Source organism: Chelonoidis abingdonii, chromosome 1, assembly GCF_003597395.2.
Source record: "Chelonoidis abingdonii isolate Lonesome George chromosome 1, CheloAbing_2.0, whole genome shotgun sequence".
Taxonomy (NCBI): Eukaryota; Metazoa; Chordata; order Testudines; family Testudinidae; genus Chelonoidis; species Chelonoidis abingdonii.
The window spans coordinates 319,349,234-319,421,322 of NC_133769.1; the positions used below are offsets into that span (position 1 = coordinate 319,349,234).

The window sequence follows — 72,089 nt, forward strand, 5'->3', positions numbered from 1 at the left end:
CACAACTTGCAGAGGTGGGCAGATAATAACATCTCCATTTTACACATGAAGAAACTAAGGCATCATAGCACTTGAAGTCTGATCCTACACAGTGATAAAAGCCCTCAATTCCCACCATATATTACAAAGTTACTCATGAATTTGACTGGTAGTAAAGGCACAGAAGGTCCCTTAATATGGATCTTCCCCACCTATGTGGAGATAAGGGGTCAGCCAACTATGTGGCTCTGACCCTAACTTCCCTGGGCCCCACTGCAAGATTCCCTCTGTCATCCTTCTGCACAAAGTCCTGGGGCAGGAGCAGTTTGGGGAAGCCCTAACAGGAGAGTTCTAATGGAGTCATGGTGTCAGAGCGCAGGCAGGACAGGGAGAATGGCTGCAGAGACACAATACACACAGAAAGCATCAGCTTCTATACTGAATTCCATATAGAGCAACAGAAAATAAAATAAGCCTAATATGATCAAATGAACTAAGTGGGCAAGTGTCATTATTAGAGTAACATTTCATGGTAACCCTGATACTTTATAGACTGTTGATAGCAGACCCAGGATGGTTCAACCACAGCTGTGTATTATGGGATATATTACAGTAGTTGAAGGCTGCTATCAAATCTCCCTTCACTCTTCTCTTGTGCAAACTGAATAACCCCAGTTCCCTCAGCTTCTCGTCCACTGTAATCCTCAAGTCCTTTTCTGAAGAACTGCTGCTTAGCCAGTCTGTCCCCAGACTGTAGCAGTGCATCGGATTTTTCCATCCTAAGTGCAGGACTCTGCACTTGTCCTTGTTGAACCTCATCAGATTTCATTTGGCTCAATCCTCCAATTTGTCTAAGTCACTTTGGACCTGTCATAAACAGATAGCTAAGGGTTAATGTCTCTTTCACCTGGAAAGGGTTAACAAACAACACTTGACCAGAGGACAAATCAGGAAACAAGATACTTTCAAATCTCAAGGGAGGGAAGCCTTTGTTTGTGGTTTTGGGATTTGGCTTTGTTCTCTCTGGGTCCTGGACGGGACTAGAGGTGCAACCAGGTTTCTGCCAATCTCCCTGCTACGGTCTCTTATCTATTCAGAATAGTGAGTAAGTAAAAAGGCGGTTATAGTCTTTTAAATAGTTTTCTTATTTGCAGATGTGTATTTGCTGGAAGTATCTTAAATTGTATTTCTGCTGGAGAAAGATTTCTTTCTGTTGTCTATAAGCTAAAAAACCCTGTAATATTTACCATCTAGATTACAGAAATAACTTTTACTTTTTTTCTTTCTTTTTATTAAAATTTTTGCTTTTTAAGACCTGTATTATACCATAACAGGACCCTATTCCTACCCCCAGCGTATCTACCTCTCCCCCCAGCTTAGTGTCATCTGTCAACTTGCTGAAGGCGCAATCCATCCCATCATACAGATCATTAATGAAGATGTTGAACAAAACTGGCTCCAGGACCAACCCCTGGGGCACTCCGCTTGATACCAACTGCCAACTAGACATCAAGCCATTGATCACTATCCCTTGAGCCCAACAATCTAGCCAGCTTTTTATCCACCTTATAGTCCATTCATCCAGCCCATACTTCTTTAACTTGCTGGCAAGAATACTGTGGGAGACCTTATCAAAAGCTTTGCTAAAGTCAAGGTATATCACGTCCACCACTTTCCCCATATTTACAGAGCCAATTATCACATCATAGAAGGCAATCAGGTTAGTCAGGCATGACTTGTCCTTGGGGAATCCATATTGATTGTTCTTGATCACTTCCTCTCCACGAAGTACTTCAAAATGGATTCCTTGAGGATCTGCTCCATGATTTTTCTGGGGACTGAGGTGAGGCTGACTGGTCTGTAGTTCCCCAGATACTCCTTCTTCTCTTTTTAAAAGATGGGCACCACATTTCCCTTTTTCCAATCATTTGGGACCTCTCCCGATCACTACAAGTTTTAAAAGATAATGGCCAATGGCTTTGTAATCACGTCAGTCAACTCCCTCAATACCCTCAGATGCATTGCATCCGGCCCCATAGACTTGTGCATGTCCAGCTTTTCTAAATTGTCCTTAACCTGTTCTTTCACCACCAAGGGCTGCTCAACTCCTCCACATACTGTGTTGCCCAGGACAGCAGCATGGGAGCTGACCTTGTCTGTGAAGACTGAAGCAAAAAAAGCATTGAGTATTTCTCCTTTTTCCACGTCATCTGTCACTAGATTGCCTCCCCCATTCATAAAGGGTCCAACACTTTCCCTGATCTTTTTCTTGTTGCTAACATACCTGTAAAAAGCCTTCTTGTTATCCTTCGCATCCCTTGCTAGTTGCAACTCCAGTTGTGTTCTGGCCTTCCTGATTACACCCCTGCATGCCCGAGCAATATTTTTATATTCCTCCCATGTCATCTGTCCAAGTTTTCACTTCTTGTGGGAGGCCTACTCTGTTGCACCCTCCTCCTTGTGTTTCTTCCTGGTATCCCACTTCCTCACTTACCTCAGGACTTAGGTCTCCATCCTCTGGTGAACCCAGTATAAAGCCCTCCTCACTAGGTTAGTGAGGATCCCTGCACCTGTGCGGATCTGAAGGCAGGATTGTGGCCTATGTTAGTAACATCAAAGTTCTGCTAAATATCATTCTTTACATGATCAGTTCCACAAGGATATTTATATAGCTATATACATGCATGCTATGATAAATCTTTACCTTGGTCTGCAACTTCTAAGCCTTTGCATGATCTCCTGCTTCTAGGAATTTCCAAAATTTGTCACTGATAATTCATCAACATTATAATGATGATAATGGTTTATTTGTATTGAGGTAGCACCTAGGAACTCCAGTCATGAATTGGTGCCCCATTGTGCTAGGTGCCGTACAAATACATAAAAAATTGCCCTGTTCCAATCTAAGTAAATAATGAAGATTAAATTTAAAATGTGGACCTGAACAATTATTTTAAAGTGTGTCATCATTTAGGACCATAGTCTACTATCCTATGTTACCTTGAGTAGCAACATGCTCCACACGTAGCCACCTTCATTTCAGTGCAGTTGGTTACTCATAGTTTTACTCAATGGAGTAAAGGTGGCAGAATTTGGTTCTTTGACAGTTTAATTTTGGAACTCTCAAAGAAATTATAGTTTGAAGAGTCACTAATTTATTACTGGGATACACTTAAAAGTGCCCCTCAGATTATATATTTATTTAGAACTTCTATAATATAGACCAGCCAACTCATTTGGGACTGATAAATGATCAAACAGAAAATTCAAGTGAGTGCACAAATTTTATAATAGAGCTTTTGGGTTATATGTTGTCTTACCTAGCTTTACTCACCTATAAAGCACAGAGTTTATTTCAAGCAAGAGACTTACTAGTCATCTACTGTGCCAGTTCAATTTTCTAACCGGTTATAAAAGCTCTTCTTTTAACCAAGGCCCCAATTCTAATCTCCCAGGAGTATTCATTTAGAATACTGTAGTGATGCAGTACAGTAGCATAAGTAGGCTTGCACAGAGCTCTCAGCATCAATTTTGTGAGATGGGCAAAGAAAAAAATAACACAGCTGCATTTTCCATCTGACTCTTAACAACCAGCTAACAATCGTTGTGTTTTGTAATAGCCTTTGAAATATTACTTTGTACAAAGAGATAAAACCAAATGTCCAGTATCAAAAGATTCAGATGACGTGTCATTGTCTTGATGGCTCCAGAGCATAAAAAAAACTGTGGCATACATCAGTTCAACTTTGGTCTCCTTTCAGTACAGTAATTATGAGATGATTAGCAATATAGCCTATTTATTGCATTGCAAGTATGAGGTGTACAGACACACAGCAACAAATTATCAGAACAAAAAGTTGTGAGGGTATTTTTCTTGAAAATGTAAATTTTTAAAGTAAGGAAACTGCTGTTGACAATGGTAATTAGACTCAGAGTCCCAGCTAAATGTTCAGGAAAACAATTGTTTTCTTTCTTTCTTTTTCTAGAGCTACATTCACTGACAAACTTATTTTGGCTGATAGCTGCTACTTGTTCTAATGGCTATTCCAGAACTAAGGGTTGGTCAGTTGTTCCAATCAAGCCAGACTGTGCTCCCCATGCTCATGTGAGAATCTCTGCGCTGGGAAGTAAACTCCAATGAGGCAACTCACATGAGGAAGCATTGCATGATCAAGTGCTTATATTTTCTGCTAGATTTTTTATTTGGGCCCAGGCCTGAGCAAGAGGTGCTGCACAAGCTGCCCTGCCCCAAGAGAAGACCTAAGACTACAGATACACATCTCCGACTCACAATTTCACATCTGCTTCCTCCTAGCTCCAAGGAGGCAGTCATCTTCTGCTGGCCTTTATCAACAGCAAATCATTACCTACTCACCTGCATTGGCTCACCGTCTCTGGCTGCTGAGTGGAGGCAAAAGAAGGCTCCCTCCATTCCCCAGCCCCCTTCTTCAGGGGGGAATAAACAGGTGTATGCTCTCACTTACTCACGTGCATGTGTACCTAATGTCCAGGTATGCTCAATTAGGGCTGTAGGGAATGTTCTTACTCTTTTTTTTATTCCCCTGCACCGGGGTAGTCTAAGTCACATCACATCTTCCAACTCTTTATTTGTACTAGGATGTTTTCAAATATGTTGTTTGACAAGTGCTACAAAGCAACAACATTGGATAACTCAAACCCCTGTACCACTGAACATTCAAAAGGAATTCTAGTATAAAAAGTCAAATGTTTTTTAATGCAAACATTACCCTATCATTTGACTATCAGAGGGGTAGCCATGTTAGTCTGGATCTGTAAAAGCAGCAAAGAGTCCTGTGGCACCTTATAGACTAACAGGCGTATTGGAGCATGAGCTTTTGTGGGTGAATACCCACTTTGTCGGATGAGTTATTCTGAGTGGCTACAGAAATCCTAACAAAATTATGAAAAACAATTTAAAGTAATTATCACTCATGAACTTTAACTCATTGCCTCAAAATGCCTGATCCTTGCCAAAAAAAAACCTGACATTAAATGATAAAGAGAGTAAAGTAATATAGTACAAGGACACGACAGATCAGACATCACAATAAATAATTCAATGTACAATAAGAAGTGATAGGCCACCTGAGGTACTCCTCTCTCTCATATACACTGTCTCACAAGCAATGTTATAATTTATAAATCAGGTAAGTCACAGAGGTCTGGGTAGTACATCTCTAGTAAAGGCTGATGTAGAAAAACCTAGGATTGTAAAATGACTGAAATGCACAGAGGTATAAGATGAAGCACGTTCTTCACAATCGTTTTTCTTTAGTTCTGACAGCCCCCATGCCTGTCTGAGTCTTCTTTAGAAAATACATGCCCTGTATCCTTCAGTTGGTATTCAGCCTTTGATGCAAAATCCCATCAGGATAAATCCTGCTCTTTTTTCTGTGCACGCAGTCAACACGGCAGGTCAGTTGTCTAGATTTGGTAGAAGATTTCAGAGTCTGCACTTCCTCCATGCCACCAAGCTTATCTCTACAGTCTCCCTGCTTGTCCATAAAAGTTTATTTTAGAGGAAGATCTGTGGATTTGCTGTTGTGCAAATCTATAAGCTACTTATCCACATGAAATGGACCTCAAGAGTCCTACTTTAAGGCTGGAGCAGTGGTTATAGAGCAACTCTGCTGTCTTTCTAAACCCTGAGCAAGAGGATTCCTCCCTTGGTCCTGCCGGGAAATCTGCAACACCCAGACTAGTTATTCTCACTTGGCATTGGGAACAGAATTTGCTCTCTAGTAATGAACAGGATTATGCATGAGATCTACTATTTGTGCTTGTATCTTGAATATTCATGTGTATTTGTTTTTCTTCCCACATTACTTTACAGCAGGGGTTGGCAACCTACGGCAGGTGTGCCACCTTTGGGGAGTGAGGGGGGAGATGGGGATGGACGGGGGCTACCACCTGCATGGATCTGCTGTAGGAGCTCCCCCAGAGGAGCAGGCTGCAGCCCAGGCAGGTGTGCCCCCTGACTCCCCCCTCATCACGCTCAGATTCTGCAGCTCCCGGGAGTGTGAGCCACTGCCCCTCCTGCAGCTCCCTCCCTCCTGCTGCCTCAGCACTCCATGTGGAGTTTTGCCTCCACATGGTGCCAGCGTCTGACTGGCATGGGCATCGTAAGAGGAGTCCCTGGGGGGTGCCGGGCCACAGCCTGGGCAGGAGGGGCAGGGGTACAGCTGCTCCCCACTAGCGGCACTGCTGCCTTTGCAGGGCTGCTGCCCCCCTGCACCGCACCAGCTCCTCCATGGCTGGGGCTTACTGCTGCCGCAAGCGGGATGCTCTGGCTCTCCGATGCCTCCGGAAGGTGGCTCCTCCCTGCCGAGCTGCTGCAGCGGCCAAAGCACGGCAAAGCCAGTGGGTGGACTTGGGGCAGGGGCCACCTGGGTAGGGTGGGGAGGACTCAAAGGGCAGGGGCTGTGCACCCTCCAGGGGAGTTCAAGGGGTGGGGAGGGGGGAACCTGGTCTGGGGAGCAGCCCCTGGGTATGGCTGGCCCCTGGGGTCTATAAAGGCTTGTTGGGATTTGCCTCTCAATTAACTGATGTGCGGGGGGGGGGGGGGCGGGGCGGGGGCGTGGAGAGGAAGAGAGGCAAGGTGGAAGTTTTGCCTAGGGCACAAATATCCTTTCACCAGCCCTGCCCCAGGAGTGCATGAACCTCAGGTTAAGAACCACTGCACTAAACTGATAAGATCTGCATTTTAATGTTAATTTTAAATGAGAGCTTCTCAAACATTTAAAACATTAGCGTTTACTTATACATACAACAAGTCGTTTATGAGACTTAGATGAGAGAGTACCTAAAAAGTGAAATGTATTACAGGCACAGCAAAAACTTAAAATAGAGTGAATAATGAAGACTTGGCACACGTCACTTCATAACTTAACGGTTAAAAGGTTACCGACCCCTGCTTACAGGGACCTTTTAGTCACTGAAGTAGAAAAAGTAAATAATATGCACAGAAGTAAATTGCAGTACAAGGATATGTAGCTCGCTTTCTCTGATACTTGGAGTGTATTATTGCTGCTTGCAGATGGAAAAAACTAATAACTTTAAATGACAAATTCAATTGTAAAATTGTTGCACAACTAGTATGTCTGTTTGTTAAAACCTACAGCAAACAAATTGAAAGAGGAACTCAAATATGACCTCTTATAACAAGAATACGGCAATCTATAAGTCCTCTTATTATTTTGCTGTCTCAAGACCGTGGAGCCTTTTTGAATGCCCGCTACAACTAACATAACTCGATCAACACTAGATGTTAGGATAGGACTAGTACTTTGAATATCTAGGAAACATGAAGTAACGCATACTGGGTCAGAGCCAAGTCCAATCTAGCCCTATTCTCTGTCTTCTGAAGTGATCAAGCACAGGTGCTGAGTAGGACCAGAAACAGAACAATAATCCATCAAGTGGTATCATCCTCATTGCCTATTCCCAGTTCTGCAAATAGAATGACCGTATCTGTTTCTTGCTGTTCCAGCCTCCTGGTAGTTGGTGGAAGCAGTAAATAAAATTTATTGTTTTATAGAGCACTAGTATAAAGACTATGGACAACCTAAATCCTACTTAAATCCATGAAATATAGGGCACGGGGCTTGTGCTTCCCCCACCCCCCACACATGGGGGGCTATTTGACAGAGGATCTTTGTGAAGGCCAAGACTTAACAACAGGCCATAAGAAAGAACTAGATAAGTTCATGGAGGACGGGTCCATCAGTGGCTATTAGCCAGGATGGATAGGGATAGTGTCCCTAACCTCTGCTTGCCAGAAGCTGGGAATAGGAAATGGGGAGGGATTACTTGATGATTACACGTTCTGTTCATTCCCTCTGAAGCACCTGGTGTTGGCCACTGTCAAAAGACACACTACTGGGCTAGAAAGACCTATGGTCTGACACAGTATGGCTCTTCTTACGGGTGAATTTCACCCAGATGGAGCATGTAACTAATGACAAGATTGTTGAAATGTGATCGCAACGGAAACATTAGCCTGATTCAAGGATTTTATTTCATCTTGCTCATTAAGTTGTTCAGTTCACCTATCATCTACAAACTGCCACATGAAGGGCTGCAGCATCCATAATCTTTGACGGCCACTGCCAGTGTTTAGTCACACCAACAGCATTCCTCCTTTCACCCTGACTGCATCTTGTATCCTTTGTACTGGCAGAGCCTAAACACTGAAGCAGGTGTTAAAAATCTGTCTTCCCTCTGAGAAAACACCCAACAGTGGGAGCTGTCATCACCAATTTTTACAGTGATTTTTCAGCCACAAGAGGATAACTCCCTGCGCACCTCCCCACCACCCCAAATATTTTGCTTTCCAAAGCCTGAATAAGCCTGTTGTTATGGTTTAAGTCTGTGGCTTGGGAATATTAGTAACAAAGGTAGAAACAGTGAGGACAGCACTACTGGGAATAGCAAGTGAGATACTACTGATAGTAATTTTAACAGCAGATTAGAATTGCTCAGTTTTCCCATACTCTACCAGTCTCTGTGCAGTTCACTCTGTGTAGCAAATTTCTTTGATAAGAGCTTTAGTAATGTATGTGCCCGAAGAATAAATTTTCTGCATTAATTTACAAATCTAAGGACTGACCAAAGCTCTTTGACATCTTTGGTGGAGAGGTGTTCATGGATTATAACATTGGCTCTTGCATGCAAATACTGACTTGTCACACACACAAAAAACCTCACCCCCCCAAAAAACAGTTTTTTATACTGAAAAATTAGTTGCTAGAATATCTGAGACCTATGCAATGCACAAACCAGCCCAAGAATTGGCTTCATGTGTCTGTTCACCAAAGGAGCGATCTAACACATACTAAAGTCAAGGAGAGTACTTCAGTAAGCTTTGGATCACACCCCCAAGTCAGATTTTCAGAAAGAGCTCAGCACTCACAATCAGAGTCAGATTTTATGAAAAGTTCAACTTCCATAAGTAGCCAGATTCCAAAAGTGCGCACCACTCTGGATGTAGAGCTCTATACAGAGTTCCTCTGAAAATCTCACCTCAACTATGAATCCTGGTCATAATGAAATGGAAAATCATATCAAAACAGATTGCACACCCACAAAAAATTCAACAAGTCTTTTACTACTGAAGAAACACATCATTTGCTTTAATAGTAAGGAGAGTTATGCCCAGTTTTAAAAAAATGTACTGCAAGAATACACACATGCAATACACCTCTACCTTGATATAACCCTGTCCTTGGGAGCCAAAAAATCTTACCGCATTATAGGTGAAACTGTGTTATATCAAATTTGCTTTGATCCGCCAGAGTGCACAGCTCCGCCCCGCCGGAGCACTGCTTTACCGCATTATATCCGAATTTGTGTTATATCGGGTCGCATTATATTGAGGTAGAGGTGTACTAAGTGATCATTCATTGTTTCAAGTTGCTGAGATCCTTTTCACAGTATTTACTCAATTTTCTTACTTACAATTTGCAATATGTCAAATATGTTTATTAAAATAGTCAAGGTATTACTTGAGTGTATTTATAATAAAATATATAGTATATATCATTAGAAATTATTTTTTTTTTACCTAGTTCCCTTTATATTATGCATAAAAAGATCCTGAAGATTTTCAAATGACCTTAGAATCTGATAGGCTTTAAGATGTCTGTACAAAGTGCAATACAAGAAAACTTCTTGATTAGAGAAACTCCATATGTTTGTTTTTATGTTCTGACGGCAAGTGGCTTTCAGCTATCCAGCCAAACAGTCTTGAGGACAAAAATTAGAAACAATTAATTCTGTTCATTTTAATTATATTGTGGCAACAGATTAACAGAAATTATGCACTTTGCCCTTTAAATCAACATACCATAACATTTATAGTGATAGGGATCGCTTCGATTATAATGAATTTCAGAGTATATTGATTAAAAGGTGTAAAGGCACAATTTCTAATTTACTACCACAATCTACTTAGGAAAATGACGAATGAACACAAGTTCCTTCAACTCTTTCTTTTCTCCCTCTCCTCCTTCCAGGACACTGTTTACTCTGCTAAAGGGGAACCAAAATACAAGCAGTTGACAGAACTGAAAAATGCAGGAGCCTGTATGCCTCCTTCACTTGTGAACACATAGGGGGCCTCCACATGCACATTTCTTCATCTTCACTAAGAAGGTGACTCATGTGCCTCTGCACAGCATTAGTCACCATCACACCTTTCTGAGTCCCCTCTGGGTCTGTTTTCTGAATGAGATAAAGACATACACGAAAAATACTTGTTTTTCTAAAGTATTATCGTTTATTGTTCAATTTTTTGTAACCTCAATAAATTAAATGTATGAGGATAGATAAAATGCAATGATGATTTGTTTGGCAAAACGCATATTAGTTTGAAACTACAATATATCATTGTGTGTCAAAACAAGACATACTGGTTTCTCCAATGTAGGTCCATGGTTGATGTAACAATTTAACTTCAGACAATTTATAAACAAAATGCTTAATTTCTGAACATACAAACATTCAAGTGATTCCACCCCTTTTCCCAAGTAACACAGAGTAGCCACAAACTAAGACGTTTTCCTCAAATAAATGTTTGCTGATAAAGGAATGTGGTATTCAACTGATAAATCCCTATCATACAGCATATGGGATTCCCATGATTTGTGATTTTACAACACCTTTCAGCTGAGGGCACTTTAGTTAATGTTAAATCCAGTGTCAGTGAAAATTTGTAAAAGCTAGTTTGACCAATGAAGCTCAAATGAAGATTTAACAAAAGTACATTTATCTTTAATTATTTTTTTTCCAGTAACTTATGATTATAGCCAAGTATTTACATTTCTTAGAAGTTCTCTGCATATTTCAGTAACAAAAGAATCTGAAGTTTTCAAGATACCCCTTCTATTTGGACTGAAAATTTTAACTGTGAGGAAAATTGTTTCTTTGAGTTTGACATTGTATATTATACATAATTCAGGGTTTAGACTAATGTTTTTTACCTTTCAGTAGGAAAGAATTTTTTCCTAATGGTCTCCTTTTCTAAAAATCAAATACAGCTTCTCCTTTCATAAAATAAGTGTCTAAATACAGGATTCTATTATTAATCTATCAGTCACAGTTGTATCTCTCTACTGTCAAGGTTTTCCCTTTTGTTTTCAATAACATTTCCTAAGAGGTTCTGTTACTAAAAAGAAAGAGGTCCATCCTGCTTTCAATAATATAGCATTACGTCAGACCATTTGTCCATTAGTAGAAGAAGGGCCAGGCCAGCTTATGATTTGCTAAATGCTAATAGGGAAAGAAAACGAAAACTCTGTTTTTAATTAATTTTTAAATCCCAGGTAGTCATTGTAGGTAATTTTAAAACAGGCTGATTCATTAGCTGTACTGTAGAATTCCAAAATAAATATGACCATTTACTCTTTAGCATGATGATTTCACTTATTCCAAAACCACTCAGTAGATACTAACAGCTCCCAACACGATCTCTGGGAATAATCCGTAGTTCTGAACCATGCTTTAGGAAAACATTTCCTAAACAAAAAAGAGAAAGTTGGTCACCTATAAGTTAAATACAGGTACATGTTATCAATAAGAGCTCTTCAAGGAAATCAGTTCCCAAAAAGTGTAAGTATGATCTTAGGAACAATATCATCATCATGTTTCAGTTTTCAATTACATAGTCAGAATTTCTCTCATGCATGAGAAACCGACTGCATGCTTTGTAACATATGCACAGTCTAATGAACACTTTGCAATTTACAACAAAAAAGCCAGGCACAAGGTTACGTATAAAGCTCATTAGTTAACAATATAAATTAATAGTTTCACCATGATTTTAAACATGACCGACAAAAATTCAAGGAAAGAACAAAAAGCAAAGAATTGCAAATATAATATGCTTTCAAGGCCTCCCGGCATCGTGTACAGCCTGCTATATCTGTTTTGTTCATCCCATATATTGTGCACTGTAGTGAGTTTTTAACAGTCTGGATCAAGTTGCATAGTCTAGCTGTCTATCACAAAAATTAAACGAAGTGCTAAAAACCAAACACCCTTGCTCTGCCCGTCCCAGCTCACTCCATCCTCTCCCTCCCCCCGCCTCCGTTGCTCGCTCTTCCCCGCCCTCCCTCCCTCCCTCATTTTCACTGGGCTGGGGCAGAGGATTGGGGTGCGGGAATGGAGAGGACTCTGTCTGGGGATGTGAGCTCCGGGGTAGGGGCAGGAATGAGGGGTTCAGGCTGCGGGAGGGGGCACCTGGGTGGGGTAGGGAGTTGGAGTATGGGGTGTGTGTGAGGGCTCCAGGTAGGGGTGTGGGCTCTGGCATGGGGGTTGATGTGTGGAAGAGGGCTATAGGCTGGGGGTTGGAGTGCAAGAGGGGGTAGGGACTTCGAGAGCGAATTTGGGTGCAGGAAGGAATTCTGAGCTGTGGCAGGGGGTTGGGGCATGGGAGGGGGTGTGGGCTCTGGGAGGGAGTTTGGGTGCAGGAGGGGACTCAGGACTGGCACAGGGTTGCAGAATGAGGTTTCGGGTGAAAGATCAAGGAGGGAGCTCAGGGCTAGTTCCCGGCCAATGGGAACTGGGAGTCGGTGCTTGAGGTGGGGGCAGCATGCGGAGCCCCCATGGCCACCCTTATGCCTAGGAGCTGGAAGGGCATGCCGACTGCTTCCTGGGAGCTATGCGGAGCCAAGTAGGGAGCCTGCCTGCCTTGTGCCAATCGGATTTTTAAAGGCCTGGTCAGCAGTGCTGATTGGTGCTGCCAGGGTCCCTTTTCGACCGAGTGTTCCAGTCAAAAACCGGACACTGGCAACTCTAACCATCACTGATATATATTCCCAACCTTAACTATCTCAACATATTTTTTGTCTTTGAATATAAATATATTATCTTGCTTGAATAACAATGAAGCAGGAAAAGTCAGCTCCTCACTAATTAGCTTGTTTTCTCAAGAACTTTTTTCAGAGGTGTCTAATGTATTGAGTCTTCTTATGGATTTTTAAAGTTCTCCAAGCCTAAGGTGATCTTACTATGAATTTATATACAGACACACATCTCTTGGTGGAAGTATAGGTGCACAAGGTGCCTTTAAACTCTGTACCAGCTACGCACATCATGGGAAGCAACACGGAGGGAGAAGCAGGTCCAGCAGAGTTGCTACTTCCACTCTTTTCTAGAGGAACACAGAAGGGGTGGGGGTGGAATGGGTGGAATCTTGGCTCTGGTCTTTCCCACACCCAAATGAACCTTGGTGGTGCTGTACATCAGGGAGATTCCACAGCACTAGGTATAGACTTGATACAGTTTAGGCTAATCTGGAGCAGCCAGGAGGCTGGAAAGTAGATTTTCAACTCCTTCAGACACCTGTTTCTTACACTGGGGAGTTTGTAATGTCAAAACGTAGTCCCAAATTAACTTATATGTTACCCATTCTGTGTTCTACGAACCTCAAATCAATCAAACATCATTAAACTCAGATTTCCTTCAAAATTTGCTATCCTATTGTCAATATATGTTATACGTTAGTACTGTTCACAGGTATTTGCATAACGGGGAATAAAGCTTCAAATGAATAAAGCTTTCTTGATTGGATGTTTAACCTCTCAAATGTCAACCAAACTGTCTGTTAGAGACGGCAATTAAAATAGACATCTAAAAACAAAAATTAAAAAGCGGTAAGTCATCTTGATTTCCTGATTTCGTAAATAGAGCTATGAAAAATGTTGGGGTGGGGGTGAGGGGTGGAAAGAGGGTGGGGCAAAGAGGGCAATATTGAAATGTTGTCCTTTTTCAGAATATTTTGACCAGTTCTATATTTGGTTGGAAGGGGGGCGGGGGGGGGGAAGGATTGTGAAAATTTAGTCAAAATTTAAAAAAAAATTATGACCAGCTCAAACTGTAAATGAAAGGAAGAAAGAAATCTAGTGGATCCTTAAGAAATACGTATTACAATGGTTATAAGGTTTATAAGAATCATCTCCTTACATCGCTGCAAAAATACTTCTTAATCTCTTTCCCGAACAGGACATTGAAGACAAAAAAATAGACTCACTCATCTATTTTTATGTATTATACTAAAAATGTATCTTCTAGCCCTGTCAGTGGTTCCTCATCTCTGCCTCTGAAAACAGAAAATTATATACTATTTTTGCTTGTCTCTTTTCCTTCTCCTTAATTCCGTCCTTTGCCTTCTCTCTTTCAGTTGTATTGTGCAGGCAGCAAAATGAAGACCGCTTTCCAATATCTTGAGAACCTACAGACAGTATACTTCAGAGATCAGGAATTGAGTACATTTCACTTTAACGCTCACACATACACCAGGACAGGGTGGAACAAAGAATCAGGAAAACCAAAGCAGGGAGGGAGAATAAAAGAGAGAACAATGGTTGCACAGGGAATGACACAAAACACCATCACAAGGTTAGAGGTGGAACGGAGATGAGAGAAAGTAAAATGAGAGTGGAGGGGGAGTAACTGATAAAGGGACATAAAGGGTGGTGGTAGTGAACAGATGAGAACACACAGGAAATGAAAGGAAGACTGAGTACACTGAAGAACAAGAGGTGAGAGTAAGTGCACCTTTTCAGAAGCACTGTCCAATCCTTGGCTAGCTGTTCCAATCCAATGAACATACAAAAAACACAAGTATGCTGAGGGCTTGTCTACACTACCTGCCGGATTGCCGGGCAGCGACTGATCCAGCGGGGGTCGATTTATCGCAGCTAGTATAGACACGATAAATCGATCACTGAGCACTCTCCCATCGACTCCTGTGCTCCACCAGAAAGAGAGCGCAAGTAGGGTCGATGGGAGAGTGCCAGCTGTCAACTTACCGCAGTGAAGACACTGCAGTAAGTAGATCTAAGTATGTCAACTTCAGCAATGCTATTCTTAGATTGATCCCGTGGGGCAGTGTAGACAAGCCCTGAGACTGAGAAGTACTAGTATGACTGAGCAAACAAAACCTAGCTTCTGTATTACCTTAACCATCATTCAAATGGATCGCAAGCCTATACTGCTGGTAGTGACAGGCTTTTAAGGAAGAGAAAGCAGATTTAAGTAAAAATATCTAATATTTAGGGAATATTTCCTGTAGAAATTTCAATTCTATTTCCCCCCCACCCCCCAAAATCTACCTACATGTGACAAATATCTAAATATTCCTTAATACTTATGTGTGAAAATATGCTTTGTACAAGTTCTTTCCCAGAAGCCTCAACATCACTCTGGTAAATGCTTGCTTTTATGACAGATCAAAATCTCTAACACTTGTCCAAGTTATCACTAGAGCGAAGCAAAATTTACCATTTTCCCTTGAAGTTAAAACTAAGTGACACTTTAGGCACAGTGGCTGAGATTTAAAATACTCTATTTGTCTAGCCTAACGAGGGCTGGTAGATCCACGCATTTGGAGTGTCCTGCCACAAGCATATACTTTTAAGAGGTTTGCCAGGAGTATATATTGCTGAAGCACAAAAAAGCCAAAAGATTTTGTATGGCTATTGTATTATTTTATGCTACTCACAAAGCCAAGGCACAACAAAGGAAACATGAAGATAAAGCTGATTATATACAAAACACATTAGGTCTTGAACAATGAATCTGATACCCTGAGGACTAAACCTGCTAATCTGGATGAAATGTACTTGTGCCACTATGCACACGACAAAAGCTGTACAAATGTTATTTAAACAGGCCCACATTTGCCCCCAGGCACACCACTCACTCCTGCCCCTCCCTCCCTGCCTCTACCATTAATGCAACAGTGTTTTCTTCAAAAAGGTACAGCATGCTTGCCCCCAAACCAGAGTCTTCCAAATCAAAATCCGTATGGGAGTTAATGCTGGTTGATTCGCTTTAACTCCTGCTCTGCACCTTTTACCTCCCCCTCCCAAAATGGAGGTAGCACAGAGTTAATGTAAGGGAGGAGGAGAGATTATATTTTGGCAGTATAACATTACTATTGTTGGGGTTGGGAGACAAGGGAATGGCATGGAAGGACTGTGTCTTCTCATGGAATGCCTGAGATCCACAGGGAAAACATTACATTTTTCCAATAAATCCTCACGTTCTGAGGTTTTTGTAGACTGAAACAATTGCTCTATCAAATGATATTTTAAAGCACTAAAAGCATTTTAAATGAAAATATCAAACACACTAGTTCTTGCATGGTTACTCCTGAGGGCATTCTGTGCCAAATCATTTAAAATCTTGCACTAAAAATTTAAAAAATTCTGTGCACAATATTTTAAAATTCTGCAAGTTTTTTTGTGACAAATAAATGTGGAGGCCTGAGCATGGCACTGGGGGGTACAGGCCACAGGGTTTACAGTGGTGGGAGATCACCCTGAAGCCCCCCTCCCCCCCCTACACACACTCTGGACTCCACGGTGAGGCTGCACCCAATCTTGACACAGCACAAGGATTGGGCCTACCCCAGAAATGTACCCCCTGTGTGCAGGTGCACCAGGCAGGCTCAGCAACGCAGGATCCAAGCGTGGAGGGGCTTAGTGTGAGGACTTCCAGGTATGGGTTGAGGGTTCTGTGTGGGGCAATCTGGGTGTGGGCGGCTTAGTGAGGGATCCAAGTGTGGGAAGAATCTGGATGTACAGGGGCTTGTTGGGGGGGTTCTGAGTGCAATGGTAACGGAATTCTGCAGGGTGAGTCCAGGTAAAGGTGACTGGGGCTCAGCGAAGGGGGGGGGGAGGGGGCTGGATGCAGGGGTACAGAACTCTGTGAGAGGAGGCTCAGAGGGGGGCCCAGATGCTGGAGGAGTGTGGCGGGAATTCAGGTGCAGCTGACTGGGGCTTGGTGGGATGGAGATCAGGGTGCAGATGTCTCACTGGGGTGGTCCAGATGCAGGGGGAGTGGCTCATCGGGGGGGGTTCTGAGTGCAGGGGAGTGAGGATCGGCGGGAGGGTCTGGGTATGAGAAGGTCTGGATGCATGCTGATTGGATGGATGAGGGAGCTGCTCCCTGTACAGGGATCCCTCCCTCTGCAGCTGAGGAGAGATGGGTACAGGAAGTGGGAGGATGGGGGAGTTTGCAGAGCTTCCTGTAGTTGAGGGAGACTCAGCCCCAGATGCTGTGCAAGGCAAGAGGAAGTCCCGTCCTCCCGAGCCCAGCCAGGACTAGTAGCTGAGTCCGGCACAGGATAGAGGAAGCCGGGTCTTGCCCAGTTCTGCCTCCTGCACCACAGTGATTTACCTCTCTGCCGGCTGCCCTTGGCACCTGAAATATGCTGCTGGAGAGGGTCGCATGACCGCTCTTATGGCTTCCCTTTGCCTCCCCATCAGAAAGTCATTTTTCTGTGGGAAAGCAAAGAAATCTACATGGGAAATACATTCTGTGCATGTGCAGTGGCATAGAATTCCCCCAGGCGTAGTACATGATGCCATGTCTATTGATAACCAGCTTTGTCATAGGTCATCTAGGTTAACGTATGACCCATCACAACTGAAGCTTGGGGGACTAAATAAGAGTGAATGTGCCGAGCCTAGTGCTGGTGAAGACTTTCAACACTCTCAAAAGGCAATGCACCAGCATTGCTTAGCAGCATCGGTGCATATTTAAGAAACCATCACCTGATGCTGACAATCTGGCTTCCAATCACCCTGTGTCTAATCTTCCTTTTGCAGCGAAGAATCATGAGAAGATTGTGGTGAGAACTCTTGGTAGCTAGATGCCTCTGATTTATTTGACTCTTATCAATTACATTATTGCTCTTGTAACATTGTGAGATGACTTTCTAGTGATGATGGATGAAGTTCAAGTATCCATACTGCATTATTAGATTTATCATCTGCCTTAGATTCTGTAAGATGCTATTTTCTTCTCATAAGAATGGCCATACTGGGTCAGACCAAAGGTCCATCTAGCTCAGTATTCTGTCTTTCGACAGTGGCCAATGCCAGAGGGAATGAACAGAACAGGTAATCAAGTGATCTATCATGTTGCCCATTCCCAGCTTCTGGCAAACAGAGGCTAGAGGCACTCAGAGCATGGGGTTGCATCCCTGCTCATCTCGGCTAATAGCCATTGATGGACCTATCCTCCATGAATTGATCTAGTTGTTTTTTTTAAATCTCTGTTATAGTCTGGACCTTCACAACATCCTCTGGCAAAGAGTTCCACTAGATGACAGTGTGTTGTGTGAAGAAATGTTACCTTTTGTTTTAAACCTGCTGCCTATTAATTTCGTTTGGAGTGGTAAGGAGTAAATAACATTTCCTTATTTACTTTCTCCACACAGTCATGACTTTATAGACCTTTATCATATTCTGCCTTAGCTGTCACCTTTCCAAACTGAGAAGTCCCAGTCTTATTAATCTCTCCTCCCTCTCATTCAGTGTGTATTTGAGGATGTTAGTGGATTAGACCCTGATTCAGCAAGGTGCTTAAATCTTTTGTGGGACTGGGCCTTAGTAGGAAAGAAAGAGTTGCTATATCTCCAATGTGTTGAAAACACTCAACTTCATTTTTCTCTCTCTTAAGATTCCAACAGAGTGGTTGTGTCTCTTCCACAATGTTTGGTGGAGAATGGGGCACAGATGAGTTAGATCTGGCTGAGGCTCAAGCCAGATAAAGAAGATGATATTGGTAGGCTGGGGAAAGCAATCAGAAGATATGACAAAAGTCACATACATTCCACCTACTGAAGGTGTGTGTCCACCAACTGATGCTCATGTTTGCAACATAGAAGTCTTGTTAGATTCCTAATTATCATTGGAGGATCACTGTTCAGCACTAACTAAGACCACTTTTATCATTTGTGTCTGGCGACAAGGTCTGACCATTTCTTTCCCAAATGGACCTTGATACCATATTTCGTTCCTTTGTCACTTGGAGACTAGACTACTGCAATGTTCTCTTAAAGTTACACTTTAAATTTATTTGGAAGGCAAGCTAGGGCAGACTGCAGCAGCCTACTTTGTAAACAGTCTTTCCATGAGCACACTCAATCAGGGCTCCAAAATCTGCACTGGCTGCCTGTGTAGTTCTGGGTGCAGTTTAAGATGTTGATTTTAAGATGACTTCAAACTTTCCTATTTGAGAGACCACCTCTCTCTCTCTCTGGCACATTGCCACATTTGAGCTTAGAAAAGGTTCTTGAACTGGGTCCCCCTCGATCTGAGCGAGAGGGGACTGCTGACAGGGCAATCAGGGAGATCCCTTTCCTTTGGAATGTTTCTTTCACCCAGTCCAAAGTAGTTTTAATCAGTTGGCCTTCAGGGCACACTGCTAAATCTTTTTAGAAAGGCTGCAGAAGTAGTAAATATTGCTGGGTGATCTACAGGGGAAGTTAAGGATTTTTTTTTCCTTGCATGGTTATTTAGTATTATATATTATGGGGTTGTTATTTCTTTTTCTTTATCATATTATGTATTTACGAGGGGGTCCTGGACTATTAGCTAGGCGCCTACTGTTGTTTCACAGATCTAAATAAACAAAATATTGAGCAATAACTATATGATCTTAATGATGTTTGACATGAGGCTTTGGATGCAGCTTTCAGCCATTGTTTAGTACTTCTGGGTCCCTTGAAAAGCTGCTAAAACTTGGATAAACTAGATGAGGACATAAGTCATTCACTGTGGTGCATCATAACTGAATAAAAAATAATTCAGTTTTTTCTTAATTGGACGTCACAAATATAACTACTTACCCGCTGTCTGTGCAGGGTTTATTCCTATTCCATCTAAGTTTAAAAAAATAAATACATTAATTTTGGGGGCTAAAACAAAAACAGATCGAAGTATCTAGTAGCGTAAACTTACAACATTAAAATGAATGCAAAATATTCAAGGATCTAAACAATATACTGCAATAATTATTAAATATCAGTCTTTATTAATTTCCTATTGCTAAAAAATATCGCTAGTCATCTTTATTACTTACAGCTGATAAAAATTTCAGCATAGCGAACCAGAAGATATGCTGTAGGATAAAACCTCTCAAATAGCAATAAAATATTCATGGCAAAACTCCATGCATCAGCATTATGAATAACAGTGAGGTATTACTTTTGAAGGTCATCCGTTTGTATGCTGGTTAGATTATAGAGAAAACCTGCTTATACTTTTCTGGAATACAGCTTAACTGAATCAACACTATAAGAACTATTTTCTTACCATTTGTTATAATAGCACTTGTTGCTGCAGGAACTTTGAACTAAATGAAACAAAAGTATGACAAATTAATTTTAAAAGACAGACAATAAAGTGGAAAATATGACAGTGAAAATTTAAACTCTGTTGTAATTTTAGCTGCTTAGACCTGTATGAAGAATAACTATGGGGAAAAAAATCCTCTTCAGATTTTACAGGACTATCAAAATAACTGTTTACAATCAACGCTTACTATTCACTAAGAGGTTATATGGAACAAAGTACACAGTGTTAAAACAGTTGATTTGATCTAATCATCTGAAAAAAATTCTCTGGAAATAATGTCAAAATTATGCTAATTGAAGAGTTCAAAAAAAAAATTCTGATAATACTGTAAGGAGCAGCACCAAAAATGTTGATGAAAATGAGTAACTACTCAATTGCATACATTTCTGGAACAAATATGCAATTTTGTTTTATAATTTGCTTTAATTTAAACTGACCAAATATAGATGCCAGAACCTTCTGGAATAAAAATGGACATATAAAACTTCCAAACACTTATGTGCATAAACAATTTCATGGAATTTATTGGAGTATCATTCATGGGTACAAAGTTAAGTGCGTGCATAAGCATTTGCAGGACTGAAGCCTTGGTCTGTGCATAAAGGTGATTTTATTTTTTTTTTAAGATATGGCTATAGCAAAAATGGCTCAAGTCTAAAATCTGACACATACACAGTCCTGGTGTTGAGAGCTATGGTGTTTTTCAGTGCATGAGCAACTGTAAAATCACTTGTGTGCATATTTAGTTACATTTATTAAGATCACAATGAGCAGAGTCACAGTGCAGAGTTCTTGCTTGGCTTGACTTGGGGGGCTAGGCAGGGATGGTCTGCTACTGGGACAATTTATGTGGGGGAATTTACAACCGTTTCATAAACTACTAACTCCTTAAAACAACAACAACAAAAAAAGTCACAGCTGGCCAGACAGAAAATAGTCTCTACTCTGCACTTCGGAATGTATTTTCAGTAAGTCTTTAAAAAGTCTCTTGGATTGAAACACTCACTTCAGGCTACTTGATTTTGCTATAGTAAGGTAATACAGTGAAAATAGTTATGAATTTTGACGGACTACAATATTATTTTTGTGTGACAGTACTGTCCATGGGTCCCAGCCAGAGTTGGACCCTACTGTGCTAGGTGCTGTACAAAGATATAGTAAATCATAGTTCTTGCCTCAAAGAGCTTCCAATTTAACATCCTGATCCTGTAAACACACAGGTCCATAAATTTACTCACAAGGTTAAATCTTTGAAAAATCTGACCTAGTATGCTCCGTTTCTGGACTCAGATAGTATCATGCTTAAAATCAGGTCTAGGAGAAAATAGTAGGTGTGGACAAAGGGTTACTGTTACAGGATGATTCAAGCCCCCTTTCCTTTTTTTTAATCTGAGTTCTGGTCAACATTTAAAATTTAGGTAAACAGACAATAATATTTGCAAATGCATCAATGACAGGAGAGGTTCCAGAAAACTGGAGAAAGGATAACATAGTGCCCATCTTTAAAAAGGGGAAAAAAGAGGAGACAGGGATCTGTAGATCAGTCAGCCTGACCTCGATACCTGTGAAGCTACTAGAGCAATGTATAAAGCATTCAATTTGTGAATACCAGGAGGATGAAGGGGGAATCACTAGCAGCAAGCATGGATATATTAAGAACAAATCATGCCAAACCAGCTTGATTTCCTTCTTTTACAGGGTAATTGGTTTGGTGGATAGGGGAAACGCAGTGGATATTAATATACCTGGACTTTAGCAAAGCTTTTGACGTGATCCCACATGACAGTCTAATAAGTAAGCTGGAGAAATGTGGGCTCAGAGGAACTGCCATTAAGTGGATATATTACTAGTTAAACAACCACAAAGAGTAGCTATAAATGGAATGATGTCAGATTGGAAAGAGGCCTCAGGAGGGATTCCACAGGGATCTGTTCTGGGTCCAGAGTTATTTAACATCTTTATTAATGACCTAGATGTAGGAATAGAGAGCATCCTGTTCAAATTGGCAGATGACACAAAGCTGTGGGGGGCTGCAAACACTTTGGAGGATAGAGCTTAAATTCAAAGGGATTTTGATAAATGGGAGATCTGGGCTATAGACAACAAAATGAAATTCAACAAAGACAAATGCAAGGTGCTACAATTAGAGAAGAAAAATCAAATGCACAAATACAGAGTAGGGGATAATCGGTTTGGTAGCAGCACTGCTGTGAAGGATCTGGAAGTTGTGGTGGATCACAACCACAACATGAGCCAATAATGTGATGCTGTTGCAAAAAAAGTAAATGCAATTTTAGGTTGCATTAACACAGGCATTGCATGCAAGTCATGGGAAGTGACTGTACTGCTCTACTCGGCATTGGTTAGGCCTCAGCTGGAGCACTGTGTCCAATTTTGTTCACCTATGTACAGAAAAGATATGGAGAAACTGGAAAGGATCCAGAGGCAAGCGATAAAGATGATCAAAAGGATGGAATGCAAGCCATATGAGCAAAGGCTGAAGGAACTGGGTATGTTTATTTTGGAAAAGAGGAGATTAAGAGGGGGACATGACAGCAGTCTTCAAATAGTTGAAAGGCTGCCATAATAAAAGTTGTTCTCTCTTGCCACAGAGGGCAGGACAAGAGGCAATGAGTTCAAGCTACAGCAGAGCAGATTTAGATTAAGTCTCAAGAAAAACATCCAAACTGTAAGAACAATAGGACAATGGAACAGATTGCTTAGGGAGGTCATGGAAGCTCCTTCACTGGATGTTTTCAAAAGTAGGCTGGATAATCATCATTCTTGGATGGTTTAGACACAACAAATCTAACCGTTTGCCAAGATGCAGGACTACATGACCCTTGTGGCCCCATCTAACCCTATGGTTCTATGATTCTGTGGTTCTCCTGTCAACATAATAAAACCATCTCAATGAGCAACAGTAGCTATGTTGGTGGGAGAAGCTCTCTCCACCAACATAGTGCTGTGCACACTACCACTTATGCTGCAAAACTTATGTTGCCCAGGGAGGTGTTTTTTTCACACCCCTGAGTGACGTAAGTTTTGCCGACATAAGAGGTAGTGTAGAGATGGCCTAAGTCTATGACATCTGGGATGAAAGGGGAAAGCAGCAGTAGTCAGTGCTTATAGGGCTCCCAATGTTACTCATTATTTGCTACTGTTCCAAGGAGCCCCTGAATTCATGCACCAACTGTATGTAACGGAAAGGATACTGTTGGCTGTCCCCAAAGAGCAACTGAGCATCCATCTTCTCACATCTTCTCTATGACTGGTCTGTATATGCACCATCTCTAGTGAATGACTGAACATGCTTCCTTCCAGCCCAAGGCTACAGAGGAGAAGCTGAACATGCTTCCTTCCAGCCCAAGGCTACAGAGGAGAAACTGGACTTTCCCGGTAATGGCTAGAGTTGCAGTGTAGTTTGGCACTGGAACTGAGAGCAAGAAGCCAGCCTGTCCTGTGTTCTCAGCGACACCTCTGTTGGAACTCAGCCATTAAGAAGGTGGAAACTGCTAAATTCGAAAGCAGAGCAGACACAAGGCGGACTTGGGGAGAGAAAAGAGGAGATTCGGACAAGTAGTCTGGCAAGACTGTGGCTGAAGGGGGCAGAGAAAACCAGAATTGTCTGAGCAAGTGCAGGGTGGGCGGGAGGTGACTGGGGATGAAAGGGAGAGGAAGCTTGAAATGGAAGCTATGGGGGGCAGGGAAAGGGAAGGCTTTAATTGGTTGGGTAGGAAGGAAGGGCAGTTTGGAACTGGTTGAACAAAGAGACTATGACTGGGAACTGTGGTGGGAAGACACTGAGATAACATGAGATGAGGAAGTGGGGGGAGGAGGGAGGCTGAACAAGGAGGCTGGATCTAGGAACCAGAGTGTGTGTGCTGGGGGAAGGGGAGACAGATCTGAGAAAGATATGGGTTGTGAGGAAAGAACTTGCATTTTCTGGGCAAAGAGCTTGGCATAAGACAGTGGGGGATACTGGGAAAAGTGAGAAAGTGGGAGACTGGGATTGGATGATGAATGCAGGGAGGGAGACTAGAACTGAGAGCCAGTGGAAGGAGAGAGGAGACAGACAGATTAGATGGGGAGGTTGGGGCTGGAATGGGACTGACTGGACAAGGAGAATGAGACTGGATGTTGGGAGGGGAAATTTGGAACTGTGACAGCAAGACCAGAGGGGTAGATTAGAACCAGCTGGAAAAGGAAGCTGGGACTTGAATGAGAAGCCTGAGGAGTACAGATGGACTGGACAAGCAAGAGAAGAGACACTGGGACAGGTTGGAGGGGGAGGGGCATAAGGGGTCACGCTGGGGAAACAAGAAGAGTCTGTTCCCACTAGAGCTCACTCCTCTCCAGAGCTTGAAATGGAACCCAAGGTTCCTATCCCAACAGTCTTCTGCTGTCTGAAAGTGTGTGTGAAACCTACTGGCAAATTGTCTCATCCCCATTTACTGCTGGCCCACACAGAGGATGACAACTTACTACTACTATCAGTTACTTTGTTAGCTCAGGTGGCAGAGATTTGCATGGTGGATCTATAGGATTCAATCTGGTTGATAAATCATTGAGTATCCATATGATGGAATTTATGTTTGCTCAGTTTGCTTGTTTAAAAAGATAGGAAATTACACACACCCACAAAAACAATACTAAAAAACCATTCAGATTGCAAAGTCATGAACTTAACAGTTAGGAAATGCCTCATTTAAAGTTTCCAGTGTAACCTTAATTGAGCCCCCTTATGCATATGCATTACTACACAGCCTTTAATTACATGATCACATGCTCTTTTTACCATCCATCCCTGTCTCATTCAGTGCACTGGATGGACAGCTATACAATACTTTGTATTAATCTTTTTTAATGGAAGGTATGGCCACAGACCTCATTAAACCCACAATATTCAAACCCTGCTCTGAAGATATCTGCACGAATTTTTCTATGGCCCTCACCGCTCGCATATACGAGTGCTTCACAAAATTAATTTATCTTCACAAACACCCCTGTGAGGTGACAGAGTGGAATTATCTCCATTTTATGATGGGGAGCTGAGGCACAGAGACAGGAAGGTAAGAAGTACCCACCAATTTTGGGTGCCCAAACTGAGATGCCTAGGATTTGATTTTTGAAAGTACCGAACTTTTCATATCACTTTATATATTCAAGTACAGCTCTCCCGGACTTCAAGTGTAGTTGTGAGCAATCAGCATTTTTGTAAAACAGGCCCAAGATCTCAAATGCAGAAAACGAGGAACACATAATTAGTGACCACCTCTGAAAGGTCTGGTGTCAGTGACTTGCATGGTAGCATCACACAAGAACTCTGTCGCAGAAGCAGGGATAGAATCCAGCTGCCTTAACCGTGAAACCATCCTTTCTCTTCTTCCAGTTCCCTGCGTTATTCATTACTTTTCAACTTCTGCAACAAATGAGGAAAGAATCCTACAGACAACAGCCTCCTTTACTACACTGCCCTAATTTATCTCCAGAACAAAAGATGTGCATTGAATGAGGGAGTGATCCAGTGGAAAAAATAGTATGTGATCATGTAATGAAAAACTATCATAACTGGGGGAGGGGGAGGCAGCTAAATTTAGGTTGCACAAGCAGTTTCTAACTTTTGAGTGCTTGACTTTGTAACTTGTTTTTAACAGAGTTTGTGTGTCCGTAATACGGATTTGGGGATTGATCCTGCTCCGTTAAAAGAAGAAGGAGCCAGATCAAGACCTTTTTGCGGGAATGCCTATATTTCAAACCGATGTAATATCTGATATTACAGAAACATGCTTTTTGCAAGCAAACACTAAGTTTATTGTAGAAATGTCCAAATTTGTATTCTTTGCAATATTTGTGGCAAAATAATGCTTAGGTATAAAAAGAATGGTTAAATCATGGCTTCAATATTTGCTTCACAGAGTCATACCAAAAAAAAATCATATTGCTATGGGCTGAGTAAAATGTTGTTGTTATGGGTCAGGCATAATCATCTGCTGTATATTCAGGATAAATACAAAGACAATATTGTAATCAGGTGGCTGAAACAATGAAGCTGACTCCACCCTAAACACAGGCCTATGTCTCCAGTTAAAACAAAGGCACATCCAAGCTACTCAGGAACATGAACTATGTGGACCGGGGCTCAGCTGGGCATTGTTTGAGAGAGAGAGAGAGAGAGAGAGAGTGTGTGTGAGAGAGAGACCGAGAGAGAGAGTGAAAGCAAGAGACGTAGGACAGAGAGACCGAAGCAGCAAGCAAGCCAAAAGTAACAGAAGTGCTGGTAATGTGCCCCTGATAGAAAGCTAAGAAAGAAAACTATCTAGGCTCAGAGTGCTGGTGGCAAGGCAGGTATGGAAGTGCAAGCAAAGATACTGTCTCCTGCTGTTTGATTCCTATTGTATTCAGGAAAACAGGATTTTATGTATACTTTTTGTAAACAAACAAGATTGGATCAAAGAAAATACCTGTCTTTGTCATCAATTTCTCCTCCTACCTGCAACATCCCAAATTCGGCTAACAGCTCAGTCAAAAGGGGTAATAATCTTAAAAGGTATAGTATTAAAAACATTACTCATATGCAACCTATTCATGCTATATTTAATAATTGATAACATCTTAATAAACTGAACAAAATATCTAGATATTTCAGATAGCATGCCCAAGTAAAAGTTATTTACTTCTCTACCGCTAGAAACACGTAAACAATGCTTTTTTTAAATTCTAAAAGAGCACTAGAATGTTTATTCTGAGGGGCTACAAGATATTCTGTATGTTATCTTTAAAAATTCCCTCCACAGTAAATGAATGATTCATCTATTCAAATGACTGAGTTAGCATTCCAATAGGGGTTCATGGAGTATATATAGCCATTTATAAAGCCAGAAACCAGGTCTTGTTCTTTTCAATGCCAAATACATGCAGTACCTGTGCTCTGAATTAAAAATTAAATTACACCTCTCCCCTTCCCCAAAGAATGTAGCTAATAAGCAAGGAAGCAAAGTCTTTTTATTCTATGTCTGTATAGCACTTAGCACACTGGGGTCTTGGGTTCATGACTAGAGCTAGTTGGCCCTACTGTAGTACCAATAAATAATAACAACCAAAGACAATGCAGTATTCTGAAAAGCAACCATTTTACTATTTCCTCCTCCCCATAATAGATCCTTGTACCAGGGTGTGAAAGAGCAAAATCTTGTCACATTGTATTATAGGTGGCTTCCAAAAAAACCTAAAGAAGTATCAAAACCTATCTTTTAAAAATAAAATGGTTTTTTTGTGTGCGCGCGCGCTGAGTGGATTTATATAACTGAACACTAATTGTATGTAGGATACAAGAGCCCACTACAACAATTGTTCTTCATTTTCCCACTAAGCCTCCTGCAAACAGCTGTAATTATCCCTCCAGGTTGTAAACCTACACAAAGGGGATGATTCAAAGCCCACTGATGTCAACAGAAAGACTCCCATTGATTTCAAAAGGCATGATCCAAAGTACATAAATACACACTAGTTGAAACTGCATCTTGTTTAATGGGACCATTTTAATAACTAACCCTTCCTAACATGGCTGTTTTTCAAGCACAGGCTGCTAGTGTACACGAAAGCCTTAGAAATGGAAAAGGCCTATAAAAGTCTGGTCTACACTTTTTGGATGCAGTTATACCATCAAAACAGTCATTTTGCCAGCATAACTTATTTTGTTTGGGGAATTGGTATAAGCTATACTGGCAAAAGCACTCTTTGCTGGTCAAACTGCATCTCCGGTAAGAGGATCTGCCTGAACAGCTATACTGGCGAACCCTTTCTAATATGGAACATCCTATGTCATCAAGTCCATTCCCTCTGCCAACACACTATTACTTCTTCTAGTACATTTTCCAAGGAGTAATGTGTGATTGTACTTAAGCAGCTAGCCTGAGCCACTGCAGCCATACTGTTATTTTTAGCCATTTCACAGAGAGAGAATAAGGGTTTGACTACACAGGACTGTTTTACCAGTTATACTGATACAATTATAACAGTATAGTTAAACTGACCCAATTATACCAGTATAACTTCTTGTAGTTATATAGTTATACCAGTTTTTCTATATATAGAGGTGGCTGACATTGGGAAATCCTACCAGTGGCTGGAAAGGGCTGGACTAAAAGACAGCACCGAGGCACTGATCATAGCAGCACAGGAACAGGCACTGAGCACCAGATCCATTGAAGCAGGGGTCTACCACACTAGAGAGGACCCAAGGTGCAGACTGTGCAGAGAGGCCTCAGAGACAGTCCAACACATAGTGGCAGGATGTAAGATGCAGGCAGGAACAGCATACACTGAACGGCACAACCAAGTGGCTGGCATTGTGTACAGGAACATCTGCACAGCGTATGGGCTAGACCCTCCCAAGACCAGATGGGAGATTCCACAGAAGGTTGTGGAGAATAGCAGGGCTAAGATTCTGTGGGACTTCCAGATCCAGACGGACAGGCAGGTACTGGCCAATCAACCAGACATCGTGGTAATAGACAAGGAGCAGAAGACAGCGGTGGTGATAGATATAGCAGTGCCAAGTGACAGCAACATCAGGAAGAAGGAATATGAGAAGCTGGAGAAGTACCAGGGCCTGAAAGAGGAACTAGAGAGGATGTGGAAAGTGAAGGCCAAAGTGGTCCCAGTGGTGGTAGGAGCCCTCGGGGCTGTGACTCCTAAGCTGGGTGAGTGGCTCCAACAGATCCCAGGAACAACATCAGAGCTCTCTGTCCAGAAGAGTGCAGTGCTAGGAACAGCTAAGATACTGCACAGAACCCTCAAACTCCCAGTCCTCTGGTAGAGGACCCGAGGTTGAGGAAGACACATACCACCCGTAGGGGCGAGAGGGGAATTTTTTTTATATATACACACACACACACACACACACACACACCAGTTATACCAGTGTAACTCCCTGTGTGGACACTCTTATTTCTTAATAAGAGTGTCCACACAGGGAGTTATACTGGTATAACTATATTAGTTTAAGGGTATATTAGTCGAAGGGGGAGAACTCTCCCTGCAATAAAAAAATAATCACCCCTAATAAGGGGTGGTAGCTTTATTGCTGAAAGTGCAGCTCCCAGCGATAAAGCGTTGTCCATACTGGCACTTTTCAGCCCTAAAACTTTTGTCGCTAAGGGGAGTGTTTTTTTCACGCCCCTGAATGACTAAAGTTTTAGCACTGAAAGTGGCAGTGTAGACACAGCCTAAATTCACATCTTACTTTATACTGGTATAAATTTTCCTATCATGGCAAGCCATCAGTAACTTGCTCAAAAATCACACAGGAAGTCTCCCAAATCTCAACCTGACACCTTAAACTCTGAACCATCCTTCTTCACTACTCCTTGTAATTTATACCCTTCAAATATTTATAAGCTATGCCTTCACCTTAATCATCACTTAGCAATTTATATACATTTCTCTTGCTCTTTCTTCACATTTATCCCTCCAGCCCCTTTGTCATTTTTATTTTATTTGAAATCCCTCCAAACGATCACTTTCCCTTGAGCAAGGGAATGTTCAAAATATCATAACTTTCCGGTGTAGATCCACCAAAGCCAAGTAGAGATACACCATTTCCCCACTGAACTGTGATGCAGCACTTCCTCATATGCAGCCCAAAACAAGTTAAATGTGTTCTAGCAAAAAAGCCAACAACATTTCGTTGTCCACAATCACTACCAGAATTTCAGCATTACTGCTTTCCAGGTTACTCTCTTTCATTAACTTAATGTTTACTTCCTATTTTCTATCTCTATATATTTGTGAATCATACACACACATTTTATACCCATGTTATAAGTATGGATCAGATTTTTTTTATTACTTTAAGAAAGAATAAATATGTAACTGCCTTGATGAAATTCCAATTAGCTTTTTCAATAAAAGCAAACTTCCAACATGACTCATTCTTGCCCCAGCCATCTATAAGTTCACACAAAAATGCACATAAGTCTTGTAATTTAACTCTTTGGTTAATGATGTAAACATTGTCACAATTCAAAACTTACTTCTTCTGCAGCAAACTTCAAGACAGCTGTGAAAGGTGTATTTTCAGGCACGCTCAACCTGAAACAAAGAAAAGTTAATAGAAAACATGATTTCTAGACCAAATTAGAGACCAATTCCATGGTCCTAAAGTTATTGATTATAATTTCACTGAAATCAATGGGAGTGCTCCTGCAGTTTAAGTTAAGCATGTACTTACATGCTCTGCTAGATCAGGACCCAAAACACTGAAAGAAGACTGGGACATTGCAAAAAAATATAACTGAACTTTTTATTTTTAAATACATTATTATAGGCATTCCAGAAGAAGTGATGTCAATATGTCTACCACATAGGAATTGTGGAAGACTTCCCAGTATCTAGTCTCCATATTTGGAGTGTGTGAGATTACATATTCAACTTTCCCCTACGAGCAGCCTGGTCTTGCAAACACTTCCTATGGGGGATGGTGTTTAATACCATGAGTAGTACCACTGATTTAATGATAAGACCTCAAAAACCACATTGTGGTACCAACACAATGAGCAATATGGCCATAGTTACTAACTCAGGGCTTTAGTGAAGACGCTACTACACTGACGTAAGAGCTTCTCCTGTTGCCTTGATTAATCCACCTCCTCAAGAAGCAGCAGCTATGTTGACAGAAGGACGCTGTCTATACTGGGGTTTAGGTTGGTATAATTATTGCTGAGAGGTGTACATTTTTCACATCCCTGAATGATGTAGTTATACCCATGTAAGTTTATAGTATAGACCTGGCCTCAGCGCTACATCATACAGATTAATGATGAGCCCTGTATGTCATTCCAGACCACAGTGATGATACCTAGATAAATAGATCAGAAGTATAAAGCAGTATACAATCTATAAAGAACATATCAGCATGATGTGGAAGAAGGTAAGAGCTCCCCTTTTGTGCATCTGTAAAGTACTGTCCAGGTGACAGTAATAAAAATTTAAATTCAGCCAGATCAGAAACAAGTATCATTGAACCACACCCTAATTCGGCACATTTTTAAACTTTACCTAGTTATAAGGAATACCACTCATTTTAGACCATATATAAATTATTATTACTTAGACTATGTCTACACTACAAGGTTAAGTCAATGTACAACCACTGAGGTAATTAAATTGCTGTTGCATGACTACACTATGCTCCATGTGGCAGTGGAGCACATTCATAGTAGCATTACATCAACGCAGAAAGCAGTACATCGAGGGTAGCTATCTCACTGTGCTGTTAGCCCCAGGCAGTTTTGGGAAGAGTTTGCAATGCCTCCTGGTGGCAAGTTCAGCATCACATGATACAGGCTTCACAAACCCATCATTCCATGGGCATCCTACCAGATTTCCAGTGCTGTTCATCTGCCCTGGTAACCTGTGAGCCAGTCATCTGTGTCAGAAAGCATGGAACCTGCACTGCTCTTCACTATTGCGCCGCACGTTATGAACACCAGGCTATAAGAGGAGCTCAATGGGGGAGGAGGAGCACTATTCACCACCACCCTGATTCCAGCCACCTCCTTATAGAAGCAACAGGTCTGCAGCTCTGCACCAGAGGCAACTATTTGCCTCCCATGTCTTTTGCTATGCCTGCCTCAGCTCTAGCACTGCTGTGTCCTCTATCATAGCCCTTCGCCATTCCCCAAGCAAGTTCCTGCAGCTGGATTGGAGCTGTGCCTGCACAGCCTCCTCTCCCCACAGAGCCAGGAGATCCACCGCCTCCAGGCAGGAGTGTGTTTGCTGCATGGAGCTGGCATGCTAATCTGGGCAATTACTATGCAAGTTCTCCACATGGAGCAAACAGGAAGAGCAAGTTCAAAACTTCCCAGGGCTTTAACAGGAAAGGAGTGTTCACCTGTGCACCTGGCTGCAGGGAAGTGGAGTTCAAAACAATGACTAGAATGGTCATGGTGGACACTGTGGGATGCCTCCTGGAGGCCATATATGGTGACGTAAGCAACACAGTGTTTACACTGACACCGTGTTAATCTAAGTGTTACGTCTCTCCTCAAGGTGGTTTTATTATGTAGGCATAGCAGGCAAGTTAAAGTGGCAGGAGCACTGCAGTGTGTACACCTCCGTAGTTAGTTTGGCATAAGCTGCCTTATGTCGACAAAACTGTGTGGTGTGAACATGGCCTTAGTAAACTACACAAAAACATCAATTAAAATAACTATGTAATAAACAAGCTCCACAAGAATACCATTTCTATCCGTGCTACACTTGAAACCAAAATTACAGAAAAATGTATGTTAAAAAAATGAATTGTACACAATGCCAAGAGGCTCTTTGGGAATCGTTTATGTGGAAGAGGCTTAACAATCTCCCCCTGTGTAACCAAATTTTGCCCAAATACAAGCTGTAAATTTCCAGATTATAATCGGACTTCCTATAAATTGCTGTAAATCACTGCATTTGCCCCATCTTTAGTACAGAGTACTGGACTAGGAGTAATGGACTGCATCATTTATTTTAGACTTTTCTATAGAACAGTACATTAACTAATCTTAATCTCATACTGCCACCTTCATCCTGCCATGCTAGGTAAGCAGTGTTCACAAGAAGAGTCAGTGTGGGGCAGTAACCACAGATGAAGCAGCAGATGTGGAGCAGTGTCCACGTGGAATGAAAAGAAAGCTATAAGCATGAGACAATACCCACATGGAAAGAGAAGGAAGCTGAAGTGGCATGAGCACTCACTCTCATGTGCTATGCTGGTTTAGACTCATAGACTTTAAGGTCAGAAGGGACCACCATGATCATCTAGTCCGACCTCCTGCACAATGCAGGCCACAGATTTTCACCCCACTCCTGCTGTTCTTGTTCACATGCTCAGGGTCAAACTGACTACCATATTCCGGGGGGGGGGGGGGGGGGGGGGGGGGGGGGGGGGGGGGGGGGGGGGGGCGGGGGGGGGGTGGGGGCGGGGGGGTGCGGGGAATTCTTCCCAACCCAGGTAAGTCACCCTAGGGGGTTTCACTTCCTGTGCAGCCTGGGGTATGGGCACTTCCGAGATTACCTGAGTATCTCTCATCAATTTCTGCCTTTGCAGGCCTTGGCATCAGCGCAGTCAGTCCTCCTGTTCTCTGCTGTGGATATAAAGTCAAGTCTCCTATGGGGCCGCAATACTTGATCTATAAGTTATTGGGTTTAGTGCAGGGTCAGCAGCCTTTCAGAAGTGGTGTGCCGAGTCTTTATTTATTCCTCTAATTTAATGTTTCACAGCCGGTAATACATTTAATATGTTTTAGAAGGCTCCTTCTACAAGTCTATATATTATACTCAAACTAGTATTGTATTGTAAAATACAAGGTTTTCAAAAGTTTAAGAAGCTTCATTTAAAATTAAATTAAAATGCTGATCTTACACCGCGGCCGCTCAGCCCGCTGCTGGTCTGGGTTCTGTTCATACTAGGCCGGCAGTGGGCTGAGTGGGGCTGTGGCCGGACCTAGCTGGGAAGGTCTGGCAGACAGAACCCACAGACGGCAGCAGGCTGTGCGGGGCTAGCAGCCGGGACCTCCAGACTGAGAGCGGCTCAGCCCGCTGCAGTGTGGATCCCAGCCTGCTCCACACAATGGGGACCTATCTTCTCCTGGTTCTGGCCATTCTCTTCCTCTCTCTGCACTGGACTGAGGTGGGAGTAGACCGAGACACAGAGTGGGGGTGAAGGGTCGGCCAGGAGCTAGAATGGAGGGGGGGGCTCAGGGTTGGGATGTGGGGGCACTGACCTGGGCAGCTCCCATTTGATATGAGGGGTGCAGGTGGAAATGTGAGTACAGGAGCTTCCCGTTTGCTGCTCAGGGTGGGGATGGGGATGTCGGGGCGCATGGGATGGGGGGGGGGGGCTGGAGATGTGAGAGGTGCAAAGAGTCAGGGCAGAGGGCTGAGGCAGATGTGAGGGGGGTGCAGTGTCAGAGTAAGGGCTGGGTATGTATGGGGTGCCAGAGTCAGAGCTGGGCATCCGGGGGGGGGGGGTGAAGGAGCAGCAGAGGGCTGGGTGGACAGGCTCAGGGTAGGGGCCTGGGGTGTGTGGGGTGCAGGCTCAGGGCAGAGGGCTGGGTGTGTGCGTGGGGGGGGTCAGGACCTCAGGGCAGAGGGCTGGTGACTGCCCCCCAGAATCCCCAACCCCCCTGCTCTTGCCGACTACCCTCCTGGACCCCCCTATCTAAGCTCCCTGCCCCTTGCCCTGATTGCCCCCTAGTACCCTACCCCCTACCTGTCCCGGACTGCCCCAACCTTATCCACGACCCCCGACCCCAGACAGAATCCCTGGACTCCCATGCCTATCTAACCGCGTCCCCGCCCCGACAGGGCCCCCAGAACTCTGGACCCATACAACACCCCCCCCCCGCTCCTGCTTGCCGCAACCCTCTCCACTCCCCTACCTCCTGACAGCCCCCCGAACTCCAACCTCCCACTCCTTGTGCCCTTGACCATCCACTCCAGAGACACCCCCCCCCCAACTGCCTCCCCAGGATCCTCCTTGTTCCCTGTCCCAACTGCCATGACCCCTATCCACCTACCACCCCCTAACAGAGCCCAGGGACTCCCATGCCCTATCCAACCCCCCCGCTCCCTGACTGCCCCACTCCAGAGACCCCCGCCCCTAACCACTCCCCCAGGATCCACCCCCCATCCAACCCACTCTGCTCTCTTTCCCCTGACTGCCCCCACCCCTTATCCAACTTCCCCCCCCCCACCGGACCCGGACCCCTTACCATGAGGTTCCCCACTCATCTGGAGCCCTGCTGCCAAGCGCGCAGCGCTGTGAGGGGCGGGTTGAGGGTGCGCGAGGCAGCAGGGCTCCGGATGAGCAGGCAGCGTCTTTCCCTCTCCATGGAGCCAAATGCTGCCCTGCGGGAGCACACAGCCCCAGTCCCCAGAGCGCAGTACGTGGTGGCATGGCTCATGGGGAAGACGGGGGAGGGGCCGGCGGCTTGCTGCACTTGGCCCAGCGCTCCAGCCCTGGGGCGCGGATCCTGCAGCTTGCCGCGTCGGCAGGATTTTTAATGACACACTGGGGTCCCGGCAGGCCCCAGCGTGCCGTTAAAAACTGGCACGCGTGCCATAGGTTGCTGACCCCTGGTTTAGTGTGTGGTGTTGGTGACCTATGCTATACAAGAGATCAGACTACATGATCGGATGGTCTCTTCTAGCCTTAAACTCTGTGATTATGGGCATGAGGCAGTGTCTACACGGCCAGAGAAGTCTGTGGGAGGGAACAGTGCTCATGGGTTCAGAGGCAGTGCCTGTAGGCAAGATGGGTGGGTTTGGGCACAGCTCAAGGTGGGTTACAGACAGTATCAGTGGGTGGGGGTAGATCATTGTCTCTGGGCAGGGTGGTGAAAGGGGGCATTTCACTCAAGGGCAGGGCAGGGCAGGGCAGCAGGAGTTGGGGGGCATGAGGGGCAAAACCCACGAGTGGGGACGGTCAATAGCAAGGGGTCTGGTGTGAGGGAGCAGTAGCCATTGGCATGGGAGGGACTGGTGGGGGGAGGCAGTACCCGTCATCGGGGTGATTGTAGGGCTGATGTGGGGTGGTTCCCATGCACAAGGCATAGGGGTTGGTAGCACGGAGGTTGGTGGCAGGGGACAATGACCATGGGCAGGGTAGAGGGGCTGGCATGCAGAGATCAGTGTCTTGGAGTGGGGGGGATTACTGGTGAGATGGTGCCCATGGACAGGCCTGGGAGTTGGTAGCAGGAGAAGACTGGTGTAGAAGACAGTACCCAAGGGCGGAGTGGCTGGGAGCACAGAGAGTGTGGGGTGATAATGGGCAGGGCAGGGGGACATACAGGGATCAGTGCCTGAGGGTGAGGCAGTTGGGGGATTAATGAGGGATTGGTAGCAGGAGAAGGCTGGTGGAGAGGACAGTACCCAGAGTGGGGTGGCTGGGGGCATGGGGTGGGGGCGGTGCCTATGGGCAGGGGGGGCATGCAGAGATCAGAGTCTGGTGGTGAGGCAGTTGGGGGATTAATGGGAAGCTGGTAGCAGGAGGAGACTGGTGTACAGGACAGTGCCCAGGGGTGGGGTGGCTGGGAGCATAGAGGGTGTGGGGTGCCAATGGGCAGGGGGGCATACAGGGGGTCAGTGCCTGAGGGTGCAGTTGGGGGATTAATGGGGGGTTGGTAGCAGGAGAAGCCTGGTGGAGAGGACAGTGCTCAGGGGCAGGGTGGCTAGGAGCACAGAGGGTGTGGGGTGCCAATGGGCAGAGTGGGGGGGCATGCAGAGATCAGCGCCTGGGGGTGGGGCAGTTGGAGGATTAATGGGGGGTTGGTAGCAGGAGGAGGCTGGTTTACAGGACAGTGCCCAGGGGCGGGGTGGCTGGGGGTGTGGGGTGCCCGTGAGCAGGGCGGGGAGCAGTGCCCGTGCAGGCAGTGGTGCCCCTGTGAGGACGAGCAGTGGGTGCAGGAGAGGATGGACGTGGCAGCGCATGCGCACGAGGCGGCGGGGGGGTCACTTACACTTTGTACGGCAGGCGCGGGTCCGAGGTCAGCGTGATTTTAAAGGTGACTTTCGACCTGGGGAAGCAGAGGACAGAGCGTTAGAGCCGGCGGGGGGGGTCGCGGGAGGGTGGGGGAGGGGGTTCGTGTCACTCACATGATCCGGTCCGAGCCCAGGAACCGCCACCGCCCCCAGGCACACGTCAACCGCCGCTGCGCCGGCCGGCCGAGGGGTCCTTCGCCGCCGCTTCCGCCCCGCCCGAGGTGTTCGGCCGCCGCCTGAACCAAACGGCCAACGGAGGGCGGGGCCCTGTCAGGCAGTGGCGGGGCAGCTACCCTGGGTCCTGCCGCTGTGAGGCGAGGCCTGGCCTGGCTGCTCCCCGCCTCCCGGGGCGGCCTGTACTGCTGGGCCCGCGCAAATACCGAGCCTGGGGACAAGGCCACGCAGGGGCGGGGCGAGCCGGCAGGAGCAGCCCGGAGGGGGTGGGAAGGGGTTTCCCAGGGACCTTGGGGCGGGGTTTTGCCTCCCCCTGGGTGTGAGTCACTTGCCCGGGACAGCTGTGGGCTGTCCGGCTTTCCCCGCCCGCCCAGGGCCCAAGGGTCGCTCCTGTGGGCTGTAACTCCTGGTGTAATTGGTTGCGGGGTTGAGTGGCCAGGTGCGGGGGTGGGTCTGGTTCCTCCAGCAACCGGGCGGGCCTGCTCCTGCCAGCGTGACCTCATTGGACACCACGGATCGTGCTGCTGCCATGGTGTCCGAGGTGGTGGCGATGGGGCAGCGCATCTCTCTTTATGGAAGGCCCCATCTGATACCAGACAAACCCGCACCTGGTTTATCTCAGTATCGCATGGGGGACAAACACCCCAAAACAGGACTGTAGACTGGTTTGTAACTGGACGAATGGCCTCAGTACTGGTGGTTCCTTCTGGCCTTAAACTCTATGATTGTGACTATCTGTGAGGCCACAGGGAGGGAATGGTGGAGCATTGAAGCAGGTGAGAGCTGGAGCCACCAATGGGCCAAGTAGTGTGGAGTTGGGAAGGCTAGATCAAAGGATGACTGAAACCCAATAGTTCATCTAGCAGCCTGGCAAAGGAAAAGAGGTATCGGGAAGGATCCAACCCACAGACAGGTGGGGCTCAGGCAGTATTTACCCACAATAGAGGCTAATTTCCAGAAAGAAGGGATAGCGTGAACATCACAAGATTGGAGATAGCTTTTTGTGAAGGGTTATTTTTTTTTTTTAAAAGACTGTTATAACTTGTGATCCTACTTGTTACTCTTCTCACTTCCACAGCGTTAATAATTCATAAATTCCAAGGCCAGAAAGGACTATTATGCTTATCTAGTCTGACCTACTGTATAACATAGGCCACAGAACTCCCCCCAAATAATTCATAGAACATATCTTTTTAGAAAAACATTCAAACTTGATTTTAAAATTGTTAGTGATGGGGAAGCCACATGTTTTTATTATTCTTATTAAAAATTTGTAGCTTATTTCCAATCTGAATTTATTTAGCTTGAAGCTATTGGATCATACTACATCTTCTTTTACTAAGCCCATAATATTTGTTCCTATGTAGGTAGTTTTAGACTGTAATCAAGTCACCCCTTAACTTTTTCTTTGTTAAGCTAAATAGACTCAAGAAGCTCAATCTATCAGTCTATGGCATGTTTTTTAATCATTCTCATAGCTCTTCTCTGAACCCGTTGAAGTTTATTAATATCTTCCTTGAATTGTGGACATCAGAAATGGACACAGTATTCCAGCAGTGATTGCATCAGTTCCAAATAGAGCTGCAAAATAACTTAGAATCATAAACTGGAAGGGACCTTGAGAGGTCATCTAGTCCAGTCCCCTGCACTCAAAGCCAGAGTAAGTGTTAGCTAGACCATCCCTAACAGGTGTTTATCCAACCTGCTCTTAAAAATCCCAAGTGATGGAGATTCTCTACTTCTACTTGAGATTCACTTGTTTTGTCATCCCAGGATCATGTTAGCTCTTGGCCTCAGTGTCATGCTGTGAGCTGATGTTCGGCTTATTATCCACCATGACCCCCAAATCTTTTTGAGTCACTACACATGGAAGATTATGGATAGGATGGATAGGGATGGTGTCCCTAGCTTCTGTTTGAGAGAAGCTAGGGACACCATCCCTTCTGTTTGAGAGAAGCTAGGAATGGGCGATAATGGATGGATCACTTGATCATTCCTTATTCTGTTAATTTTGTCTGTGACATCTGGCATTGGCCACTAAAACAGGATACTGGGCTAGGTGGACCTTTGGTCTGACCCAGTATGACTGTTCTCTTGTTCTTATGCTTCCCAGCATAGAGTTCTCCATCCTGTAACTATGACCTCCATTCTTTGTTCTCAGATGTATATGGTTACATTTAGCCATATTAAAAGATGTATTGTTTGCTTGTTCCCAGTTTACCAAGCAATCTAGATCGCTCTGAATCAGTGACCTTTCCTCTTTATTACTTACTACTACTGTAGTGCCTGAACCAACTATTGCTTTTGCTAAAAGCAGCCAAGTCAGCAGGCTTAGCTTATCCAAGGAAGGAGAGGAGGGGGTTTTGGGTGTGACAGAAAGGGCAGCTTGACCCCACATCCTTCCTGATAAGAATTGTGTTGCATTTTAGAAGAGCAGGATGTGCCCTCAGGAATGTGTCTGTTGGGGTCTCAAGGGTAAAAACTCTGGAAAAAAAAAACACACCTGGGTTAATCAATAATCAGAAGAAAACCTCCTGCATGACCATTGAAATGGCGTGCTTAACAAGTTTTCTTTAAGGGACATGGCATTCTATTACTAAATAAGGGGGGAAAGTTTGAGGTAGTGGGACTCTTTGGGAGTGGACTCCCCCTGGATGCATCTTGTGTTCCCCACCGACAGACAGGCTGCTGCTGTGCCACTCAAAAGCCACACTCAGCTTTGGTAATTATCCAGGGTTCAGGGTGTTTTACTAACCTGTTGCAGACATGTATAAGTGCTTGAGACTATGTAAAGTTTAGCTTTAAGTGAAAGCACTTTTGTGTTGTCCTGTTTGTACCAACCATCTATTGGTCAGCCAGCCATGACTCCCCTGATTTATTTCCTGACATCATCTTGCACAGAGTAAAAGTTACCAAGAGCTTTGGGTTGAAAGAACCCCAGGTAAAATTACCCCAATTTTTGTGCCATTTGCAAACTTTTATCAATAATTTGGCTTTGGTTGCTTTGGTCTTGGTTTTGATTGTTCACCAAACAAGAAAATAAATTTTCAACATTCATCAAATGAACCCAAAAGAAGAGCAGAAAATAAACAGAACCTACTAAAAAGTTTTAAAATTCAAAATTAAGTCTTCATTTTAACAATTGCCATGTCCTCTCTATAGAATATCTTAAAAGTAAACGCCTTGCCTGACGTTCTTGGATGGTATCAAATGCTCTTGCTTAGAAGAAGAGAGTAAGTTTTAGGTAGTAGTTCTCAGGGGTTTTTTTGTTTGTAAAAATTCAATCTGTTCTTCTTGGGACAAAACAGATTGACATAATAATTGTGAAAGAATAGGAAAACATAGGCAAATGCAGTTTTTTTGTCTCTGATGTGTGTTGTTCAGTTGTTACAAGTTCATAGGCTACCATGTGTGACCCAACTGGCCAATTCTGCATTTTGGCTTTTCTCTTCTGGCAAATTTTTGGCTAAATTGCTTTTATTTTCCTCTCACTGGTTTATGGGAGGTACATTTTTCATTGCAGATTAGGCTGCTTGTTATCGCTTACTGCTTTCCAAACTAGTCACAGCAAAAGTGTTGCAAAATCTGTCACAGCTTGCTGAATTGTAGTCTTATTGGCTAGAAGGCAAAAAGAAAGAAAAGATGTAGCAGAAATAAGGTGAAAAAGGAAACTGACATGTTGAGGAGGTAGAAAAAATGGATCCTAGATTCACATCTCAGGAATGGCTCAAGACACAGCCATGAAATGGCTTCTGATTCCTTCTCTTTGTCTGGATGGTTACAAAAAAAAATAAAAATTTCAGGATCAGAAATGTGATGATGGCTAATGTCCCCTACCAGGTGTAAACAGGTTACTAGGTGCTTCCTGGAAAAGCCTGTCCAAAAGTGTTGGCAACTTTATCCTGTCAAAATTAACCCATCCAAAGAATAGTTTGTGGTTCATATCTATATATACACTTCCTCTTCTCAAAGTAGTCTTATCTTTTAGTAAAACCATTTTGTAGCATCACTAGAAGCCTGGAAAACCCTTAAATATTAGTTGAGACAACTGTTTAGATATGTGGTGACTACATCCTATGTGTTTTTTTTTTCCAACAGTAATTTTACATGCCTGTTTATAGGTTAAAATTATTTTTTTCTGCCACTTTTCATTCACTGTGGTAATTTCAAGTTTTCAACCACGGGTAGGTTTAACAAGAAAAGAGAGAGTTGAGAGACTGTGGATGGAGAATGAACCTCCAGAAGAGGAATTTAGATGATTCTAAAATCTAACTACCTTTAGGAAACAGTGTGCAAGCTTTCTGGTTTATAAATCTTTTCTACCATAACCAGAATATTCATAGCGTCAAGTGGTCCCTTTCTACACCCTCTGCATCAACAAAACAAAACAAACCCCTATCTCAAGTAGAGTTTCTATAATCGCTAATTTAAGAACCAGAGATTCCATGAACTTTGCTGTTGTCAATATATTTTGCTCAACTGGGTATGGTCATAGGCAATAATACACAGTTTTAAGTTAGACGGTTTTCACAATGCATCCCACTAAAGAGAAAGGGTGTTTCAGGAGCTTTGACACAAACAGGGATGACTTGTTTGAGAGGTGGTTAACCATGACTGAGATGTATAAGGAAAGATTAAAAGAGTTAAATATGGTACAAGTTGGCTAAGCAGTGACTGAACAGAGGGACATGATAACAGATGACAAAGATGTAAACACCAAGGGGGAAATAATTTACTGTGGTACACAAACATATAAGAACTGGGGCTCATGGGATGAAACTGAGAAAGGGAACATTGAGATAATGTCAAAAGAACTTCATAGTGAAATCTATTATATTGTAGCATAATCTTCTCATTTGTTGCAAGCCCCAGAGTTGGGATATTTAAAATTAAATTCAGGACCTAAAGTGTTCTCAGAGAAGTGCTTGCTCTGTCGTTACCAGACACTGGAATTTTATTAGTCCGTTGCATTCTAGGTCTTGTACACTTGTTTAAATTCATTTATACTGCTATTGTTTACTTTGAGTGGCCCAGAGAGGGTTTTTTTAATACTAAATAGCCGGAGAGTGGATATGATCTGAATTTGCGAACCAGGGAGTATTGAGTTATTTCATATACAGATCCAGCCAGGGATGGACTTGAGCTGAATACTACGTCTAATTTAATTATGCACAGCAAATTCCTTCTCATTTCCAGAGATAATGTAAACAAAACCTCCTAAAATCTGCCCCCAACTAAGTCTCCTCTCTTTCCTCAAATGAGTGAGACTTGGGGCAGCAATTCTAGAGTTGGAGGTTCATTATTGTATTTATGTTTTGTGCATTTCTTATTTACACACCCTTGAGGTATTGACTGTGTTGTGGGATAGAAATGAGGCACAGATAATTAGCTGGCTATTTTAGCTGTGTGTAAATATAACACAGAACCTGGAAGGCAATATTAGAGATTGAAACAAATAAATAGAAATAAACCAGTAGACTGGAAAGTGTTAGGCATAAGAGTTTAAAAACCCTGCCACAAAACAACAGAAATACTCCTCTCAACGGCATGATGTGAATATATTTGAATTAAAGAAAAAAACCCAAAGCAGTACTTTAAAATAATAATTGGCGTTGTAGTAGGAACAGGGAGGAAGAGGGAGGCTACTCCTAAAGCTTGCAAAACAAAAGACGCTTTTCTTCTCATTTGCCTGTAATATAAAGATATGCACCCAAACAGGCCTGTTTTTACTGTATTGAAAAGGAAATTAAACAGGACAATAGGAAGTAGAATTAAAATAGGATAGGTACAAAGTTTTTACGTTATTGAAATCTACTTAGCAATGTTAAACTTACACTGAGCTGTATTATTTTCAGCCCCGCCCTCCCTTTCCTCAAAAAGAAACTCTTCTTCCTGAAATTTTACATGCTGCATCTCATCCCAGGGTGACATTTTTACTTGGAAAGTTTGGTTAAATAAATAAATAAATCAGACCCCAGGGACTTCTACATTAAAGCAATTCCATGCTGGCCACCTAAGGCCAGAAGCCAATCCTATAACTTATAACAATCCTTTGTTTGCAATCCTCCACTAATTATTTACCCATATGCCAGGTGGGTGTAAAAGGTTACTATTCTGATTTGGTAGCATTTTAAACTTGCTGCCCGAAATAAGACTGTACAAGGTAGAAAGCAGTGGAGAATTGCACCTAAAGAGTTTTTTAATTATGGATCTAGATTTCAGCTGTAAGTGGCCAGCAGGGAATTTCCCTGGGGTAGAACTTCATGCTCTCACAAAACCAATAGGTTGTTCCTGCCCCAGCTACACCATCTCCCTTCACAACCTGGGTGTATCAGTCATATCACACATGGAGTAGCAGAGTTTTGCACCCATTGGTGTATTGTCCATTTAAAATGCTACACAAGTGGCATAAATTAGAGAAAATCTAATTCAGGTTAGGACTGGTGCAGACCAGTCTTCAGAACTAGGAAGTCATAATCCACTCCCTAATTCCTCCCCATTACTCTAGCACTAACCAGAGCTTGACCACAGGAAAAAATCTGGCCCATAGTGTGGAGTTTTGGAAATATAGCTGTAGCTTGCTTTTTGAAATGTTTTCCAACAGTTTTTTAGCTCATGATATGTCTAAAATGTGTTGGCCTAGAAACTTCGTATTTTGTTGCCATTGCTGATGAGAAATGCCTTTTTTAAGAGTGTAATTTTAATTTTATTCATTGTTATACAGTAGACCCTCAGTTTTACAAACACTTATGAATGACCAGTTATATGAACTGTTTTTCCTGATGGAAAAATAAATAAATCACATAGTGAAAGTGATGTTGATTAAAGAACAACTCGACATCCCTTCATATTTCGATGCCTTAAATCATTTTCGAGTGGTTTGAAGGACGAGAGGAAAGTGATGCACCACATTTACTGTAATTCTGAGATGTTCAATTAACTGTTTGATTTTATGAACTTATTCCCCGGTTATTTTATAAAATAGGGCATTCTTCTGTACTGGAAGATGAGGCAATTGGCAAAAATTTACCCTCATCTTCCAGAGAAAGATCAAACCAAATACAATATAACTGTGTGTATATATGTTTAAATATACACATTAAACAAAAATTGCCATGCACAAAGTGTTTGTGGCTCTTCAAAATAAGACAATCAAAAGAACTGAAAAGAAGATAAAATATGAGGAACAAAATGGTTTCATTTGTGTATTTTGGAAAATTATATGAATGAATACATCTCAGTAATCTTTATTTAGCAAAACATGATTAAAATGATCCTTACAGTTCTCTCATTTAGAAATAATGTATAAAAATAGTTTGTCAAATCAAACAAAATAGACTGTCATAATGTTTAATCATATCAGTAATAATTAGGGTTGGTAGAATTCAATTTTTTAAATTATTTTGATGAATAATTATTTTTGAACATTTATTTTAATTTTTCTCAATTTAAATGTACAGAATTGTGCAAAATACGGGTTTTAAGAATTTTTATTGTCATTTACATTTTCATAGATGTGGGAAATTATGATGGGGGCAGAGAGTAAGAGGGGCTAGACAATTATTTAATGAAAGTAGACACTGAGATTAAAAAATTGAAGCGTTATAACCATTAAAACACAATGTCAACATCACATGTCAAAATATATAAAGTAAATATCCTTAAATCAAACTTTAACAACTTATCAAGCAGCATTTTTCTTACTTTGCTTAGCCGTAAATTTCAATTATTGATTAAAATGTTTATCATTGGTTTGTTCACGTACCGTGAAAGCAAGGTTTACTGACCTTTACCAATAAAAATCTGATCCTTCCAAGATCTCATAATGGAGAATCTTACGGTGTGTCTACACTGCAATTAGACACCTGTGGTGGCTCATGCCAGCTGACTTAGACTCGCTGGATTCAGGCCAAGGGGCTGTTCAGTTGTGGTGTAGACATTCAGGCTCGGGATGCAGCCTGAGCTCTGGGACCCTTGCGGGCCCTAGAGCCCAGGCTGCAGCCCAAGGTGGAATGTCTACATTGCAGTTGAACAGCCCCCAAGTCAGTTGCCACAGGCCAGCTGTGAGTTAGACATTCTCATAGACTAGGTCTCATACATGGCAAAATTTCTTTCCTACGTATTGATACAAGGGCAGTCTACATACATATATACTTCTGATACTTGGCTGCCAAGCAAGCGGTTAGGATCCTCCGAAGCAAGAACACTGAATGCATTCATCAGTTGTAGATGATGGTCTTCTTTTCTGCATGTGGCCAGTAACTTTTTTTAGCTAAGAGAAGTTGATTACTGAGATTTTAAAAAATGAGTCACAAGAATATTTAGCATCCTACAAGTAAAATGTCTGGCCCAAGTGGATCTTGTAGTCTTGTGATCTCATTTGTGATGTCTTTGACCTTGGACCAGAAATTTAATTCTAATGAAAGGACAGAGCCACCATAAATGTATAAAGGGACCAGGACATTTTTTTTCCTGCATTTTTATGAAGTGTCACTTATTTTGTGTAATTTTCCAGGTGTCCCAGATTGATTCATGTTTCTTTTCTCATGTATAGTGAGCACTATGACATTTTTGACAGTTATACTTAATGTACATAATATTTTCTTTTGATATATATGAATGCTTGTTTTTACAACAAAAAATTACTTGTTTACTTATTCCCATAATACAAGAACTAGGGGTCACCAAATGAAATTAATGGGCAGCAAGTGTAAAACAAAAAAAAGGGAAGTTCTTCACACAGCGCACAGTAAACTTGTGGAACTCCTTGCCTGAGGAGGTTGTGAAGGCTAGGACTATAACAGTATTTAAAAGAGAACTGGATAAATTCATGGACGTTAAGTCCATTAATGGCTATTAGCCGGGATGGGTAAGGTATGGTATTCCTAGACTCTGTTTGTCAGACGGTGGAGATGGATGGCAGGAGAGAGATCACTTGATCATTACCTGTTAGGTTCACTCCCTCTGGGGCACCTGGCATTGGCCACTGTCAGTAGACAGGATACTGGGCTAGATGGACCTTTGGTCTGACCCACTATAGCTGTTCTTATGTTCTTAAGAACATATGAATGGTATACAAAACTCTTGCCAAACTTGTTCGGCACCTAAGGTCACTTGATGCCTAAGTTTCTGAGACAATTCTCGGGGTGCCCCAGACTGCCAGTGACCTTGTTACTCCCCGCTTTCAGGGAGAAGCAGCTTTTCTTGTGATATCTGTGTGTTGGCTCCCTGCCATTGCCAGCCCTTCAGCCACTCAAGCACTCTCCTCTGGCAGGCATGTTAACAGTAGGTACACTCAGGTCCCTTTGAATCTTTCCCCTATGATATCAAGCTCCTGACGCTGGCTACTCACAGAAATTCCAGATCCGTTGCACTCAGAGATGCAGTGTATACCTGCTTACTAGTTTATTATTAAACCATGGCTCCTGTAAACTAAACAGCACTTAGTGAGTACTTACAATTAGGGCTCCATGTCTGTCATGGAGATTGTGGAAGTCACGGATTCCATGGCTTTCGGCAAACTCCATGGCTTCTGCAGTGGTCAGCATGGCTGATCCCAGGGCTGCCCAAACAGCAGGCCCCAGGGATAGGCACACCAGCCACCTAGGCAGCCCCGCAACCAGCCACATTGGCTGCTGCTGGAGCTGCTCCAGGGCCAAAAGGATCGGCTGCTGCTCAGGTGGCCCCAGGTAATTAGCCCTGGGGACCGTTTGAGCAATGGTCTGTGTGGCTGGCCCGGAGGACCACCTAAGCAGCAATTTCGGGGGCGTCGGGAGCAGTGACAACATGATGGCCCCTGGAAACAGTCCCAGGGGCAGCCAGAGCAGCGATGGGGTTGGGGTAGCCATGACTCGGCCTCTCCCGGCAGCTGGTGCCGCTGGCCCTGCCATTTCCTCCAAGCAGTGGCTCCCAGGGACTGTCCAGAGCATCAGCTCCTGCCCCCACTCCCCCGATCAGCATCCCTCTGGGATCCTGTAGAGCAGCCACTCCCCCCAGGGGCCCATCCCAGTAGCACCTACTCGGAACCTTCAGACAGTGGGCCCCCAGCTAAGATTTAATCAAACGTGTTTATATTACAAGTCATGGACAGGTCGTGGACCATGAATTTTTGCTTATTGCCCATGACTTTTATTAAAAATACCCATGACTAAATTGTAGCCTTACTTATAATAAAACAAGTGGTTTTTTTAAGCAAAAAGATTTACCTAGAAGTGAGAGAAAGTGATGGAAACAACTGATGACAAAACAAAGTCATAAAATTCGAATCTGGCTCTACACTTATCAATACCTACCTTTCCAGTATAATAAAGTAGGCTTTTTTCCTCAAAACTCAAGCTACTGAAGATCTGGCTGGTTTCACAAAAGTCAGGATCCAAACGTTCATGAAAGCATTCCCCTCCATGAGGGGTTTTCCTGAGTGTATGAATACAGTGCTTCTCCCTCCTCTGTTATACTGAAAACAATCTTGTTTCTATTCACAGACAGGGCAAACTCCTGTCTTGTTGTAATATTCCTCTTTTACCTCCTAGAGGTTTCAATCATTTATAGTTCTTTCTGGAGGTTTTCAATTGATAATCTTGGGAGCAAGTAAGGCTAGACACTTCACTGGCCAACCCCAATGTGCAGTGGCAACTCCCCTTTGCCCAAATGGGCATCAGTGAAACACATTATCCCTGGTGAATATTTTTCACTCTAAGTCCATAAAGCATACCTTCAATATAAATACATAATTCCTTAAATATTGCCCATATTTCCACCTCACAATGACTATGATTCTTGACAAGTTACAAGATTTCTGTAGATACCTTACATGATACTCTTTATGGATAAATATTCTGTAAGACATGTTTGGTGTGGTGAGTTTGCCAGTTCTGAACAGAGAGGAGTTTGCAAAGAACAGGAGACTCTTTGCCAAGGGGTTTCAGTGTCACAGTCTGTCTCTGAGCATATTCATTGCTGCCTTGCTCAGCATCTGGACGTCTGTCTCCCATCGAAGTCCCAGAGCAATTCATGAACTAGAGAAAGACAGGCATTTGGCCACCTAAGTCACGTGCAGGGCCCGAACTGGTGGTGACTTCTGGCATGCCAACCAGATTGAGTGCCATTCAAAATCAGGCCAGACGAGGAGATGGTGCTGCTGCCCACTGTATAACTTTTAGCCCCATGGTTAGAGCGCTCACCTGGGATATGGGAGACATGTTGAATTTCCGCTTCTACCTAAGGTAGAAAAAGGGGGATCTCCCACCTCTCAGGAGAGTGCTCTAATCACTGAGCTATGGGATATGCTGATGTGAGGGCTTCCTCAATCCTATTGAAACCGTTCCACTGTGCATACATAATGAAAGAACAATGGTGTGCCATCTGTGTAAACAATGCATGCCTCACATATCCCAGGGCTGGCTGTGCCCGTGGGGTGATTCTGTCTAGCTCCTGAATGCACATGGAGGATGCCACTTTGTATGCAAGTGTAGAATTGCATGCCTAATTAAAAATGTCACAGCACATTGAAAGAATGATTGGAGCAGGGGGACTGCATCCTGGCTCTCCCATCTCTCAATCATTTTCTTTCTGGCACCAGTGATTGTTTCACAGTGGGTAAATACTTAAGTAGTCAAGAATGGGGGGAGAATATGACTGAATAATTCTGTAGTCAGGGTACCCCACCTGACAGGTGGGAGACCCCTGTTCAAATCCTTTTTCCTCCGACAGAGAGAGGGAAATTGAACCCAGGTCTCTCACGTTCCAGGGCAATGTGTTAACCACTGACTGCTAGCTCCTTAGTAAGAAACCCATTAGTGACCTAAACTGCGTGACTCCAGGCATCAGGTTCCTATTCCTGGATCGCTAAGCAGAGATAGGCATCTTCCTGCTGCCCAGACTTAGGTGCCTATCTCCAAGAAAGGGTCAGGGGCCAGGGCTTAGCACACCCACCTCTTGTCAACATCCCCCATTGGCTGGCTTAGGTGGCTTCCTACCTAGCATGCTGAGTTTTGTGGGTCACATTTTTAGGCACCTATCTCACCTCTTTCATTATATGGAGAGCTTAGGCGCCTAACTCAACTTTGTGGATTGCAGTGCTGTTCTTGTAATTTTCTAGGTGCCATGACACTCAGCATTGCAACACAGTCCCTTCATGAATCCTACCCTTTGTGCCCATGCTTTGTTGAATTGTGATATGATTGTAGCTCTGTTAGGTGCTTATTTCTTTACTGCCGGGTCATTTACTGTTACCAGCAAATGCAAAAGATCCTCCTTATATGATCACACTCCATAGTTCAAGGAAGTAGTTTCATCCAGTTATACAGAATGCCTTACCCATTAAGCTTGCCTCTGGGTTGATTGCCCTACTTCCATAATCATAATGCTGTAATTGACTTTATTTATACACTGTAATACTGTAGATTGGCTTGCTAATGGAGATGAAATGACCTTGTTTACAAGATGACTCAGAGAATCAGGCAATGTGCACAGACATTATAGGCTCATACAGTAAAACAAAACAGGGTAGAAGATTTAAATTCAGTCTGAGTACATTTTTATTGCAGTCTGAATATCTTTATGTTTTTGGAACACATTAACATTATTCCAGACCAAGTTGCTTTCTGATTTCTAACACTAACTAATGCGACCCTCTCACCGTTTTTCTACTTCAGGTTCTTGGTAGAGCACTGCTGTATATGCAGGGTGAAATCCTGGCCCTACTACAGTCCATGAGAATTTTGCCATTAACTTCAGTGGCACCAAGTTTTCACTCTCAGTTTAGGGCAGGAGTAGGCAACCTATGGCACATGTGCCAAAGGCGGCACGCAAGCTGATTTTCAGTGGCACTCACACTGCCCAGGTCCTGGCCACTGGTCTGGGGGACTCTGCATTTTAATTTAATTTTAAATGAAGCTTCTCAAACATTTTAAAAACCTTATTTACTTTACATACAACAATTGTTTAGTTATAATATAGAAAGAGACCTTCTAAAAACGTTAAAATGTATTACTGGCACGCAAAACCTGAAATTAGACTGAATAAATGAAGACTCAGCACACCACTTCTGAAAGGTTGCCAACCCCTGGTCTAGGGCAATGATAGAGAAACTAGTGCAGGCCCTATTTCTACTGTTGCTGTAATTCAGCTGTTCATGAAGTGCTTATGCTGTTAGGATTACATTTCTACTGCAGTTAATTTAGTTTATTGTAATGACTTCATAGTTAATATTGATTTAGTTTTATTTTCTTGCTTCAAGAAATAGCAGGAATTGGACTATATAATAAGACTTTAATATCAGCTTCTGGAAGGTTGAATAGGACAGACTGAGTACAAGATGTCAGTTAAAATAACCATCACAGTACTCTAAAATAAAGGTCAGTGGGGGAACATTTCCTTTATTCTGTCATTCATTACTCTCCTATTCCTCTTTTTATGTTCTTTGATGGCAAGCCCAGAAAAGAGTTTGTAAAGTCTGCAAGTGGTGCTGCAGAAGGACTGTTTTCACTGACAGGGATGTGAAGTTATGCAGATCAGTAATCTAGTGTTTCTGAAGAGTGTAAAAGAGAGATTTACTGAGACAGCATAGGATAGAGCATGTGTCTGCAATTTACAGAGAAAACCTGCATTGCGTTTGGCTACACTCACATTTTACAGCGCTGCAAGTTTTGCGCTCAGGGGTGTGAAAAAACACCCCCCTGAGCGCTGCAAGATACAGCGCTGTAAAACGTCAGTGTAATCAGGGTGGCAGCACTGGGAGCGCGGCTCCCAGCGCTGCACGCTACATCCATAAAGGATGTGGTTTATATGCAGTGCTGGGAGAGCTCTCTCCCAGCACTGCCACTCTGACCACACTCACACTTCAAAGCACAGCGCTTTGAAATTCGAAGTGTAGGTTTTCAATTGCCGAAGTCCTTGTTTGTCAGCAAAATAAATATGACCTTTTATTTTCTTCATCCAGGACAGGTCTTTCTAACCTGTTGCAGCAAAAGACATCAGAAAAAACTCTTAAGACTGTGTATTTATCAGACTTCAGCTTCTAATTATTTTGAGTACAATGCCAAGACCCACTCCTTATATGTCTCTTTTCTGTGGATTTCTTAAGGAGTTAGAAACTTAGTGGAAAAGTTCTGAATTGGGAAACATGTCCGGAAATGAGTCACCTCCTCTAATGCAATGCTTCAGTCCTAAAATGTTTTTGGTAAGTAGAAATTTAATACCCTGGGACAGAGAATTTTTTTAAGCTTCAAAGAATAGCAAACAATTTAAGGTAATAAATAATATCTAAAAAACAGTAGAAAGTGGCCCTTTAATATCAGAGAAGAACCTGAGATATGCATTTTTGTATTACATTTTCGTTTAAAACACACTCGACATGATTCCTTTGATTTTGTACTTGCTTTCAACTGCAATCTTTCTGTAATATGTTTACAGGTTAAGACAACTTTCTGCCACTTTCTGCACACTTTGGTTTGGCAAGGCTTTAAAAATATGTAGACTTCTAAATGTAGTATGTATTAATCTCAGGTGCACCACTATTAACATTAGGGGTCATGCTCTGGGTGTTCTGTGGTTAACACTAGCGATGTGAGTCCTGTGACCATCTCCAGAGCTCGGTGAGTGAACACTGATTTTATGAGAGCTCAGCGATGGACCTGGAGACTCCTCTTCTTCGTGGATCAGGAAAAAAGTGATTGCTGGGAAGAAAGAGACCTGCTCTGCATGTGGTCAGACTAGATGGTCACATTGTTCACTTCTGGCTTTATAATCTATTAATCTAGTGGTCAGGGCTGGGGCATGGGCAGCCTGGCCTAGGGGTCAGCGTCAGGCATGGGCTCAGGGACCAGAAGACAATTACCAGGAATGAGACTAGGTTAGAATGTCAGGCGATCAAAATCGACAGTCAGGATACTAGGAGGTCAGGATCAGAAGGCAGGAACAGGTAAACACCAGACTAGCAGTCCATGGCAGGATGAGACCCAGTTGTACAGAAAATTTCCTGTTTCTTCCTCTGCTTAAACAGAGGCTGCAGCCCATTAAGAAGTTTTGGATCTCACCCAATCAGAGTGTAGGGGCAAGTCTTGTGGCCCAGCTGGGCTTCATGGACCCCAGTCCTAGGTGCTGTCTGTGAGCTGCTAGGTGGAGAATTGGAATGTGATGACTCCCAGGACGTCTATGCACCCAGATTTGAGACCCCGAGGGCCTGACATCACCCCCTCCCTCCAAGGAGTGTCCTCTGGTGCTATGGGTCTGGATTTTCAGGGTGGTTCTTTTGGAAGACTTATTGCATTACAGCAGGTGTATGAATGTATTTCCCTGGCTCCCACATATGCTCCTCAGGACCATAACCTTCCCAGTCAATAAGGTGTAAAAGTTTACCCTGCTGGCATTTAGAATCCAAGATCTCATGTGTGACATATTCTTTGTGGCCTTATACACACACTGTTAGGGCAGGTGGTTGTGGCCATTGTGGAAATGAGTTCTTGATATAGGGTTTCAGGAGGGATATGTGGAATACCGGGTGAATCTTGAGAGATTGGGGTAGGTGTAGTTCAGTGGTGACCTGATAAACTTGATGATGGATTCCATAAGGGCCAAGATACTGGAAATCCAACTTACGTGAGGGGATCTGTTCATGCAGAGGTATTCTTTTGAGAGCCACACTTTTTGTACCACTGAATAGGTGGGACCTGGTTGATGATGTTGCTCTGCATGTCACTTGTAGTTAGCTTTCACTTTTTTTTCCCAGGTGGCCCCTTACTTCCTGAATTCGATGAACTGTCTGCAGTAAATCTGAAGTGATGGAGTTAGGATAGGTCATAGGTAGTTGTGGACAGAATCGAGGTGGAACCCATAGTTGACAGAGAAGGGGTTTTTTCCCCTGTGAAGGCGTGATCTGCGTTATTGTACACAAATTCCATGTAGGGTAGTAGTGCGGAGCAATCCTCTGGTTAATATAACATTGTAGATATTGCTCTAAAATCTGATTGATCCTTTCCATCTGGCCATTAGACTGAGGATGGTAGGTAGAGGAGTAGTGAGGCTGGACCCCCAGCAAATGTGCCTCACACCAAACTTGAGCTGTAAATTGTGACCTTGGGTGTCTCTTTGGTAGAAGGTAACCTGGTGCAGGGCACAAAATAGATCAGAGGTTGGCAACCTTTCAGAAGTGCTGTGCCGAGTGTTCATTTATTCACTCTAATTTAAGGTTTCGCGTGCCAGTAATACATTTTAACGTTTTAGAAGGTCGTCTAATAATCATAAGGTAAATAAATACAGTTAAAATAGTAAGAAAATCATTAAATTGAAATAAAATGCAGAGCACCCTGACTGGTGCCAGGACCAGCATGGAGTGTACCACTGAAAATCAGCTCGCACCGCTCAGCCATGTGCCATAGATTTGCCTACCCCGAAATAGACCACTGTGGTGAAGGGTCTCCACGCAAAGAACATCAAGACTGTTGAACTCAGACCCACAATAAACTCCAATACATAAAAGCACAGAGAATCGTGCACCTTATACGACTAACAGACGGGATTAGCTCGTGGGTGAATACCCACTTGTCAGATGAATTAATGGAAATCCAAGGGGCAGTATATATATTAAAACAAGCTAAGAGTAGAGGTAGTTCAATTCAGGAGGCTGACCCTGTCAAGCAGTTAGAAAACAAGGGAGAGCACACCACGTTCGTAAGTGGCAACATCACATGCTTTGTTCAACACTAGCTGATGTGTCAAATTTGCAGATAGAAGGAAGCTCAGCAGTTCTCTTTGAAGTCGGTCCTGCAAGTTTTGCTGCAGGAATGGCCACTTAAGGTTGCTATAGCGTGTGCAGGAGTGAGTGCCTCCCTACAGGTTTCGTAATATGCCATTACTCTATTATTCGATATCTGATTTTTCCATTTATCCTTCCCGTAGAGACTGTCCAGGTTGGCCGATGTACAACAGAGGGCATGCTGGCATCGAGGCGATACATTGGTGACGTGCAGTGAATGAACCGGTGATGTGTCGCTTTAGTCCTTTGATGTCGCCGGTAAGATATGTGGCAGAGCTGGCATGGGTGTTTTGCATGATTGTTCCTGAGCTAGAGCAGCTATGGTCGGTGTGCGTTGCGGTGAAGATACAGTTGTTCAGGTTGGAGGTTCTGGGGGCAGACTTGCCGCCACCCAAGGCCTGTGAAAGTGTGGGATCATTGTCCAGGATGGGTTGTAGATCCCTGATGATGCCTTGGAGGGGTTTTAGCTGGGGGCTGTATGTGATGGCCAGTGGAGTCCTGTTGGTCCAATGCCATAGTGGCCCAGGGTCAAGATGGAGTGTCTAGAGGTCGAACTTATACTGCAAAGTTTATGGCATAGCATCTTGGCTTAAGCCACATCACAGGATGGTATGACGGCCCATATTCTGGGGCTTATTCGGGGCCACCAGAAAAGACCAGGTATCAATTGCTGGGTTTCGAAGTGACTCACGTGTCCTGCCAGTTGGAGTCATGTCATAACTGTAAGACGGCCACTCTAGCCTGACTTGGAGGAATGTAAATGCTGTTATTCACAGACGTGACCCCCTCCTGAGTGTCATGTCATTTCCTGTTGATGGCAACTAGTTCGCTTTACAGAATTTCCGAGTCAGAGTCAGAACAAATCAGTGCAACTAGGTCCTAGCAAGGAGCAGCATTCAGGAAGTCACGGGGCTTGAGGATGTGGGCTAGTTCCCAGCTAGGTCCATGTGGTTCAGTATCAAAGCTCTTGGACAAAGCGTCGGCTTTGCTGTTTCTGGTTCTGGGGCAACAAATGATAGTGAAGCTGAACTATGAAAAGAATAGAGCCCACCAGAGCTGCCATTGATTTAACATCTTTGCCTTTAGCACAAGTTCCAGGTTTCCGTGGTCAGCGTATAGTTGGACTGGATGGTGAGCCCCTTCCTAATAATGTCACCACTCCTCAAAGGATGTCTTACTGGCTAGGAGCTCCTTACCCAGGATCTCATAGTTCGGTTTGGTGGGGGTCAGCTTCCGCAAATAATAGGCACATGGGTGTAGTATTTGTTCGGGTCTGTGTTGCTGGGAGTATGGCCCCCATTTGCCGCACTAGAGCCAATGGCTTTTACTAGAAAGATTCATGTGACAGCAGACAGAAAACAATAATTAGGCTAATCAATTTCCAAAAAGCTGGAAAAGAAGTTTTGGGGTTAGGCCCTGGACTGGAATTCAGGAGCTCTGGATTAAATTCCTGCCTCTGCCACAGACTTTCCATATGATCCTGGGCAAATTATTTAATCTCACCATGCCTCTGTTCTCCATCAGCAGAGTGGGACTGACCCTTCCTTTCTTCCACTCTTGTCTAGGTAGGCTGGTAAGTTCTTTGGACCCTGTGTTAGTGCAGAGCCTAGTACAATGAGGCCCTGATCTTGGTTGTGGCCTCTGGGCATCAACTTACAAATTTAAAGCATCTTGACATGAGAATGTATAAAATTTTCTCTGTTGGACAGTGTGCCTTCAAATTTACAGGATCACCTCTCCTTTGTTGTCTGTGTCCCTACTGTCTCTTAATTTGAATATGATCCAAGCCAGGAGCGCTATTGATTGTCAGACTACCACTACTGTGTAATTTGCAAGGACACTGTTAACTAGTTACAGTCCAAAACTTGTTTTGTTAAATTTTATAGATAAAACCTTAAGTGTCAATGAAAATTCTTGATTTCACAGTAAATTAGCTTAAACATTTTAGCCATGAACTAGAAGGTTGAATTATACTAATACATTTAAGGAACATTCTCATCCTGAGAAAATTAGGGAATATAATAGTCATGTAATTTATAGTCAAAATGAAGTACTGTGTATTGTAGTAGACATAATGTTTACTCCTGGGAGAATTCTACGCCACTGTGTGTGCCCAGAATTCACTTTCCCCACAGATTTCTTTGCTTCCCCACAGAAAAATGGGGAAGCAAAGAAATCAGCAGGGGACATGCAGCCTAGGAATGTCTGTTCGAGTGCTCGCAGTAGCTGATAGAGATGTCCATGGGGAGATGTCAGTTACCATCAGGGGGCGGAGCTACACTTGTAAGCGAGAGAGACTCTGTCGCTCTTGGTCGCCATTGTGACACACCTGACGTGGAGTGGTAGGGCTTCAGTGTTTGGAGGTAAGCATGAGGCAGGCACTGTCCTGGCAAGCAGAGCAGAAAATGTTGCAGCCTGCCTGCATAATTGTTCCTATTGTTGTTAGTTGATTGTTCCCATTCTTAGTGAATTCCCCAAAGAGCATAAAACAGGTGTAAAGGTTTTAGGGCTCCTTTACATTGCCAGAGTGGTGTAAAGGAGCCTTATTGTAAATGACACTAAGGGAATCCTCAGCTAGGATGATCTATGTGCTTTCTTGCATTTTTCCTGTGCCTGAGAGGCACAATGGGGTTAGATTACAGCTCAGGATCTATTTTACTTACCCATTAGAAAAAAGACTTTGAGGGCAAATAAAATGTTTATCTATCAATCAATCAATAAAATGTCAGGATAGTCAGAACCAAGCACTTCCAAAAGTAGCCAGCCAGGATTATAACTGGAATGCAGGGTATTGGTTAGCAAGTATCTGTAACTTAACTTTCATGTGTTTAGGAAATGCTGAATAGTTACTGTGACTTTTTTTCTGTATTGTTTTTAAATAAATTACCAAAATAATTGAAACTGGCATGATTATATTGCTTTATTTGACAACATACGAGGATGCAACATTCCCCTGGTGTGATCTGGTAGGTCACTCCAATCCTCGACTCTGGGAGCCAGCCTTACCCTGCTCTGCTGTGAGAACCCCCACTCCTGGGCTGTTCACACACAACCTCTGGCATGTAAGCTGCTCCCAGCTACGTGAGTGAGCACTTTTGGCCAGCTGCTTCTTGGATTGTGCAACCGAATGACACTAGCCAATATCTCCGGTCCCAAGCACAACCCTAGGAACCTCCTTCTTACAGTGTCCAACTATGCCCGCTGGATGCTGCAAGCCTATATGAGTTTATCAATTTAACAAAGAAATTGATATATACCAGGCTTGTTATCCCAAGGGAAGTCTCTGACACGCTTCAAACCAAATGCACTGCTTCAGGTAGAATAAACAAACAAATTTATTAACGCATTCTAAACTGATCTTAACACTGTCAGTGCCCTTACAAACTTAGGCCTGGTCTACACTAAGGGGCAGGGTCGATGTAAGATACGCAACTTCAGCTACGAGAATAGCATAGCTGAAGTTGAAGTATCTTATTTCGACTTACCTCTCATCCTCATGGCGCAGGATCGATGGCTGCGGCTCCCCCTGTCGACTCCGCTACCGCTGCTCACCCTGGTGAAGTTCCAGAGTTGATGAGAGCACGTTCGGGGATTGATATATCGCATCTAGATGAGACGCGATATATCTATCCCTGATAAACCGATCGCTACCCGCCGATCTGGCAGGTATTGTAGACATACCCTTAGATGCTTCTCACCACAGGCTGGCTCTCCCCTTTGATCAGCACTTCAGTCTCTTGGTGGTGGTGTTTGTAGATGTAGGTGGAAGAGAGAGGAAGATCATGGCAAAGGTCTCTCTCTTTTATCATGTTCTTTCTTCGCCCTTGGTTTTAACCCCTCACCCCGTTAAGAGTCAGGTGAGCATTACCTCATCATAGTTCTAAACTCACCTGAGAGTCCAACAGATCCTTGTTGCTGCCTACGCCAATGTCCTTTGTTCTTATGAGACTGGGCTGGGTTTGTCCCATACATGTCCTGATGAGGTATGAACTGCCCCTCTGTTCCTGGAGAGTTTTGTCTGGGCTTGTTTTAAGCCATGAGGAGACATTTTTAGCCTCATAACTGTATACATGAAATTACAACCTATAACATAATGTTAGTATATCAACAATGCTCAGTGCATCATGAGCCTTCCGAAAACTCCCAACATTACAAACTTTGCATTGGAAACCACACAATTGTATTATAAGGATCCTTGAGTGGGCCATTTAGGGATCTGGGGCAAAAATCTGTCTGGGGATTGGTTCTGCTTTGAGCAGGGAGTTGGACTAGATGATCTCCTGAGGTCCCTTCCAACCCTAATATTCTATGATTCTTTCTATGATTCTATGAACATGGGGGTGCAGGGTGTTCCCCGAGATACAGAGTGTTACAGCAGAATTTTGCAGTGTTTTTGATTTTTTGGCACAGATTTTTTTTTGGGGGGGTGTGCAGTATTCCTTGAGGAGTAAATGTTATATTGATCTTACTTGTGCACTGTTCATTTTTCTTCATAGAGTTATAGAATTAATTTCTGCTGTTCTTTACACTCTGAGTTATTGTGATACAAAGGAACAACACTGAATATGTGCAACACTTTTTTCATATCCATAAATCATGTCATTTGTAGGAGAAGGAGTAATAAGACATCCTTTGAATTTTACACACTAATATATACTATAGCTCATTTGAACCATTTATAAAACAAAAATTGTGACCTAGAGGATATATTTTTTAGCTGAGTGAAGAGATTTGTTAAATTTCCTTAATCATACAGGTAGTTTATGTACACTCCAATATGTGCATATATATTGTTAAAATATCTACTTGTCTCAACAGAATCTTCGCTGTAACTAAGGAAAGCAAAAGATTCACAGAAGAATCTTGAACTCATTATTAAAATTGGGATGATTAACCAGAGGGCAGTAGGAAGGTGAAGAGAAGATGCAAACTGAAGAGCAGGATAGAAATTGTGTATGGTAGGGCAGTTTTCTACTTATGTTAAATGGTTCTCCAATCTATCAGAGTTTAGATACTTCTGATTTTTATAAAAGAATAGATATTGCCCAGAGGTTACTTAAGAAAATTCTTCTTAATCTCATAAATCATATGTTAGCATTACATATATAAACAGAATCTTCAAGACAGTGCTACTTCATGAGACTAGAGGAAGGAATCCTGGCTCCAGTGAAGTCAATGGAAGTTTTGCCATTGACCTCCGTAGAGCCAGGATTTCACCCTTGGTATTTAGGAGGCTGTAAAAATGGTTTAAAAGCCAGAATTGTCTAATAAAAAAAAGATATCATTCATCCTCAATTTTCTCATTGAACTGTAGATCTGATTAAAAGATGGGATGCAATTTTCATTTTTTGACAAAGAGGACAATAAATAAGTCCTGAAAAAGCAAAGTATCAGATAATTGAGAGAATTTGCAATGTAATGTATAGATCTTGGGCTACATTAGCTTGTTTTGGATAACTGCAATAATTCAGTTGAAACTGCAAGTCTGATTCAACAAAGGCTGTGTACAAACTTTGCCATACACACTTTAAAATTTAGATTAGAAATTCTAGCGGGCTTCTTGGAGTAACACCCATCTGAAGCATCAACATAGTTCTGAGTCCCAGGATACAGACAGCTGCCTTTCTTGTTCACCAGGCCTATTTTTTTCAAGTTACATCACATTTTATCCTTTGTCTGTGTCTACTCTTTCAGGGGTTTTCATAACAAATATTTTGGTGCCCTCCGACAATTTTTCCGGCACGTTCTTGTCTTTTTTCTTATTGTTTCTTTTGCTTTTTTAGTTGCTTTTTTAAAAGACTTGCTAGCTACTAAGTTTGCTGTGAAAAGTGATATTTGTGTCTTTGTTAATATCACTTTTCACAGCAGATTAACTCAGCCCTGGCAACCCCAGGGACAAATTGAGCCATGGATGGGGAGATGGGTATAGAGGCAACAGGAGCCAGGGACAATGGGGCACTAGGGAAGGCAGCAGGAGCCAGAGGTGATGGGAGGGACGGTGAGCTTGGGGAATAGAGGCCAAAGCCCTGGGGCTGGAGCCTGCCACTTGCCACCCCAGGGCAGAAGCCTGACCACACTGCCTCTGGGGAGGTGGAGAACTCACTGCCTGCCTGCTCCTCCAGCTATTGTGTCCTCAGAGAGGGGCTACTGCTTTGCCACCCGCCCACCAATAACCACCCAGAAGGCTGTGGCTGCAAAAAAAGCCCCTAGTGGCCACCATGGCTGCATTTGAGAAACGCTGCTCTAGATGCCCCAATTTGTGGATTTACAATACAGTTTTCCTATTTTTTCTGTCACCTGTTCCATAATCAATCCATGGAAACACAAACTATCTACATGAGGGAAAGAGTGAAACTGCTATACACAATATTGCGAGATACACAAAGTACACAAAATGGTGAAAAATAGAGAATTTCTGTTCTGTGATTATGTTCTTTTTATAGTAATCTTCGCATTGCTTTTAAAAATAACAGGTAAAAAGAATCAGACAGATATGTGATCTTTAAGTTAATGTCATTCCTATCAATGCATTCTCACTGTAGCTACGTTGCTAACAGCTACTGCACCACAACAAGACTAGAGATGGTGAGGCTCAAGCAAGAGAAGCTGCATTCACAGTTACTGAAACGCATACATGTGTTCTTCAGGGCAAAACATTCACTTGTACTTTGCCACAGCCTTAATCTCATTGAAATGAGTGCAAAGCAGTTGGGGCAGTGGGGGGAGCAGAGTGAGGGCAGCTGGCTTTAGGGCCGGCTCCAGGCAGCAGCAAAGGAAGCAGGTGCCTGGGGCAGCCAAAGGAAAGGGGCTGGGTCTTCGGCAATTTGGCGGTGGGTCCCACATTCCCTCTCGGAGGGAAGGACCTCCCGCCGAATTGCCACTGAAGAATGAAGCAGTGTGGCTGAGCTGCCACCGCAGTGCCACAGATCGGGGCTTTATCTTTTTTTTTTTCCCCTGCTTCACTGCTTGGGGCAGCAAAAAAGCTGGAGCCGGCCCTGGCTGTCTTCAATAGTGTTACTGAGCATGCTCAGTCCATGCTCAGTACAAGCCAAGCAGCAAATCTATGGAGGCACATGATCCCGCATGTCTGTCCCATTCATCTCCTCTGTATTGGGGGATGGAAGGAAGGAAGGAGAAGAAGCATAAGAAGCTGAAGCATTTCTACCATTGAGTATAGTTTTCCTCAGCATGTATTTACAGATTTGTTAGGCAGATGTCACTTGAATCACTCCCGTCCTGCCAGGATAATGAATAGGTGAACTGAGTAAGGGTTTATGCAATTGGGACCCTTTATTTTATCTCCAATTAAGAATATTTCTAACCTGATTTAGTTGTTAAAAAAAAGGAAAAAGAGGCAACATAATCTCTTCTGAAGCTGCTTGGTACTGGGGAGCAGGGGTGGGATTTGTACACTTTGCAGATTAATCCTCATGGTGTGTTTTCCCCATTCTGTGGACCAGACCAGAAGCTCAAAATAAGTTTGCATTTGAAGAGCCCTTATGCAATCAGAAGTGTATGGCTGGAACTTTTAGCGAATTGAACAATATGGGTTAATGTAATGAGAACAGCATTAAGCAGATTTTAAAAAAAGATAATAGGCATCTATGTCACCTCTCAAACAGATTACTTCATCATACTCCAGCAGAGACACTGACAGTGAGATCACACACAACACTCATATGCCATGCAGCAGGTGCAGTGAAATCACTCCTAATCTTCAGCACTTCAGTACAGGTGAGATGTGATGTCTCTACTGACCCAGTATAATGAAGAGCCTCAAGCCAGACAGTAATACAAGAAGACAAATGTAAGAAAATTGACAGTAACCTAATGAAGAGTATGAGAGAGTTACAATTACTTTTCTGACTATAGCCTATAATGAGGGTTGACAGAAAGGAGTGAGGCAGAGGTGCAGGAGCGGGGAATTCGTTTAGTTAATTTTCAAGCTAGCAAACATTGCTAGAAGGAGGGAAAGATAGGCTAAATATAGACTTCACTAAACTGGGAGAGATACTTCCCTAGATACTTTTTAGTTTTGAATCACATGTAGTAGTAAATTCAGTTTAAAAGACATTCAGATTACTGTGCTTCATAAGCTGTGCTGTTCAACCAGCCTGTTTTAGTATAAACTGAAAAGACACTGATCCTGTACTCCTCACACTTGCAAATTGCTTTCTTTTTTTTTTTTTTTGGAGGGGGAGAATGAATTTGTGTAGCCTGCTTTTGGCAACAGCTCAGTTTTGCAGTGCATATTCAGCATCCATATCTTTAGTGATTCCTATGCTTGTTCAAACAATGCCCCATCCCCTTTTAATGCTTGGCTGATCAAAGCAGGAAATAAATTATAAACCTGGTTCCCCGGCGAGATCAAAGCATACAGTAATAGTATAACTTTGTTCTGTCTTCTTTTGGAACTAATAGGTCTGGGTTCATTGTCTAACAGGGAGGGTGAGATACCTCAGTTGGAGTACTGCTTGAAAAGCCAGATTTCTTATTTTGTATGGTATACTCAATTAAAATGGTTGTGAACACATTTGCAAGAACTCCAAGAATTCCTCTAAGTTACAATATAGGCAACCACACATAAACACTTCTCAGCTATAGAGAGAGTAAGGAATACAGAAAACAAAGCCCCCATGACTTTATTGCGATGTCTTGTTATAAGAAATACATTTATCCAGTCAGGAAACAGGAAGAGCATCAAGTATCTTCTGTGGCCAATTGCAACTAATTAATGCAACTTGAATTTACAGTATAAAATATTAAATACTGGCAACACCCTGTACATACCTGATCCATAAGTTTTCAAAATAAATCTGAGTTAATTCAAATAATGAACAAATGAGAGCACATCACAATCTGCCTGTAGACATTCTGTGAACTGAAAACAATCTAAAATTGTTGGTTAGATTATTTGCTCGCTATTATCTACCATTACATGTACATTTTCAAGTTGATTCCAAGTATCTGCATCCAATAATACATTGTTTTATACTATTTTCTTCAAGAATATTAATATTAATATTGTATTGTACAGTATTGTGGAACTTGCATATTTCAGTAAAATAACCTTTCACTATAACAGAAAAGTACTGAAATACAATAGTATCAGAGGGGTAGCAGTGTTAGTCTGGATCTGTAAAAGCAGCAGAGAGTCCTGTGGCACCTTATAGACTAACAGAAATACAATAGACTGAGAAGGGCTGAAATGTAAGCTCTCTAATGAACTTCGCTAAATGTAAGAATCTGATTCTCCACTTCAGTAGAACACTTATGTCAATGTGACTTCAGTGGAGCAGAGAATCAGACCCTAAAGCTTTGTCTACACTAGCACTTTTGTCAGTAAAACTTTTGTCAGTCAGGGGCACCCTGACCCAAGTGCTGGTGTAGACATTGCTGCATCAGCGAGAGACGCTTTCCCACCAACATAGCTACTGCTGCTCATTGGGATGCTTTAATTATGTTGGTGGGAGAACTCTCGCCTGCCAGCATAGAGTGGCTACACAGGAGACCTTACAGCGGCGCAGCTGTAGAGGTCTGTGGTGTAGACAAAACTTAAATCTCCATATGTTTTAATGAGGTCGTGTTTTCAAAAGGCCTAAATCACCAAGCTGCTTTTGAAAACCGTCCCCATTATCCCATTATTCCTCTGAGTTTTTAAGCTAAGAACATATTCATAGACTAGACTATATTTAATAGTTGCTTTAAAGACTTTTGTGAGGGGTATAGGATAGAGACAGCTTTGTGTCCTAAACAGCATGACAGCTGATATTTGTTCCCCAGGACAGAGCAGTGGACAGTGGTGTTAAAAATTGTCTTCCCCCTTTTAAATAATAGCATTCTTATCCTCATTTTAAACGTACAAAAGTATAATTAGGCAGGCCAAAAAGAATTTAAAAGATAACTAGCCAAAGATTCAAAAAGTAATCGCAAATTGTTTTTTAAATACATGAGAAGCAGGAAGCCTGCTAAACAATCAGTCAGGCCACTGGACGACCTACAGGAGCACTCAAGGAAAATAAAGCCATTGCGGAGAAACTAAATGATTTCTCTGCAACAGTCTTCACTGCAGAGGATGTGACTGAGATTCCCGCACCTGAGCCATTCTTTTTAGGTGACAAAATCTGACAAACTGTTCCACATTGAGGAACAAATTGATAAGTTAAACAGTAATAATTCACCACTACCAGATGGTATTCACCCAAGAGTTCTGAAGGTACTCAAATACGAAATTGCAGAACTACTAACTGCAGTATGTGACTTGTCATATAAATCAGCTTTTGTACCAGATCACTGGAGGATAGCTAATGCAACACCAATTTTTAAAAAAGGCTCCATAGGCGATCCTGGCAATTATAGGCTGGTGAGCCTAACTTCAGAAAGCCTTTGACAAAGTCCCTCACCAAAGGCTCTTCTAAAGCAAAGTAAGCTGTCATGGGATAAGAGGGAAAGTCTTCTCATGAACCAGTAACTGGTTAAAAGATAGGAAACAAAGAGTAGGAATAAACAGTCAGTTTTCAGACTGGAGAGAGGTAAATAGTGGTATCCCTCAGATCTAGAAAAGGGTAAACAGTGAGGTGACAAAATGTGCAGATGATACAAAATGACTCAAGATAGTTAAGTTCAAAGCAGACTGCAAAGAGTTACAAAGGGATCTCACAAAATGTGATTGGGCAACAAAATGGCAGATTGCATTTATCAACACTGAATGTCAAGTGATGCACATTGGAAAACATAATCCCATCTGTAGATACAAAATGATGAGCTCTAAATTAGCTGTTACCAATCAAGAAAAAGATCTTGAAGTCACTGTGGATAGTTCTCTGAATACATCCACTCAATGTGTAGTGGCAGTCAGAAAAGCTAACAGAATGTTAGGAACCATTAGAAAAGGGATAGATAATAAGACAGAAAATATCATAATGCCTCTGTATAAATCCATGATAGATGCCCAAATCTTGAATATTGCTTGCAGATCTTGTTGTTCTACTTCAAAAAAGATATATTGGAATTGAAAAGGTACCGATAAGTACAACAAAAATGATTAGGTGTATGGAACAACTTCAATATGAGGAGAGATTAAAAAGACTAGAACTTTTCAGCTTGGAAAAGAGACGACTAATAGGAGATATGATAGAGGCCTATATAAAATCATGACTGGTGTGGTGGAAGTGAATAAGGAAGTGTTATTTGCTCCTTCATATAACACAAAAACCAGGGATTACCTAATGAAATTAATAGGCAGCAGGTTTAAAACAAACAAAAGGAAGTATTTCTTCACAGAATGCACTTGTGGAACTCATTGCCAGGGGATACTGTGAAGGCCAAAATAATAACAGTGTTCAAAAAAGAACTAGATAAGTCCATGGAGGCTAGGCCCATCAATGGCTATTAGACAGGATGTGCAGGGATGCAACCCCATGCTCTGAGTGTCCCTAGCCTCTGTTTGCCAGAAGCTGGGAGTTGACCACAGGGTGTGGATCACTTGATGATTGCTTGTTCTGTTCATTCCCTCTGAAGTACCTGGATTTGGCCACTGTTAGAAGACAGGTACTGGCCCAGATAGACCATTGCTCTGACCCAGTGTAGCCATTCTCATGTTCTTAATTATTTAATACATTTTAATAATTTAGTACATTTTCTTGCCATTCAGAAGTCCCAATAAGGATCAGGTCCTCATTCTGCTAGACGCTGTATAAAAACACACAAAGACCCGGGGACAAGTTTGTAAATATATTTGGGCACCTGCGATGGTGTTTCCTCTCCATTCACAGCACCTCCTGCTGGTCACTTTGGGGATTAGCTCAGACTCTCAACCCATCTTCTCTATATATGTGGCTCTCCTGCTCTTGCCACTTCTAGTCCATGGCTTGGCTCTCCAGTCAAGTCACTAAGTCCCTCACCTTCTGGGGAAATCAATCTTTTCATACCAGCTGTCACCTCCAGCATCCTGACCCACAGCTGGTAAGGTAACCCAGGCCCACTTTCTACACTAGGTTCCAGCCCAGGGACCCTATAACACACAGCCAAGGCCTATACTGCCTTTGACCTTGCTGCTGTTTCCCTGGGCTTTTTTCCTTACCTAACTGACTCCCTTGTCTCTGGGTTCACCAGCTTCTCCTCTCAGGGAGTCTATGCAACCTGCCTTTCTGACTTTCTACAGACCACACCTGTTCCGCCCCAGATGAGCCCATTCCTCCTCAATTAGCTTCCCGGCTTGCAACCTAATTAGTAGCTTGGGCCCATCTCGCTGCCACCCAGCTCTTGCTGGGCCAGTATGGGGTGCACACCCTATCACAGTCCCTAAAGATGTGAATGGGTGCCTAGGCTCTTTTGAAAATCCCAGTAGGCACTTATCTTCATCTTTTAGGCACTTAAATCCCTTTTAAAATCTGGTCCTTCATTCCTGCTTCAAAACATTTATTATTTAATTTTGAATACCGATATATATTTTAAAGGAAAGGGTATGGACTGTGCTTATTTTGGAAAATGTGCAACATTTTAGAAGAGACATTGAACATCCTGTGCAGCAATTTACTATGTTCCTGTGTTTATGGACTATGTTCATTTGTTTTGATGTCACCACATGCCTCTGCTACCAATATAACAGCCTGCTCATGAAACGTATTACTGTGTAAATGCTAATGTCTTAAGGGGAAATGATTTAGATGGAAAACATCACACTATTGTAGGTTACTCTAAATTATTTCATTTCCTCTACAGAGAGGCCAAGTACTGTTTCTAATTTGAATTTACCCTTTAATTTTTGTGTCCGATTAGGTGAATGATCAGAAAAAAATAATTTTTTCCTTCCATTCTCATTCTGTTTTCTGTGCAGTTGAAATATCATTAAACAGCTAGAGAGTTTTGGTAACTGCACTCATAATCGTGACCTGAAGTAAATCCAGAGCCAAACATGGCATAGCTAATTTCCTGCTCACTGAGGAGTGGATTGTGTATCCCTTACTTAAGACGGCAGTGGGGTTTCCAGTGTGACTAAGTGCTCACTGAGGAGAGTAAGGGCTGTACAATCTAGCCCCAAAGTGGCAGTTTATAGTATTGTTACTCAAAACGTTCCTTGGCCGTTGACATTGGAAAGGACTATATAAAGTGGATATAGCCTAGTTAAACATTTGTAAGTGTTATGGATCCTTAGGCATTTAAATTACTTCCTCTTGTGCTTGTGCCTAATCTTATTCCATTCATTGTGACTTTCCCCTTGAGACAACACGCTGGCATATAATTAATAGACACTAAATCCTTGGGCCAATTTTCACATTTCATTCAGAGTAATTCAATTCATAACCTACCTGCCAACTTTCTTTTCCTTCCACAGTAGGAGCCAAGATTAAATGTCCAGAGAGAATGAAATTCACCAGTTCTACTTGGGCTTCCCAAACATGCCCACATATAAGTGGACAGTAGTGTGTGTTTAACTACTATAAAATTTATCCAATGATACTACTCCAACTACTGGGGAAAAACATCTCTTTCTTCTTGTAAGCAAGGACCGTTACCTGGGAATTTTGGGAAAGGGATTAATTTTATGTGGACATGATTTTAATTCTAACCTTTTTGGATTAAACCAAAACATATTAATCACCCTGAGGATATTTTTAGTACGTGGAAAGGTAATCAAACATAGTATGTGCCTTTAGATATGAATTTTAGTGAAACATTGTATTATGAATTCTTCACATTACTACAAACTGTGTTTTCTGCATGGTAACTTCTCTGATAGCACTGGTCTACAATTTTTGAGAAGTTGTCTGCTTCAGAGATAAAATGTGGTATTTATTATGTATTTTGATGTGCTGAATTCAAATATGACAATTAAAACAACTGATTGGCTACTGTTTCTAAGATATTTAAGTTTTACATTTTATGTCTATGTATATTGTGTAGATAGTAGAGTTTTAATCATAAATTGTAAACCTAGGTCTTTTTTTTCATGTGTTTATGGTTGCTTCACATGATAATATTTTCACCTGTCCTCTTTATGTAACACTTTAAAAATCAGCAAAAGGGTTATATAAAATAAAATTTATTATGAAACAAAAGGCAAAAAACTATTATGTACATAGTTTAGTCCTATTCAGTGTCTACTCGGCGCTTCTTGGCTTGTCTCTTGTATTCATTAAATGGAGCATCTCTTGTCATTGTTCAGCAATAGTCTGCAAGCATTGATGGCTCCATTTGCCCTGATAGTGTTTCTCCATTGTTGCAATGTCCTGGTGAAATCGCTCGCCATGCTCGTCGCTCACTGCTCCGCAGTTCGGTGGAAAAAAATCTAGATGAGAGTGCAAAAAATGTATCTTTAGTGACCGTTGCAACCAAGGCTTTTGTATGCCTTGAGGAGGTTTTCCACCAACACCTGTAGTTGTCTGCCTTGTTGTTTTCCGAGAAAATTTATTGCCACTAACTGGAAGGCTTTCCATGCCATCTTTTCCTTGCCACGCAGTGCATGGTCAAATGCATCATCTCGAAGAAGTTCACAAATCTGAGGACCAACAAAGACACTTCCTTTATCTTAGCTTCACTTAACCTTGGAATTTTCCACGGAGGTACTTGAAAGCTGCTTGTGTTTTGTCAATGGCCTTGACAAAGTTCTTCATCAGACCCAGCTTGATGTGTAAGGGTGGTAACAAAATCTTCCTTGATTCAACAAGTGTGGATGCTGAACACTTTTCCTCCCAGGCTCCAATGACTGTTGGTGTGGCCAGTCTTTCTTGATGTAGTGGGAATCTCTTGCACGACTATCCCATTCGCAGAGAAAACAGCAGTACTTTGTGTATCCAGTCTGCAGACCAAGCAAGAGAGCAACAACCTTCAAATCGCCACAAAGCTGCCACTGATGTTGGTCATAGTTTATGCACCTCAAAAGTTGTTTCATGTTGTCATAGGTTTCCTTCATATGGACTGCATGACCAACTGGAATTGATGGCAAAACATTGCCATTATGCAGCAAAACAGCTTTAAGACTCGTCTTCGATGAATCAATGAACAGTCTCCACTCATCTGGATCGTGAACGATGTTGAGGGCTGCCATCACACCATCGATGTTGTTGCAGGCTACAAGATCACCTTCCATGAAGAAGAATGGGACAAGATCCTTTTGACGGTCACGGAACATGGAAACCCTAACATCACCTGCCAGGAGATTCCACTGCTGTAGTCTGGAGCCCAACAGCTAGACTAGAGCCAATCAACAATTTTAAGCATCATTTTCAGTTCTCAGTGACCCAGAATTAGTAAAGTTTGACTACATTTATTTCAGAAGCATTTTGGCTGTAGAGCAGTGTAGCCAGCTAAGATATGACTACCCTTTTCTATAAAACCATACCACTAGCAATCTGAAAACATGGGGCAGGGGATATAACAAAGAAATGATTTACCTACTAGATTAAGTGTAGATGACCACATAACAAAGGGGAGGGCAGAGAATTGCAGATGTAGTGCTAAGGGCTTGGGCTGCCACCCAAAGCCTGGACCCATCCTCATTTCCCAGCAAGCCTCACCTACAATGATACCACCGTCCATTGAGTGAATATTCATTAAATATACTAACTAGTTAAATCAACTATCTGCAGAGAACAATTTTGTGGTTTATTCTGCGCATGGGAAACTTATGTCTGGCATTTACAATTCTTGAGTAGTTCAGTTGGAAGCTTAGTCATATATCTACACTGATTAACTGAAACAATAAGCTTTTGTCTTTAGGGGTGTTTAAAAACTCCCATGGCACCCCGAAATTGGGTCTTGCATAGCTTATTCCCATTAGATACGTGCGACTGGATAGCGTAGTGGTAAGAGCGCTGCCTTTGATACGGAGGATGAAAGGTTTGATATGAGAAACGGGGTTCAAATCCGGTTGGTACTGAAACTTTCCAGTAGGGGTCCTTGGGCAAAGACCCTTTAATGGCTTTCACACAGCTGTAGCCTACCTCAAACTATGAGCGTAGTGACACGAACTAGGAGAGTCAGCTGTCTTTTACAGTTGCATCTGTATTAACAAGGTCCACGCCAGATGTTGAGGAACCAGACAATCTAACAATAAGTGGGCTACTGGAACAAACCATTCATGGATGAGACAAGAGACCTGGAATTGATGGAATGCTATCACAACAGCAGACCTAATGAGAGGGGATATATGAAATGTATGAGGGACTGTGGATGGACAAAAAAAAAAGACCTACATCCACACTTATTGAGGAACAGCTAGTTACCTAATGCTTCAACATAGTAAAGAGGAAACTGCTCTCACAGCTTGAGATAGACCAACTCCACATTACATCCCAGACACTCAAGAAGACCTGGAAGAACAAGTGGATGTTGCAGCCCAACCTGAAGCTGAAACTTCACTGCCACCCCTCCATTGCAGAGCACAGCAGCTGATATGAGGCATAAGATCATGGAGAAACTAGCTACAGTCAATCCTCGAGACCAATTACCCAAGGCTCATTGGAGAAGAAAGTACCATCAGATAGTATGTTAGAAGATGCCATAGAGCCTCATGACAATCCCTACTACCACCATAACTCAAACCAATGAACTGGTATACTACTAGCCTCTGTAATCCTGGAGATGCTTGGCTACACGATCAAGAAGAACAACAGTATGTATATTACCCTGGAAAAGTGAGGTTGGAGGATAAGATCAAGGCGACTCGGAGAGAAGTTAGTCAGCTGGTGGAAACTACAGAAGGGTGTACTGAGATTAAGGATAAGACTCACTACTGAAAAAATACAAGGGCCTGACTCCATCTGAAGCCCTAGAGACTGCTAAACAAAGGCTGACAGCACTGGCTACCAGGCTAAGGAGATACACTAGAGAAGCAGAGGCCAAAAAAGTAAATGCCCTGTTCTCCAAAGAACCATCCAAGGTGTACTCCCAACTGCAGTGCAACAACACAATAACAGCAGAGCTGCCAGCAGCAGAAACTGAACAGTACTGGAAGAACCATATGGGAGAAAAGAGAAGACTCATACACCAGTGCAAAGTGGCTGCAGGACCTGAGAACAGAGCACAGCAATCTCCCAGAACAGAAAACCAGTCACCATCACAGTAGAGACATCCAGCAGCGGGTCAAGAACATGAAGAGCTGGACCACCTGACAGACATGATCCACACCTACTGGCTAAAGAAACTAACAGCAGTGCATGAACGCCTAGCAGCACAGATGAACCAGCTGCTAGCAGCAGGCTCCCACCCAAGTGGCTAACACGAAGGAAGGACAGTGCTGAACATGAAAGAAACCCCTGGCAAGGGAACAGAACCGGCCAATAACCTGCCTCCCCACAACAAGGAAAGTCCTATCAGGCATCATAGCCCGTCAAGCTACAGGACCATATGGGCCCAGTACATGAGCACAGCTCAGAAGAAGCATTGGGAACAACACCAGAGGCTCTCAAAACACCCAGTTGCTCATAGATAGAGCAGTTGCCCAAGACTCAAGTCTAGACGACCAATCTGAGCACAGCCTGGATTCACTACAGGAAATATGACTCAATGCCGCACGTGGATCTGTGAATGTTTTGGCGTCTGTACATGAGTCAACAGGGACACTAAGGACCTTCCTCAAGAACTCAATGAGACTATGGAAGACAACACTAAGTCAACTCAAGGCAGTTGCACAAGTGGCGATTCAAGTGCGGCATATACCAAAGTGATGCACTGTCCCTGCTGCTGTTCTGCATAGGCTTAATCCCCTCAGCCATTTAATCACAAGGACTGGATACGGTACAGGTTCAGGATGGGGACTACATCAGCCCCTTCTCTTACATGGATGACATCAAGCTGTATGCTAAGAATGAACGAGACATCGACTCGCTAATCCACCTGATGCGAGATCTACAGTGAGGATATCGGATAGAAGTCATTCGGACTGGAGAAGTGTGGCCGGATGGTAGTGAAGAGAGGGACTTGTAAAGTAGTCAAGACTGATGGGGTGGAACTACCAGCGGGCCACATAGCAGACATACAGACCAGCTACAAGTACCTTGGCATCCCTTGACTTTAAGTCACATGGAACCACGATGAGTGAGGCAAGGAAGACAGCAACATCCAAGTATTACCAAAGGATAAGACAGGTCCTGAAGAGCCAGCTCAGTGGGAAGAACAGCCTCCATGCCATCAACAGATGTGCCCAATCTGTTTGGTCATCAGATACCCTGCCGGTATAGTGAGCTGGCCAAAGGAGGACATGGAGGCTGCCGATGTGAAGACCCGGAAACTCCTCACAATGCACGGAGGTTTCCACCCAAGTCCAACACCCAGAGACTGTATACTAGCCGGAAAGAAGGCGGGAACGGGGCTTGGTGAGCGTCAAAGCCACTGTCCTGGATGAAACCCGGAACATCCAGGAGTACATCAGTAAGATGGCCCCCAAAGATGAGCTGCGCTGAGAGAATGCCTGAGGCAGCAGCAGACATGGGAGGAAAGACCAAGCAGAAGAAGTGCCATGGCAAGACAAGACCCTGCATGGG

The 72,089-nt window shown here is 43.0% G+C and overlaps 1 protein-coding gene across 1 annotated transcript; it reads right to left on the minus strand.

Annotated features, from left to right (window-relative positions):
* Nucleotides 1-10,253: 10,253 nt before the first annotated feature.
* Nucleotides 10,254-36,965, minus strand: UFM1 (ubiquitin fold modifier 1). Its single transcript, XM_032764444.2, has 6 exons — nucleotides 36,792-36,965; nucleotides 36,656-36,712; nucleotides 30,188-30,245; nucleotides 20,109-20,148; nucleotides 19,643-19,675; nucleotides 10,254-11,514 (listed from the first exon to the last, which is right to left on the minus strand). Coding segments are annotated over exons 1-6 (258 nt in total). The 5' UTR covers nucleotides 36,794-36,965; the 3' UTR covers nucleotides 10,254-11,446.
* Between the last annotated feature and the right edge of the window lie 35,124 nt (nucleotides 36,966-72,089).

What these genes read in the sequence shown, in the direction of transcription:
- UFM1 (XM_032764444.2), bottom strand. An exon ending in AAGTGCTATTATAACAAATG is followed by an intron (nt 19,676 to 20,108) that starts GTAAGAAAATAG and finishes TTTTAAACTTAG; the next exon opens with ATGGAATAGGAATAAACCCT. An exon ending in AAACCCTGCACAGACAGCGG is followed by an intron (nt 11,515 to 19,642) that starts GTAAGTAGTTAT and finishes TTTTTTGTTTAG; the next exon opens with GAAATGTTTTCCTAAAGCAT.